Genomic DNA, 72,089 nt, shown 5'->3' with positions numbered 1-72,089 from the left:
AATCATAAAAATCCTTTTCCACACTGAAACACAATTTTTCTCAAAATTTACATTGAATCCCTCAAAATTAATTACTATTTTGGTACCCCAAGGGAAGCCCAAAGTTTTTTGGGCCCAAGAACTGGGATGTCACATGTACCTATCCCAAAAATGGGATGTAGTGCATCTATATCCTAGGACTAGGACATAGTGTGTCCCTATTCTAGAACCTATTTTGGTTCCCCTTCCTGGCCCTTGTGTTAGGGTTGATCCAAGGCATAATTTCTTCAACCAATTGATTGACAGGAAAATGTTTATTCCAAATCCTTTACAAGAATACTCAATTGCTTCATTTGGCACATCAAGAAATCAAGCAAGAAAAAACAAACAAACTCTATGTGGACAAGCTATCGTGCACATCCCAATCTAACATAGTGCAATTGGAAGGTGGAAGCAAAGAAGCTTGGAAACATCCTCTAAAGCAATAGAGTTCTTCACTCTACCATTCAATTTAACATTCCAACATTCAAGATTCAATCATGTAGTAACAAACAAAGATTATGAGCATGACTTAGAGTACTTTTAGCCTTGGGGGCTTGGTATTCTTTCTTGGTTATTCTCATATCTATGGATTGCCACTTCATTCTCACTTTCAAATTCAATTACAATATACATGTTAGGGTTTTGATCTTATCGTTATACACATTCAAAGCTCATACATGAGCATCAAATATATTTTCTTTGATTTAATGACTATCTATGGAGGTAGGAACCACCAAAATGTGGGATTGAAAAATTCCTACATAGCCACCCAAAACACCCATTTATAAATTTTGGTAAATCTTAGAAGAGATAACAAAATATAGATCCAAATACCCATTTTGTAGAATATCAAAGATTGCAAATTAGTTTTGTGATTAGGCATAGACAGACAGGTATACATTTCTTTGTCATCTTAGAAGTTGACTCTATCTTGGACTAGGACACATTTCTTCCCCATCCCAGGAAGTTGGTTTCATCCCAAAAAGTTGACTCTATTCCTGGAGCTAGATGATTTCTGGGTATTTTAAACCTCGTAGGTTCAAGTCTAGAACTAAGTCTGTTCATTATTAGGAGTGGTATAGAGGGAATGAATTTAGATCCAACCATCCTTCATCCTTTGAGGTAGTACTTTTTATGTTTTAATCAATCTTATAATTTGCATTTCATATTTTCTATCTATCATCTTCTTTCATATTCATAGATTATATTTAGAATTGATTTAATTTCATACTTGTTAGGATTTCAAGTAATTTGACATTCTTTCACAACCATTGGATCTTGGCTTTTCATGTTAGTGCTCCCATATTACTTGGATTGCACTAACCTGGTAAGAACCAATAATCTTGGGGTTAGTTCACAAAGGATCTTTCTCCTTAACTCCTCTCCTTTTTGAGGTGTACGACTATGTGATGTATTTATACCTATCTCCTTACTTCACATTTCACCCTATACAAATACATGCATGCATACATACATACATACATATAAAGTGTAGTGTCATCAATACGATTCCAATCTTTGAAAATAAGAATTTTGTTGAAGTCCCAAGCTGTGAAATTTGTAAAGGATGATCATTGAAAGAATAGATGAATTGCTAATGAAAATGACCTTGGAAATTTATTATTATAAATTCAATTGGATGTGGAAAGTCAATGTGCTCATTTTTTATAGTTGAATTTCAAATTAGAGTGTTGGTGGGAAACAAATGTTCCATATTTGCATCTATAATTTAAGCCCAATTTCTAACCAATCTTGCATCTCATCGTCAGCATAGACACACTTCTTAGTAATAAAAGCATAACATGCATGATATGGAAGAATTGACACTCAAACACAACATACAGTGTATCTTTAGTATATAAATACATATATGTATACATAGACATATACATACTCATACACACACATGTATGAATATGTACATACATACATATGTATGTATGTATGTACATATATACACACATACATTTATAAATAATAAAAATCCAATTCAAATTTCAAATAACACCTAATTATAAATGTTTTGGCATATGTGTTCACTTACATTTTTCACTTTTGTGTTAGAAAAGTGTGGACACTTAATTCCCTCACCACCTTGTTATGTCCATTGTTGATCATTCACATACCTTCTTTTGGATACATTGTTCGACATTATGGAGCCATAAATACCTAAGATTTGATCACATTTGGGGATTATGTAATTATGTATACAATAAATATGTATGTGCACTTGATTATGTTTACATGTATATAATTATGTACATAGATATGATGAAACCCTCCATAACATATATATATATATATATATATATATTTCACAATATGGTTATATAGCAACTCATGTCATAGTATCATTAAATTATTAACAATAATTACAAAGCATGATTTGGTATAACGAAACATGAAAAAGTGAAATAATTAAAAAATCATCAATGTCACATACAAATACATACCTATAAACATGTGTGTATACATACATGGATACACCATTTAACTGTAACCCTTAATGCCATGAAAATGAAACCCTTGACATCATACGGATAATTATTTCACAGTGAAGTGAAATAAAATCATATCAATGTAACAATTAATGCCATAGACATAATCATTTAACAACAAAATGAAACAATTAAGATGAGCAAGTTGAATTGGAGCAAGAGTAAGTGCCACATTTCTCTCTCTTGGAAGTTGGAATTTGGACAACTATTTACGTTGTCATGAATATAGGAAACATAACTAAATAGTATAATTTCACTTTTGTAAAGGCAGAAATTACAACTACTAGGTGAAAAATGAACACCTACTTGTTCTTAATCAACGAATCAAGTTTAATCATATAATTATATATATATATTATGTGATATTTATTTATATGGATAATTGTCTATACATACATAAATACATATAATTATACACGCACATAGATATACATGTGTATACATACGTATGTTTACATATACAATATAAATGACTATACCATTTAATTGTAACCCTTAATGTCATAGAGATAATCATTTAGAAAAAAAAAAAACCCTCAATGTCATACATATAATTATTTCACAATGAATCGAAATAAATGAAGTAGAATCATTTGAATGCAAGCCTTAATACTAGAGGCATAACCAATTGTCATAATCATTCATTTAAAAACATTTGAGTCAATCAAATCTTATTTGGTCTTTCATTGAATAACGATGGGATGTCCCTAGATTTTTGGTCATGTTTGGTATTTGATGTTAATGTAGTTGCATAGACAAGATCAAAATACATCCATAACTTAGTGATTGAGGGGTGAATCTCATGAGACTGCTCTCTCCAACTATTAAAGATAGTCTTGGCATTGTTTTATCCTTGCACAATGATGATCTAGTTGTTGGAGAAATAATTATATATTTAGCCGATAGGCTTTATTTGTGAGGTTGCTTGCAACTGAAAGTTGTCTCATGTCGGCAAACCATGACCTCCAAACGGTTTTTAGTTCATAGTTTTAAGATCTCTACACTTTGCAATAAGTTACTGGATTCTTGCTGCACAGTTAGTCGAGCACTCACTCTTCCAACAGTAAAAGCCTCTGGAATTATTATTCACCATGATGGATTATGATTCACTTATAGATGCCTATAACACAAAGTATTAGAGAGCAACCCAGTATTTTGTTTTATTCATTAAATGAATTCAGAGTGTAGAGAAAAGACAAGTGCATCATTATTTCTATGGCAACATGAATGAGCATAGCATCTTACGGTTCATTAACTCACTACTCAGATTCTGTTCTAGAAGGGTCAACATGAAATGTGGGTATGGTGAAGCACATACTCTTAGCATTGTAATGCTGCCCTGTTGCCTCTGCAAAACCTCGCCTGACACTTTTGGGATCCTTTTCTTCCTATGTCCCCAACATAATCCGTAGCCATGGAAGAGCAACAGAAGAAACAGATGGATCGGGGATAGAAGAATAGCGTGCAGGAATGGGAGGAAACTTCTACTATTATTGTTCTTACTACTACTACTAAGATGGAGTATAAACGTGAGAGAATGCCCTTGATATTACACTAAGGATGATTCTGATATGGCCATGTTTGTGTCTAGGATGATGCCCAATCATATTGCAGTGGTTATCACAGATCTGGATGAGTATTTTATCGAGGTTGTTGGATGCTAGAAAAGCCCATTTCCAGACCACCATTGGTGAACCCACAAGTAATGCTTTGTTCCCCCTGTGAAATGTTTCTTCTAGTGCAAGAAACTATTTTGTAGGCACAAAATATTCTAAGATTTTTTTTCTCTGTCCACCACTTTTCTGTCATTTAAAATTTATGTCCAACATTTTGACCTCTGATCCTATATGGGTACATTGGCTTTTCTTCTAGACAGTAGATGTGACCAAATGTTCTTATTAGTTCCTCTTGAAGACAGGATACTTATGCATCTGTTAAGTGCATAAAATTCAATCACTTTAGTCAATAGAATTGTAGAATTAATTATGTCTAAAGTCTATTATCTAAGTTTGTTATTTTTATATTTGAGGTTCTATTGGCTCTAAGCTAAAAAGGCAAGGTGAAAAATCAATTTTTGAAACAAGAATTAGAAAGAAGTTCAAATCCATGTGCTCTGAGCATTAAATGTGCATTAATAGACTTGTCCTCTTACAATTAGTTTTCCATCCGCAGCCACTGAGACTTGTCCTTTTATTTATCTGGATCATTTTCAATCTTTTCCTTTTATTTATTGGATCATTCTCAATCTTTTTATAAATTAATTTTCTATTGATGACCACATCTCCTTTTTGGAGTTTTCCTTCTCTCGTAGGTACCCAGTGCTCTCAAAAGGTTTTACTTAGAGTTTTAGTTTTATAGATAATTTGCTCTTTCAAGTTGTAATTTGTTTTCTCTCTCAGACCATCTTCTTGTTGTATAAGTCTTCTGATAGTTACGATCTATTGCCTATGAAACAAAGAAATTCTTAATTCTTTTGGAAATTATCTTTTAGATTCTAGAGCTTGAGTATACTAAATTAGAATGTGTTCAACGAAAATGTTTTAGGTAAGGTAAAATTTATTTTCACTGCCATTCCATTTATGCATACGTATGCTAGAATGTTGAAATTAGTTTGAATTATATTTCTACTCTACAATTTAATCCTTTTATATTATCTCCATATTTCAAAACTTCCTATTCCAATTTATTTTTAATCTTCCAAAATTTAAGTCGATATAAGGCTGTAAAAATGTAATATGCTAAAAAAAAAAAGCAGGTGCATTCAATACATCTAAGCACATCTTTGGCATCAATTCCTTACATAAATTTATATAAACTGTATTTTTAGAAGAAACACGTTGGAGAGAGCGGCACCATTGGATCTGAAGCAATTGACCATATTTGTGTTGGACAAGTGCAAATAAAGATTGCATGATTGATTTATATGCAAACCCCCAAATTCATAGGGCATGTTTTTATAAGCTATGGAACCTCTATTCTAAAATGAATCTTATACAACAGTTTTCCAAACAATTAGAATCAAATCATTTTGATGGAAAGTCATAAGATTAGTTGCAAAGGAATATAAACTGCACCTTAAAAATTCCTTTCATCCACCTACAAAAACCAAAATTTCAACCCTTAATTTTTTCTCTTCTTCTGGTTGTGAATTAGGTATGAATTATGGGTTTTTTAATTCAAATTCTGCAAGTAGTACAATCTTGAATTTATGTGGTTTTCTAGGGTCAGTATCTGCCACAAAAATGCTTCTAAGATCTAGTTTTTCAGAGAAAAGCTCTACAATATAACTATCTTAATTGTAATTGCATAAGATCTAATAAGTGATGCCTTAGAAGTAGCGATACAGTTGGAAGTAAAACTTGAAAAAGACCATACATATAAAAACTTGAATTAGAATAGGTTACAGAATCCTCAGAAAAAAATTACAACCACATTTCAAAGTGCCAAAAATACATTCATGGTATAGGAGGCAATCTTCAAACTATGGTAAATGAAAATATTATCCAATCTATAAAATGTAAATGTGAACATGACAAGATAACCTCCAACCACTCATACATGAAGTCACCACTCTCTAAAAACAATCGGCCTATTTGGAAAAAAAAATCTACCTACTGTAATGTCACATACAAATTGCCAGGGAAGTTGCTCTCAGAAAGCCACACACAATTGAGTAGATGGCTTCTTTAAGCTATGTAAATGACATCAATTAGAGGCTAAGTGTGTAGGTTGTTTATGGCTTCTTCAAGCCATGTGAATAACATAGATAGTTTTAGGATCATTATCAACACAGAGGGCTTAAGGGGTCTGTATCGAGGCATTGGAATATTGATTCTCCATTATGCTCTTTTGAATGCACTCTGAGCAGCAACAAAAGTAGATGAGTGCACGACGCTACATAGAAGAGACTGAGTGGGAGGTCCAGGATACATAAAACAAAACAAAATTGAATGGTAAGTTCCCTGTAAGTAAATTCATGGAAGTGTTGCACGTATGCTAACAAAATTGTATTTGGCAGATCAAAGACTAAGCATGCAGAAGCATGTGGAGGAATATTGGTTTATGTGGTATGCAGCTTCATGGACACCTTGTTGTATAAGTTTATAGAGTATTAGACTAAATTAGTTATTATTTTGAAATGAAAATAATTCATGCAATATGAAATATTATTTTACAGTTAAAAAAGCACTGGGGCCCACACTAACATTCATGGAAAATTAAATAGTATTCTAAACTGGATGAGTATTACATAGATATTTATGGTTTTTTTAAAGTATTTTGTAACTTAAATTCAAGTTACAAAAACTTAATAATTTATACTATAATTTAATAACTTATTTTCTATAAAATTTAATTATTTCTTATAAATGAAGTAATATTAAAATATTTTAAAAGAAATAAAAATGATAAAATTTCTTTAGAATTTTATTTTAAATCATATCATATGAAAAATGATAATTATTGATAATTATATTTTAAATACAATATTGTTTATTATATTGTTTTTAATACAATGTTGTGATAGGATGATACATAATAAAATATTTAATTATAATCTATTTTTTAATTTTAGTCAAATATTCTAGTATAATTTTAAATTTTATCTATTTAATCTAGAAAACCTTTTTCTTATAAAGAAGTCATTAAATATCTTAATATATTTAGATACTCATCTTAACAGTCATAAAAAATTATCTCACATAAACCTTCATAACATTAGTTACAAATAGAAAACTTTTGTTCAAATTTTAAAAAATAAATAAAATAACTATTATGTTTAAAACATTACTTATTTATTTCATATAGAAATTGCTTCTTAAATCTAATTATAGATTTATCTCTCTTCTCTCTCTTTCTCACACATATTTTTAAAAATATATTTCTATAGCTCTTCTATATATTCCTATTTTCACTCATTCCAAACTATCGGAGGAACTATGATGCGTTGTGTCTTTGTTTGAAAATTTAAAAATGCTCTTTTGTTTAGATATTTATAAGTTTCTCATCGATGTAGAGAGTCAAGATGTTTACAGTTGGATGAAGATCAAGAAGTCAAGGAGTAACATTCACTTGCAATTCTCTTTTTGTTGGAAAGATAATAATTATCAATTCTATGATGCAGTTTAAATATTGTATGTAAAATGTTAGCAAGGTACAAAATATTATCTTATATGGAACTCTTTGTTGTTGGACATATAGAATTACCAGTTTTATGATGCGATTACATATGAAATGATGACCGATCACAAATATAATCTCCTATGAATCTCATAAATATAATCTCCTATGAATCTCACAAATATAATCTTCTATGAATCTTTTTACTTGCAATTACCATCCTTAATGGTCTCCACCAAGAGGAGTTCTTAGGCTCTACTTAAGAAACACCTCTTAGATTATTAGTTCTTCTATGACACCATCAAGTTATTGAGCACTTCTTGGTGGAATGTGTCATGTATTTCTTCTTGGGATTTGTAACATGGTGTAATAATGTTCTTGTTAGATTCTCAACTTACATGGTAGTTGTTTTCTAAATAAGTGCATCTTTTGAGAAAAACAATCAATTGAACTCGACCTTTACAATAGTTAAGAATATCAAGAGAGGTTGTTAAACAATGTCACACATCTTAAAGGGGGACATTGAATATGATTGAACACTTCTGCCTTATTCTTGTTCATAGGACACAATGCAGTATCACATACTTAGCACCACTATTGTTTCCTTGGTAGCAAAGCAATTAGAGATGGTCCACTCTTCTATGTTACCGTGTTCCATTTCCCTTATTTGAAGTAGCTTAATCTAAATCAGAAAACATGCATCTTTCATGCAAATATCTATTTATGTTGAATGAATGAAGACATTGGCATAAAATTTTATTTGTGGATTTACCAAATATATTTTAGGGTTTGTTGGTACAGAGAACTTTGAGCATTCTAGAAAACTACTCAGTGCACTACATTGGAATTGGCATAAATCACCACATATGGCAATGAGAGATGGTCATCCTTTGAATAAGGATGATCATATTGCTCTTAGATTTATCAATAATCCTAGTGATAATCCTAGAGTGAGAAATTCAGCTAATACATGATTGTGAGTGGATCTAAGCTAAATGATTAATGCAAAGTATGTTCAAATTAAACTAAATTTCTCAAAGATAGCAACTAATACAAATTGTGTATAGTGTGGATGCAATGAAAGATGGTGATGTTGATAGGTAAAATGAATAAATATTTAGTTTAAAAAAGTATGCACTAAATAATTCTAATACTTTAATGTGCAATACTACAAAAGAGGGTGTATAATTATAGAAAAAGACTTGCTAAAAGATAATATGGGTAGACTTACCTGGTTGATGCATACGCTTTAAATAAAAGTGTAGTTGCATATTTATTAGGAATATAACACATTAATAGGAGGATGGCTCGAGAGATAAAACTTATGCCAATCAATAAAATGTTTGTGAAAGTTTCCAAAGCCTTTATGTCAAATTGATTTTCAATCACAAATGTGGCAAAAATTACATTTTTTACAACATCTTTGAGTCATTTTGTCAAATAGCTTATGTGCCTGAGTTGACACCCATCACCTTCTATGAAACCCATTTCTCTAAGCCATCATGTCAAACATTCACATGGCTTTCTTGCATTGCTACTTTTTGCATTCATATCTAAAATGTTAGTGAGGCACATGGTTGGTGAGTTTCTTGAGGCTTTATATGTTTAAATTTTTCTAAAGCCATTTCATCAAGTCTTTTTTGTGCATACATTGTAGGTATTGTAGTCCATGAAAATTGCCTTCTCTATGCTTCTACAGTTTGGATACATATCTACCAGGTCACTTGCAACTACATCTCACCAAAAAAACTACTTCCAATTATGGTGATGGATATTGATACCCTTCTCTAGAGATCCAATTTTGGATACAGGCTAGGACGACACTAATTAAGGTTGTGTACTTTATATTTTCACCTATCATTTGCATTTTAAAAAAAACTCCCAAGCCATTGTTAGGAAATTTGTTTCGTGCAAATTCCGCAATCCTAAAACTTCATGAGATCATATCACTTTGAGGCAATTTGTTAAACAATTCATCTGTCTTACTTGTTCCTCTCAATAAAATTATTGAAATTTATTAATAAAAGATGACGAAAGTTATTGAAATTTTAATTGCCACTTCATTTAGAAAATTATTTGATAAAAGATGATAAAAGTTATTGAAATTTCAATTACCACTTCATTATAATCATACAAGAAATTATTTGATAATAGTTATTGAAATTTCAATTATCAACTCATTAAACTTATTTCATAACATTGTTTGATAAAAGACAATAAAATTTATTGAGATTTCAATTCATATAAACTTGATTTAAATAGACCACTTGCAAGTTTTGGTTTATTAGGATGCATTATTGGAAATCATTTTAATAAATAGATCTTAAGAAAAGAATTAATCCAATTTCACCTTAAATAACTCAAACAAATTAAAATTTAAAATATCTTAATCAAACTTACTTAAATAACATCCTTAATCACTGGTACAATCTCACCACTCATAAACTTCAAGCAAAAACTTCTAAAAAGTGTATTTTAGCTCAAAAGTACTGGTTAAGACATTCAATATTTTACACTTTACATATTAGTGAATAGTGAGGAATTATTAAAATTTTGAATTCAATGAATCTTTTCATTGATACAACCAATGCAATCCATAAAAACACGTGATAAAGATAAAAGTTCTCTTGCATCCTAATGATGGATCATGTAGTATGATCCGAAACATTGATGCTAAAAATTGTTACACAATCGAATCAAAAAACAAAGAATAAGATCAACATAGATTGTGGAAATCTGTTTGAATTAATAAAAGTTCTCTTCACCTTTTTAACCTAATTTTTTAATGCAATTTTGAAGTGTTGGTACCCGATGTGGTCACAGATTTAAAACTTCAAGTTCAGAGTTTTTGAACCACTTTGAACTAAAGTTTGAAGTAGTTCAAAGTGGTTCGATGGTTCAAAGGTCCAAGTTGGTTCGTTGGTTCAACATGCAGATTTAGGTCCAGGCTCAAATTGCTAGATTCAATGGTTCAGTTGACCCGTCCTGCAGGTTCAATAGAAACAAAGTTCAGACTCTCAGTTAAAAATGTAGATTCATTAATTCAGAAAAGTTCAAAGCTCGGCCCCAGTCCATGATTCAAGATGCAAGGACAGAATATTCATAGGTCATAGTTTGGAGATGTCCCTTAGCCCAAAAGTGAAATACCATCATAGAAAACTTTCAAGGTTCTTTTCGATGGTTTAGGTGATTCATCTATCAAGATCATAGGTGGTTGATATTGAAGTTCAACTTCTAGTATTCAGTTCAAGAAAAGTTCAAAAGCCCAACGGTTTATTGGCCGAAGTTTCAAAAATTAAAGTCTTGTGTTGCAAACTCAAGATTGAATACAATGCAGTGATCCAAAATGCAGATTTAATGAAATTTCAAGGATGATGCTTTAAATTGGAGATGACTTATTCTTATGAGTCTAGTTATAGCTTTAAAAAAAAGAGAGAAGACATTGAGATGTGTAATCGGGACTATCCTCAACAAAGTTTCTGAGAATGATAGTCAAAGTTGAGTCTCTAAAGGATGACAAAACAATGCAATATTATTATATCTTTGTTAAAAGAATTCTTGAAGATGTCTAAAACTTGTGTGGGTTCCAATTGTTTAAATGAATTATCGATAGCATATGATGAAAGGAAAGAGTTACAAAGTGGCTTTGGTATTGGGTAAGCATTCTGTCCCTAAAATGGCAGTATAGAAGCACGTGGGTCCATGGTATTTCAATAAATATGATACAAAGTCTAAACCCGCAAAGCATAAATTGAAAGCTAGCCATAACAATTCAAGCATGTAGTGTGGCATTATAGCTTGAACCCAAAATATGAAGGCTCTGCAGATATAGAGACTAAACTTTATTTTAAATAGTTGGTGACATCGAATGCTTCTTAAAATTTCATGGTGATACGAGCGATGTTATAGAGATCAAGGGTGATGTTAAAAGTTATGGCTGCCACTGACTACAGCTTGCAAAACTTGCAAAGCTAAAATATGGTTTCTATGTATATCAATCTTCTACAAGTTTTCCTAAGGTTAGACGTCCAATAGTAAATGTACTGCCATCTTCTTTCTGGTCTCAGAGTAGCTGAAGTCATCGACAACATCAACACCTGCAATGATGGAACCCATGCACTAATATTGAAGTCATGAGATTCCCATGGAAAGCTGCGATAGAAGAATGATGAGGAGATAACAAGAACAAAGCCTATAATAGGCTCAATATTGGATGGAAAGAAGAAATAAATTAAAAAACTACAGGGGAACACCAAATATGAACAACACCTTACAGGTTACATGTGTTCATTCATGGCAAGCACATAGGGATACTGCCTTACCAAACACATGTTTCTTCAAACTGTAGCCCATTCCTGCAAATGGCCATGAAGAAAGTAATATACATTCCTCCTACCCGCTCTCCACCACACTTAGGCCACTTCACATGGTGATTATGCGAGCAAGAGGCATTTTGCCCCAAATAAACTTCCAGAGATTCTAATGTGATCCTGGCTTCCTACAACAATAACTTCTACAAAAAGAAAACAATACTACTACTACTATTTTATTCAGAAAACAACATATATGATATGCATCCCTAATTGATTTGCAGTGCGAATAAAATAAAACCAAAACCCAAGTAGCAAGAAAGCACTACAATTTTATTTATTTCATCTGTTCATCTCAGTCCTTCTTCACACAGAGAAGAAAAATCTCAAATCATACTCTCCCAAAAGATTTTAGAGAGGATTTATAAATGAAGCCAAACAATTAAGAACTAGTTTTGGCAACCACCAGACCCGTAAAGGTTTGTTTAAACCTTTACTAAAGTTATAACAAAATATTAATTAAACCCTAAAATTAAACACCACCCCAAATGCAATTCAAACCCTAAAATTTAATAATAACAAAAAACATTTAAACACCATCACAATTGCAAACCAAAAATTTATTCCTGTGCCCAGCACTTGCTCCTGCAGCATACTCCCGGGGGTGAATTTTGTCTCAAGTCCTCTTGAAGACCAACTGTTGTATATCCCCACCTTGCCTTAGAATTTTTGTTTCTAGCAACCAAGTAGCTTCAGAATCTGGAAGGCCCTTCCACTTAACCAAATACTCCATGTGTACTTTGTGTCTTGTCCTCATTTCTTCTCTACTGTTGATGATACTTTCCATCTGGAGTGTCTCTTTAGAAGGTAATTCTTGAGTCCAGTCATTTGATTCACGTGTTGTTGCTTCTATACCAACTTCTTTGTTTGAACCTTTATACAATGTGAGATCCAAGACATTAAATATAGGTGAAATAGCTATATCGGGAGGCAATGCCACTTTGTAAGCATTTTCTCCATACTTTTCTAAAATTTCACATGGGCCAATCTTCATCATCATAACTTTGTATAGCTGCCCCAAGGTAACCGATCTTTGTTCAAGTGAACCATAACCATGTTTCCAACTTGGAACTATACATTTCTTCTTTTCAAATTTTCTTTAGCCTTCACCTTTAGATTATTCTGTTGTAGAGTTTTCCTCACGTACTCATGCACTTCCACCATTGCTTCAGCAAAGTCTTCTGCATGTCCACTCCTTTTCTCCAAACCATCCATATTTCAGAGTTCCAAAACTCCCCTTAGATGTCTCCCATAAACAACTTCAAAAGGACTCATGCCTGTGCTACGATTCACTAAGTCATTATATGCAAACTTTGCTTGAGGTATGATAGCATCCCAACTACCACCATGTTCTCGTGTCAAGCACCTCAAAAGATTTCCCAAGGATCTATTAACCACTTCACTTTGCCCATCTGTTTGAGGATGATAGGCTGAACTAAAAGATAAATTTGTGCCCAACTTCTTCCATAGGGTTCTCCAAAAGTGACCCATAAACTTGCTATCCCTATCAGATACAATGCTTAATGGCAAACCATGAATACAAACTATTTCCTTAAAGAATAGTCCTGCAATATAACTAGCATCATTAGTGGTTCTACATGGAATAAAGTGAGCCATTTTACCGAATCTATCAACAACCACATATATGTTGTCATAACCTATCTTTGTCCTTGGTAATCCCATGACAAAATCCATACTCAAACACTCCCAAGGTCTGTTTGGTATGGGTAAAGGCTGATAAAGTCCAGCATTGGTTGATACTCCCTTTGCCCTTTGACATACCAAACAACCTTCCACAAACTTTCTAACATTTGTTTGCATCTTAGGCCAATAATAAAATCTTTTTACCAATTCTAATGTCTTGTTGAGTCCAAAATGACCACTAAGACCTCCACAATGTTTTTCTTTAATAACATTTTTTCGCATAGAGCATTTGGGAATACATAGTTGGCTACCCTTAAACAACAGTCCATCTTGCACAATAAATTTAGAAAAATTAGAATGAAAACTATCTTCCAATTTAGTGCAAACCTCATATGCTTCGCTGAAATCTTTATCTTCCGCATACGTTCCCTTCAATGCATCTACAACCATGCTTTGGATTTGTACTTCTTGCATTGTTAACATTCTTCTACTAAGTGCATCAGCCACCTTATTGGCTTGTCCTTTCTTATGCCTGATTGTGAAAGTATAAGCCTGCAAACTCTCAACCCATTTCATGTGCCTATGGTTGAGTTTTTCCTGCCCATTCAAGAAACTAAGAGCATGGTTGTTAGTATACACAATAAAATCTTTAGGCAACAAATAGTGCTTCCATTTTTTCAATGCCTGGGCCATGACATACAATTCTAAATCATAAGAAGAATATTTCTTCTTTGCCTCATTCAGCTTCTCATTGAAAAATGCAACAGGTCTACCTTCTTGACTAAGAACAACCCCTATTGCAAAACCACTAGCATCACATTCTACTGTAAAAACTTTATTAAAATCTGGTAAAACAAGAACAGGATATTTGGCTACCTTTTGTTTGAGTTCCTCAAAACTCTTATTTGCTGCATTATTCCATTCAAATTTTGTGTTACCTCCTCCTTTGATGGTGTCTAAAATTGGTGCAAAAATGTTGCTAAAGTTCCTTATGAACTTCTTGTAGAATGTGGCCAAACCATGAAAACTTTGAACCTCTCCAACAGCCCTTGGTGTTGTCCAATTAATGATGGCCTCCGCTTTAGATGGATCCATTTTCAATTCTCCCTTGGATATCACAAATCCAAGATACACCAACTCTTGTTTCAAAAAGTCACACTTCTCCAAGTTTATCTTCAACTTTTGCTCCTGTAGCCTTTGAAAAACCATCTTCAAATGCTGCAAATGCTCTTCCTTATTCTTGCTATATGCCAAAATGTTATCAAGGTAGACAACAATAAACTTTCCAATGAAGTCATGCAAAACTTCATTCATTAGTCGCATAAATGTACTAGGAGCATTAGATAAACCAAATGGCATAACCAACCATTCATACAACCCTTCATTAGTTTTAAAGGTTGTCTTTCATTCATCCCCTTCTCGTATCCTTATTTGGTGATACCCACTTTTGAGATCTACTTTAGAAAAATATGAAGCTCCCCCCAAACAATCCAACAAATCTTCTATTCTAGGAATAGGAAATCTATATCTTATAGTTATCCTATTAATAGCCCTAGAATCAATACACAACCGCCACTTACCATCCTTCTTTGGAGAAAGAACTGAGGGTACGACACATGGGCTAAGACTTTTCCTTATCAACCCCTTGTCAAGAAACTCCTGTACTTGCCTGGCGATCTCTTCATTTTGTTGTGGTGTCATCTTATATGCTGCCTTGTTGGGTAGCACTGCTCCAGGAATAAGATCAATCCTGTGACTTATGTCTCTTATTGGTGGCAGAGACTCAGGCATTACCTCAACAATGATTTCCTTGTACTAGTTCAACAACTCTTCAACTTCTTTCGGGCCTGCTGTCCTATGCTCTTTCTTCTTATCTTCCTTAGGCTTCATCACCAATGCAAAGCCTATTCCATCTTCTTCAAGAGTATTAATGAATTCTTTCTCACCCACCATCAACACACTTGGTCCAACTTGACCAACCCCTTTCTCTTCTCCTTCAGAATTCAATTTGTATGTTACTCCATCCTTTTGGAAGCTATAAGAATTCTTCTCACCATCATGGCATGCCTTCCTGTCAAATTGCCAAGGTCTTCCCAGCAAGAGGTGGCAAGCATCCATGGGCAAGATATCGCACAATATTTTATCTTTATATTCCCCTATACTGAACTCTACCCAAGCTTGCTCATTCACAACTTTTCTGTTCCCCTTTGTTCAACCAACTAACCTTGTATGGACAAGAATGTGGAAGTCTCTCTAACTTCAAATTTTTTACAGCTTCAAGTGAGATGATGTTATCTGTGGAACCTGAATCAATTATTACTTTGCACAACTTAGCTTTCACCTTGCATTGAACTCGAAAAAGAGCCCTCCTTTGAGTAGTATCTTCTTTTAGCGATTCCTTAAGAAGTGTCCTCCTTAACATGAGACTTTCTCCTTGAGCCTTTGTCATCAACTGAACTTCTGGTGAGTTCATACTCACATTATCTTCTTGCACATAAGTGACTCTCCTTTCACCATTTTGAGAAGTAGATGCCCTTTGTGGACACTTATATTTTGGGTGCCCTATCTGACCACAATTGTAGCACTTCATTCCTGAGAACCTGGATCCTCTACCTGATCCATCTGACCTTCCTCCATTAGATCCCCTTCCACCGTAGCCTTCTCTGCTACTTGAGTCACCCACTTGCTCCTTAGGGTTAGACTCACCTCGGGACCTCTGGCCTTGTCCTCTATTGATGAAGTTTCCCCTACCTCGGTCATTCCTTCCACTTCTCCCTCCTTGTTGTTGATCATTCTTCCTCTTCAACTTCTCTTCAACTTTAAGAGTAAGTTGAAAACACTTCCCCAATGTATCTGGGGCCAAGAGGCTGATCTCCTCTTGTATGTTCATTCTCAGACCATTTAAATATCTAGCCACTCTTTCTGGTTCCTCCTCTTGTTTCTTTGCCCTAAGAGTTAACCTATGGAACTCCCCTGTATGGGTATTCACGTCCATCTCTCACTGCCTCAAGCTTTGCAACTTCTTAAACAATTGCACCTCATAATCTGCAGGCAAAAATTGTGCCTTGATTTTTCCCTTCATCACTTCCCATGAAGAGATCATATTTTTGTTATTTTGTATCCTTTCTCCTTGAATATAATTCCACCATGAGAGAGCAGATCCTTTCAACTTTCCTTTTGCAATCCTTACCCTATCATTCTTTGGAACTTCATTCAACTTGAAGTAATTTGTGATTGCTTCAATCCATTCAATCACTTCCTCACTATTGAGACTACCTCCATATGTAGGTAGCTTATCAGTAATAGCTCCTTCTATTGAATTTAAGGCATCAATGAATGCCTTTTGATCTACACCCAATTCTGCTGGTGGATCCTGGTGTTGTTGTTCTTCTTCATCTCCACTAGTACCTTCTTCCACCTCATTCTCCTTATCCTTGTTACTAGACTCCTTGAACTCCTTGAACTTCTCTTCAAGAAGTTCCTCCATCATCTTTTTGATGGCATCTGGAGTCATACTTTTTGAAGGCATGGTGTGAGCCTCAGCTTCAGCCTACGATTCTTCTGCAGACATACACTTCCTAGCAAGATCTTGTCTCGCTCTGATACCAATATGATGAGGAGATAACAAGAACAAAGCCTATAATAGGCTCAATATTGGATGGAAAGAAGAAATAAATTTAAAAACTATAGGGAAACACCAAATATGAACAACACCTTACAGGTTACATGTGGTCATTCATGGCAAGCACATAAGGATGCTGCCTTACCAAACACATGTTTCTTCAAACTGTAGCCCATTCCTGCAAATGGCCATGAAGAAAGTAATATACATTCCTCCTACCCGCTCTCCACCACACTCAGGCCACTTCACATGGTGATTATGCGAGCAAGAGGCATTTTTGCACAAATAAACTTCCAGAGATTCTAGTGTGATTTTGGCTTCCTGCAACAATAACTTCTACAAAAAGAAAACAATGCTACTACTACTATTTTATTCAGAAAACAACAGATATGATATGCATCCCTAATCGATTTGCAGTGTGAATAAAATAAAACCAAAACCCAAGTAGCAAGAAAGCACTACAATTTTATTTATTTCATTTGTTCATCTCAGTCCTTCTTCACACAGAGAAGAAAAATCTCAAATCATACTCTCCCAAAAGATTTCAGAGAGGATTTATAAACGAAGCCAAACAATTAAGAACTAGTTTTGGCAACCACCAGACCCATAAAGGTTTGTTTAAACCTTTACTAAAGTTATAACAAAATATTAATTAAACCCTAAAATTAAACACCACCCCGAATGCAATTCAAACCCTAAAATTTAATAATAACAAAAAACATTTAAACACCATCACAATTGCAAACCAAAAATTTATTCATGTGCCCAGCACTTGCTCCTGCAACAAAGAAGCTCGAATGAAAGGCACGTGCTGTGAATGCCAAATATCAACAAAGGAAATCGACTCTTGGTAAGAAAATGAAGTTTCAAGAAATCGACTCCTCATCATTTCAAATTAATGTGGAATGTCACACATATGGGAGACATAATATATTGTAACTAGATAAAAAAAAAGCAGTAGCTGTTCATTTGTATTGAAGAGGAGTTTGAGTATCTTGCCGCTACTTCATTAAATGATCCGGTGTGGGTCATGAATGTTGTCTTATCCTATGGTATTAATTCATTACATTTGGTCTATGACCATGACTTAATTGGCACATACAATGACTGGTGTGAGGTATTTTCAACATATCTTAGAACCTATGATCCACTGCACCTTAATGGGCTTTTCACTGCAGGAGGTGCAGTGTGAGACGGTCTCCTGCATTCTCTGTTTTAGAAATTGCACTTCATCCTTTGTCTCTACTCTATGATTTGTTAAAATTGTACAATTCCATTGATGTGCAACATACAATGTCCAACAACTCATATGATTTAATAATCCCCATTCAAAGGTTTCCCAATGATGCATAGTGACAGGTGTCGTGGATAGAAACTTAGAAAAAAGCAAATAATATTATAATGTTTTATAAACATTATATCATCATTAGTGGGGAATGATATTTATATATCATATGATGAGAGGAAAATTCGATGAAAATCTCACAGTAAAAAGGGAGCAATTTCAAGAATTAGTTTCGAATAATTAAAGATGACTTGACCTTGCGGAGATAAAAGTTGAGAAATCATCGGAATAGTTGGAAAAACATAAACTTTAAATAAGGTTTATCAAGGAAAACTAAGGGAAGGAAAATAAATTCTTTGGGAATATGAAAAGAGGATTTTCAAAGAATCAGTTATCCAAAAATAGAATAGGAATTGACCACAGGAAAGGATAAAAGGAGCAGAAAAAGACAAGACGGGGGTTCCAGTTTTCTGGGTTTTGCTGGGACTTTGAGCAATAGTAAGATTGGAGAACTGTGAATACAGTAAAGGCGGAGCATAAGTAGACTTTCTTTCTTTCCAGAACTGTGTGTCTGAGTTAGAGATAGGATTTTGATTAGATGATGTAATATGTTGAAAGGAGTTTCTGTTTTTCTTCAAATAGTGATTTGGTTGTAATGTGTAAAAGGGTCTTTGTAGTCTTTTACATTTAGAGAAGGGAGACTGGAGGTAATTATATCAGAATTGTGATTATGGTGTATTTTCCTTCCACTAATCATGATCTTGGCATCATTTTTAGTTTTCTCTGAAATACGTGCTAATGTCACTATTTTCTTGTTGCACCATCTTTTCAAAACATCTTTTAAAGCTCTGAGTTTTTAATCCTCTCAAGAGGATGGAGGATATATTTTCGTTTACAGTATGTAATGCAGTGTACAACAAATTAACTTTGTGTAATCTACTTTATTCTGTTTCCTTTCTTTTCAATTATTAAGTCTACGTGTCTACTCTATGTTTACGGGTAGATGCTTGATATCCTTTCATGCTTTCTGGTTAAAAGCATCCACATTTGATTCATTGGATATCTTATACGGGGAGCTGTACCCGATAAAAATTCAGAGGAAGGTTATCAATCCATGATAACCTATCCAACTGTTGGTGTTAGTTTGTCCTTTCACTTGGGCATTCAGGGTTGGATTTACGCACATTTCTTTAAAGGACAATCTGTTCACTAACATGAAGTAAATTTGGAAAATGTTCAATTGTAACATATATTGATGCAGTTGTTCTTTAACCATCACACTAGTATCACAAAAGTGTAGAAGAGTATTTTTAAAATGAATGTATAACTGCCAGTGTAAACTCATGGTTGTGATATGCATAGATATGACAAAAGATTAGTACGTGCTTTAGTAGTTATATACACATAGTTTATAGATTAAAATATAGTTACATATATTTATAATGTTGTATAATTTATTGTATATGTTATAAAATATATTGTTAGAAACATCTAATTTTGACACTAGCATTGGTATTCTTAAACTTGTTTGATGATCTTGTGAATATAAATGACAAATTTTCTATCTTTTTTTCTTTTTTGGGGTTCCAAACAATGGATTAAAATATTCAGATTTTGAAAGACAATTTTTCATGTCCCCAATTTTTGGTGACAGTTCGATTTAATTAATTTAATTAATACTGGTTGTCCAAGGACGACTAATTAATTATTTTAATTAAATAAATAAATATTAAAAGATGACCTTGTATTTAATAAAGTGACTTGGAAAATATTTAATAAAGTCACTAGAGGGATAAGATCAAAAAGGTTCTAGAAGTCTCTGGAGAGGATGGAGGGAAAAGAATAAATAGGCACCCCGGGGCTCCATTCAAATCAAGCAGTTGTGTTATCTCTCTTGTTTTCAGATTGTGATTCAATCACAGGTGCATTGTGAAACCTAGGGTTTCGGCAATTGTCACAGTTGGCCATTGAGAACGATAACTCTCAATTGGTACGCAATTTTGAGGATGTGAAATATCATCTGAATTATTGCAGATTGGAGGTGACATTCAGTCATTTCATCAGGGCAGATTTTGTGGCCTGAGGCCAAATTTGGAGGATCATTACGAGAAATTGATATTCGAAGTTTTGCAAGGTTTGAAGTTCATCATTTTTCTTAGGATCTGTTGGCAAGAGTTAGGGAATTTCTTCAGCATTCTATGTTAAAGATCGTAGTGCGAATAGTTCAAGAATGGAAGAACGAGCCCCAATGGTGAAGACTCATGAACATCATGGAAATGCATTATTCATGAAATCAGGCCGGATAGATCTGAGAACATTCATTGCACAACAATATTTAAATCAGACAGCACTACCGCACATTGTCATGATTCCACTCGGCAGGAGCAAATGCTAGACGCCTTTCATCATGCATTCCAGTCGTTGTTCGAGGATCAGTTGACATCACAGAAACTGGAAGGTGCGAGTTGAATATATTAATTCCTTGCGGAAGGACCCAAACGAGTTAGGGCCGAGAAGGAAGTGTAGCAACGTCCAGCATAGGTGTTAAAGACTGCAGCATTTTTGGAAACCTGACCGCCACAAGGATTCCCAAACACCATTGACATAGTCAGTAAACAAATCACGATTCCCATTAGGTCAGTAAACAAATCGCGATTCCCATTAGTGATTAACCCGTGTTGTGTAACGCAACAGGTTCCGCGGTTTAGGTGTGCAGAGGGAATTACAATGACCAAAGCCAGCAAAGAACTCCTGACTCATCAGTTCCGGCATTCCCTTCTCAGACGCATATAAGAAATTTGGTGTCGACTTGGCTCACGGGACTTGATATTCGCTTTCATTTTTGGTCCATCTACTGAAGTTCTGATTGTTCATAGGCAGCAGCAATACCCAGGTGAGGAGGAGAAACTCAGAAGAAAGCTCTACACAGTGGACCACAGGGATTGCAGAGGTTCGGCTTCCCATTGAGTATAAACTAAGGAACATAGAAGAAACAGAAGCTGCAAAGAAACAGTTACAAGACAAATGGCCATTTGTTGGTCGTGGAAGGCCTCAGTCAAGTATTCCTTCCAGTTACAGTGCTGATTACTTTCAACGTGGTCGCGAATATGCTGAGAAACTCTGAATAGATCATCCAGAACTTTACAAGGACAGGGATTCTCAAAACAGTGCTCGCATATCGGGTAAGGCTGCTCAAGAAGGAAACGTGGGAGTCAGGAGGCAGGCTGCAACTGATGAGATCATGCTAGAGCGTTTGCGGAAAAGAGAGCGTAGCCGTCTCATGCGACGTTGAGTTATTGTCCTCAACTAATGGATCATTTCCCATAACAAAGTAACTGCTGCGCAGATAGCAGTATCTTGTTTTTGATGATTCACCAGATGCATAAAGGAAAAACTTGATTGGTGTACGGACAATGATTCAGTGGACGTGCTTTTGTAGGATCACAGCATGATCTGCAAAGGAACCACCCTTCTATTAACAAGCATGGTTATTGCTATTTGTATTAAGGGTTATTTCAGTGGTATCAGAGCCTGTTTGTCAACTATTTGACGAATTGCCACAGTACATTGTTGGAATTTAGTGACCTTTATAGCCAGGGTCATCTCAGTGGTATCAGAGCCTGTTTGCCAACTATTTAACGAATTGCCACAGTTCAGTATTGGTTTTTAGTGACCTTTATAGCTAGGGTCATTTCAGTGGTATCAGAGCAGTTTTCTTGCCATCCTGTGGGGTGAGAACCGACTTACATGAGTGATCAGCACTCTACTTCAACCAAGATGGACAGGTACAGCACAAAGTCTCCAAGGACACAAACTCGGACAAGTAATAGACATAGTATGCAGAGTCGGAAATGTGGAAAGGAGGACTATTCAGGTATTCAGGATGAGCTCAGAAAGATCAAACATAACATGTCTGAACTGTTGGTTAAACACCACCGTATGCTTGACAGGCTGTCCGTCCCAGCTAAGGTGAGTAAATCAACTGGATTTCGTTTTGGCGAATCTTCTCACGAAGCGTTGACAAATACAATGAGAGATGCTACTAGGAACCTTAATGAGGAGTTCGAGAAACAAGTGTGCAGCCAGTCAGAGGCTTCAGTTCGGTCACAGGAAGAAGCAGAGAAGGACATTACAATGATGGATAGTAACTGTCAACTTGACACTCAAGTTGAGACAGTTGAATACAAGTTTCCCGAAGGTGATGTCTCATGTACTCAAGGTAGTTTGGTTCCGACAAGCAATGATTACAGTGAAGTAAGTTCAGATGATGATGAAGATGTCATTGTGCATGGTGATGAGATACCTGGTGAAAATGAGCAGACATCGAGCATTCATGATTTTGCTGAGAGAGAGTACCAGGCTCAGTTAGATGCTTCATCACATGAGGATGAGAATGGCAGTACTTCACAAGATTTGTCCAGCCAGCTGAAGGTAAGTAAAGATAGTATTGTGGCTTCTTTATCTCATCATGACAGGATGCGGGAGATGTTAGAAGCGCACATCCAGATGATTTAGTTACGAGGAAGATATAAGGGAGTTCAGGCAAATTCTTCTTGCTGTGACTTACACGCAATTGGTGAAGGAATGGGAAAGACGAAGCTGAGCTATTTACATCTTCTATCAGATCGTGACCATCTTCTTAGCCTTACCAAAGATTATTCAGATGCCTTGAAGAGGAAGGAGGAGGAAGTTGTCAAGCTTTCTTGCGAGCTTGAGGACACTCGAGCAACTTTGGCATTACAGGACTGGGAGAGGCATGGAAATGAGCATGGCATGGAGCTGGGCTTAGTTTCATCTTACATGCCTGACATTCAGCTCCCTGCAGCAGAAGGATCATATATGGTAGCTGATAATGTTACGAGTTCATCTTGCATTCACATCTAGGATACAAGGACAATGGCAGACAGGTATGTGAAGTTAGTTGGTATTGGTCACATTACTCAGGTAAGGAGTTTGCTTGAGTTACCAGTTGTTTCTTGCATATGGATTCGGGAATGTTTCAGCAGCATTTGGGATTCAGTCAACCGAAGATCTTTAGCACTTTATGATAGCCATGATGGTTTGAGTACTATCATGGATTTGATTAGCAGAGTATACGATGTTGTCTTTCCTTGTGCCAGCAGAACATCCGATGTTGGTATTAGTTTTTATACACCGGTATTGGGTCTGGTTTATATATGTAGACGACCATTCTTGCTGAAGGGTGTTGAGGATTTTTCATATTTGGAAGCATGTACAGATGAGTCCCAGGATCGTTTTGACCTTGATGACATCCAGGAGGATGAAATGGACAGTTTTGAAGACACAGCTTCTTTGACAGTTTCTTTGGGTACAGAAGAGCTTGACAGCAGTACTACAATTTTTGACAATTTGGATATTGATATGGACCTTGGAGATGATTCGCGAGATATGGATGTTAATATTGAGGATACTCCTTTAAGAACTCCAGAAGAAGCTTGTAGGAGACAGTTCAGCCAGAGCCATCGTGTGATTAGCCAATTGAAAGTTAGTGAGTGAGACATTGCTATCGCTTGTGAGCATTTTGATTCTGCTCGTCAGTTGTTGGCTATTACTGGTTGGGGTTCTTCTATGACAGATGAGTCCAGCGGTGGTTATTTTTCTTTGGCAGAGATTCATGCCTTGCGTGAAGCTGTTCGGATTTTGAAGCAGGATTACTTACGATTGGTAGCCGACCATGATCACTTGGTTGAGTGGGGAAGTACAGCATATGAGGCACTTTTGGATCGTGAAGAGGAGGTGAGTGAACTTTCCCAGGAGCTCATAGCGACTACTGAGGCGTTAGAGGACACACAACGAGGTCTACAAAAGTCGCAGTTTCAGTTGAAGGAGGTGACTGTGGAGTTGGAGCATTTACGGTCAAAACCAGCCCCAGACCCAATTCATTTGACTACTGAGGTAGATGACGGTAAGTACACTCCTACAGCTTTTGAGGAGCTTATTGTTGAGACTGACACACATGTTCAGGGTTTGGAAGAAGTTGGTCTTAATGAGTTCAGGATACCGGTAGAGTCAAGTTTCCAAATTGATTCTTCTCAGTTAGTTGATAGTGTGGTACAGTGGGGTATGCCACCTTCACAGGAGGATCAGTTGTGGTGTGCAGGGAAGTATATTGATGCTTCCTCGTACAATTTTTACTGCACTAAACCGTTCATGGAGTATTTGTTGGATAGTGCATGTGTTCATTTGGACCCGTATAAAGTGACAGAAGGTGTTCTCATCCATGATACTAGTGTTATTTGCAGATTGGTTGAGAAGATTATAGGGGTCCTTTCTACTATGCTACCTCACAGGGATCTCGAGGAAGGGTTTGTTGAGCAGAATGCATGGGATCCTATCCAGCCTACAGTCACTCGGAGTCAGAAAATGGAGCCATCTGTTGATTCTCAGTTCAGTGATGATGAGCCAACAGCAGAGTTTGGAGGTTCTTACCGGCATTATACGGTAGGGTACGCTCATCATTTCTCTTTTGACACAGAGGTAGAAGATTTTATTTCACGCAGATGTAGATTGGCTCCAGTTTCTTATCATCCATTAGGGGATAGATTGGCACCTTCTTTCGAAAAAAGAAGTGGTAGTAGCAAGTTATTTAGCCTGCAGCATCGACACACCCGGAGCAGTTTTTCAGAGATTGGAGTTGATGGCAATGATTCAGGTACCTATGGTTGTTGTCATATCTACAATGCAGTTGGGTGCAGGTGTCTTTTTGACAGGGGCTTGAGTTATGATAGAGTTGATGTTTCAGTTGGCTTGAGTTCCGCAGAATGGTTTCTCCTACTGACATCTACAGTTGGTTTTCAGATGATTTCATCAGAGTTGTCAGTTGTTTGGATGTTGAGTACAGTTTCTCAGATACTAGTATTGATGATTTCTCCACGGGAGTATGATGAGGATTGGGATGATACACAGATTTACATTTGGGATCCAAGAAGACTGATTGGTTCATGGTTCAGCCATTGCTTGGGGACAAGCAATTTCAGGAAGGGCGGACTGTCATGTCCCCAATTTTTGGTGACAGTTCGATTTAATTAATTTAATTAATACTGGTTGTCCAAGGACGACTAATTAATTATTTTAATTAAATAAATAAATATTAAAAGATGACCTTGTATTTAATAAAGTGACTTGGAAAATATTTAATAAAGTCACTAGAGGGATAAGATCAAAAAGGTTCTAGAAGTCTCTGGAGAGGATGGAGGGAAAAGAATAAATAGGCACCCCGGGGCTCCATTCAAATCAAGCAGTTGTGTTATCTCTCTTGTTTTCAGATTGTGATTCAATCACAGGTGCATTATGAAACCTAGGGTTTCGGCAATTGTCACAGTTGGCCATTGAGAACGATAACTCTCAATTGGTACGCAATTTTGAGGGTGTGAAATATCATCTGAATTATTGCAGATTGGAGGTGACATTCAGTCATTTCATCAGGGCAGATTTTGTGGCCTGAGGCCAAATTTGGAGGATCATTACGAGAAATTGATATTCGAAGTTTTGCAAGGTTTGAAGTTCATCATTTTTCTTAGGATCTGTTGGCAAGAGTTAGGGAATTTCTTCAGCATTCTATGTTAAAGATCGTAGTGCGAATAGTTCAAGAATGGAAGAACGAGCCCCAATGGTGAAGCACTCATGAACATCATGGAAATGCATTATTCATGAAATCAGGCCGGATAGATCTGAGAACATTCATTGCACAACAATATTTAAATCAGACAGCACTACCGCACATCGTCATGATTCCACTCGGCAAGAGCAAATGCTAGACGCCTTTCATCATGCATTCCAGTCGTTGTTCGAGGATCAGTTGACATCACAGAAACTGGAAGGTGCGAGTTGAATATATTAATTCCTTGCGGAAGGACCCAGACGAGTTAGGGCCGAGAAGGAAGTGTAGCAACGTCCAGCATAGGTGTTAAAGACTGCAGCATTTTTGGAAACTTGACCGCCACAAGGATTCCCAAACACCATTGACATAGTCAGTAAACAAATCACGATTCCCATTAGGTCAGTAAACAAATCGCGATTCCCATTGGTGATTAACCCGTGTTGTGTAACGCAACAGGTTCCGCGGTTTAGGTGTGCAGAGGGAATTACAATGACCAAAGCCAGCAAAGAACTCCTGACTCATTAGTTCCGACATTCCCTTCTTAGACGCATATAAGAAATTTGGTGTCAACTTGGCTCACGGGACTTGATATTCGCTTTCATTTTTGGTCCATCTACTGAAGTTCTGATTGTTCATAGGCAGCAGCAATACCCAGGTGAGGAGGAGAAACTCAGAAGAAAGCTCTACATAGTGGACCACAGGGATTGCAGAGGTTCGGCTTCCCATTGAGTATAAACTAAGGAACATAGAAGAAACAGAAGCTGCAAAGAAACAGTTACAAGACAAACGGCCATTTGTTGGTCGTGGAAGGCCTCAGTCAAGTATTCCTTCCAGTTATAGTGCTGATTACTTTCAACGTGGTCGTGAATATGCCGAGAAACTCCGAAGAGATCATCCAGAACTTTACAAGGACAGGGATTCTCAAAACAGTGCTCGCATATTGGGTAAGGCTGCTCAAGAAGGAAACGTGGGAGTCAGGAGGCAGGCTGCAACTGATGAGATCATGCTAGAGCGTTTGCGGAAAAGAGAGCGTAGCCGTCTCATGCGACATTGAGTTATTGTCCTCAACTAATGGATCATTTCCCATAACAAAGTAACTGCTGCGCAGATAGCAGTATCTTGTTTTTGATGATTCACCAGATGCATAAAGGAAAAACTTGATTGGTGTACGGACAATGATTCAGTGGACGTGCTTTTGTAGGATCACAGCATGATCTGCAAAGGAACCACCCTTCTATTAACAAGCATGGTTATTGCTATTTATATTAAGGGTTATTTCAGTGGTATCAGAGCCTGTTTGTCAACTATTTGACAAATTGCCACAGTACATTGTTGGAATTTAGTGACCTTTATAGCCAGGGTCATCTCAGTGGTATCAGAGCCTGTTTGCCAACTATTTGACGAATTGCCACAGTTCAGTATTGGTTTTTAGTGACCTTTATAGCTAGGGTCATTTCACAATTCATCTAGAATAAGGCCATAGATCTACACTATTCGAAGGGAAATCATTTCTACTATGCTCACCATAGAAAAAAGATAAGAGAGTGTTGTAGTATCGAATGCCCTCAATACTTATATAAAATACTAAATCAACTACTACTCACTCACTTTCAAGATTCAACAAATACTCAAAAGCAACCTTATAAATCAATGAATTTAACATCTTCTTAATAGAGGACTCAAAATCCGATTTTTATTACCAAAGTGGATAAGAACTTTTCTTCTAATTCTATAGAGATGAAGCCTAGAAATTGATCTCACACAAAGCCTAGATATGTATAGTTACTTGTACACCTACTTTTTAAAGTACTACACATTAAATTATTCCATTCATGATTTATTTTTTCTTATTGATTCTATCAATTTCTCTTCTACGGGTCCATAATTGTTGACTACGATGAGGAAAGAATGAATATTTATAGTTACATATACAATATTTTTTATGTTTTTCCATGAATTTCAATATCACATTTTCTTAGGATGAACTCCAAAAAATACAACATAATACCATTGTAACTATAATTCATACAAAGATGGATGAATGGGGTCAAGAAAGTATATGACGTGAAACACAAAGAAGAAGATGACTACTGATCGTCTTGTGGAACTTATGAACTTCAAGAGCGTGGTGCTTCAAATTGTTGATCTCAAGGAGGAGATGGCACTCTAAAGGAACTGGCCTAACTCTAGGTGCTCTTTTATTGTAGGTTTCTTGTTTTTATGTTTGTGTTTATTTTCTAATCGAGTTCGTTTGATTTTTTAGATTTTGCTTAGTTGTTTTTTTCTATGGTGATACAAGTTTGTCTGGGACACAAATATTTTGGAGCTTTATTGTAATATTCATTATAATGACTTTGAAAGGTTTTAGATCCCTTTAAAACCTATTTTTGCTCTTTAATCGAAAAAATTCATCCAAGATGTATGTCACATATACATGACTTCCTTCTATAATGCTACATATTTGTAGAGGTTCAATGTTAACGCTTCATTATTACCTAAATCTTCATTTTCTCTTCATATCAAAACCCTATCAGCGTATCTTTAGGTGCAAGTACTAGTAACAGTGATTTTGCATTATGAATGCTTGAGAGGGTATAATTGAGAAGTTACGTAGGCTAATGCAATACGAAATTGGTTTTTATTAAATTAAAACAGCACAGGCCTAATCCTCAAGATCGTGCGTGGCTTTCTGTATAATTTGCGGATCTATCCATTCATCTGAGCGGAACCTCTTAACAGGGTTTTGAGCAGCTGGAACATTGTTCTTCGGCATCCGTTACATTATTCAGGTATTTTGAAACCCTAGGTTTCTACGTCCTTCAAATTTGTTTTCTTCGACTCGTCTGTACATCTGCACCATCGTTAAATTCATGTATTCGGAGCCGATTCCGCATAAAACTTCAAACCGTTGATAGAATAACTCATCGAAATATGTAATAAATCGCAGTAAGAGAAACTTCCGCCGTCGTATCCAATTCCTTATCTCATTATCCCGAAAAGGAACCCTCGAATTTCGAAGAGCATCATAGTATAACTCCTGTCCGCCGATAGGTGTTTTGAAACCCTAGTGTTTGTTGACTTTCATAAATTTGTCCTCTTCGAACCGTCTGTTCATCAACACCTTCTCAAAATTCATGTTTTCGGAGCAGATCACGCACTTTTAACTGTTGATGTAGAACTCATCCAAATAATGCAATTTATCGCAGGCACAGAAATTTCCACTGTTTTGTACAAATCTTACTCTTATCATACGTAAAAGGAATCCTCGAACTTTGAAGAGCATAGTACAGCTCCTGTTCGCCGATCTGCAAAATGGAGGAACAATTCATATTAAGAGTTCCGCCTTCCATAGCCGAGAGAATAAACAGAGTACTGGACGAAAATCCGTCTTCGGCGCACGACAACTTCCTCGATATCAGCTTCTCAGACGACGGAAGAAATGGCAGCTTTGTGATCGGAAACGAAAGGTTTCCTGCCTCGCTACTGGATCTACCGGCAATTGTGGAGTCATACAAATCGTACGACGACAGCACGCTGATAAAGACCGCGGACATAGGGCAGATCATCCATGTGCGAGAGGAAGGGCAAGCTTCAGCTGCAGTGGTAGGTCAAGAGTTCAGAGATGGCCTCGCTCCTCCCATGCGGGATGCTCGCCGCCGACGCTTCCGCCGTCGACCTGATATAAACCCTGGTGTTGTTTCCAGAGTTGAAGAGGATCTCATACGCATCATGGCCGGCGGCACTGCTAAGAATGTTGAGGTCGAAGTGGTGGAGGAGGAAGAAGAGGAGGAGGAGGAGGAAGAGGAGAATATTATGACGGCCGCTCTTCCCCCTCTTTCAGCTCAGAAAGAGAAAGAGATTGTTAATGGCGAAGCTGTGGATGCAGAGATGAAGGATGCCTCTGAGAGCTTCGAAAGCGATGATGAATCTCGCTTCTAGGGTTTCATTTCCAGGTAACAGACTGGTTTTGGTTTGATATGCTGTTACCCAGGAAATACCTCTGTTTAGGGCATTTGGGTTATTATTGTTTAGGGTTTCTGGGTTATCATTTGGGGCTTCTTGCAGATCTTGTTTAATATGTGAAAGGAGAGTATGATTTAATTGTAGAATTCATGATGTATGTAGAATGTGTTGAGTTCACTTTTTTTACAAGAAAATAGAAAAATAGTGAACAATCTTTTACTTAAATTGGGTGCTTTATTTTGTTTTTGAACTTCTTTTATGATGGAACTTTTATTCTTCTGTGAGCTTTAATTAATTATTGTTTATTCAGTTTTTAGATGCCTTTGAAATGGTAAATATTAATCCTTCTTTCTTTAAAATGGTATGATAGTTCTTTTTTATTCAACATATTTGTAATGGCCAAATGACATTGATTTTACTTTTCTTGTTTATTTGAATTAGGGGAAGAGACGTAGTCACTGATAAGGTCTTCAATTACTGTGATAGAATTTGGGGGTCCAAGCTATTGTGGACATACCAAACTAACATAGTGCAATTGTAAGGTGGGAGCAAAGGAGCTTGGAAACATCGTTTGAAGCAAGAGAGTTCTTCACTCTACCATTCAATTTATCATTCCAAAATTTAAGATTTAATCATGGAGTAGAAAGCACAGATTCTAATTATGACTTTGAGTGCTTTAGTCATGGGGGATTGGTATGCTTTCTTTGGTTATTCTCAAATCTATGAATTGCCACTTCATCCTCAAATTCAAATTCAATTGTAATATACATGCTAGGGTTTCAATATGAGGCACTATTAGCATAAGTACCTGTGCTAGTCAATACTAATGAGATCCTTATCAATCACCAGAGATCCAAGCGTGCATCATCTTTGATATTCACAAATGCACTTGAATGACCATTCATGTCTCGTTTTCTTTTTTACTAAATCTAAAACAATATTTATTTACAAAAAATTCAAAAATGAAAAAACCCATTTGATATCAAAACTCCTAATTAGTTCAATGACTAAAAGAGCTGCAATCCTTCTGAGTGCACTGCATTATTATATATTCAGAATACACAACATCTGTTCAGAATTAAAATTACATTCTCCAGTGATAGATATTTTTTTGAATATCATATGCAAAGGAAAGCCCTTCTACATTTGTTTCCAATTACTCACATGTCCTCTTTGATCTCTATTTGGCACGAGAACAGAAATTGGTGTTCCAGTAGTTTGACCTGCAAAAAACTATAAAGATGATCAAATACTCAACACCATTAATATTATACAATAGTATCAGTCATGTATTTGTTGTTAGGAAACAAAGTGAGCCCCATATAGATCAAGAGTTCAAAAAACAGTCTGTTGACAAAGTGCTTAAATTTGAAAACTAACCTTCACATAGGCCAGACAAAATCTTGCATGTGTCAGTTTCTTTTCTAGGAGTGGTGGTACGGCTTTGTCCCAGCCTCCTAAAGTTCAAAAGAATTTTGCAAAGGCATTCAGAATACTTATAATCATCTATCTTCTCTGACAAGATGAGCTAACACAATATAAATATCTTGGCAGCTTTCAATGAAATATATACATGCAAGGGGGAAAATGTTGACTTTAAGATCAACTGATGATCACAGGAAGAAAACAGAACCCATAAATACATTCATGACAATGTCTCGAAATGGTCAGTGCCTAATGCCTATCATTTTATTCTACTATCCTATACCTTTCGCATTATTCTAGGGCCATTTCTTGATTACTTATCCTCTTATAAGCCACTTTTAACAGATAAACAGTTCTCAACAAATCAATAGCAATGCAACTAAGCACATACAGTTTGACATGATATTATCACTCATAGCTCATTTGAAAAATCAAGATACAAGCATCAGTATATCAACTTGTAACAGAAAGCAACATATATCAATCATCATCCAATGCAAAATAAAAAGTATCACACAGACACACATCTGGTCTTGTTACAGCCATCCTCTGTTCATATGGTGGACTAGTCTCATGGTAAGAACGGTTTACTTAAGCTATTCTCTATAAGTATCATCCTTGAGTTCGACATTGACTATGGATAAACAACACTGACCATAACAAATTTAAGAGTTTCACTGCAATTTGTGTATCCACGATCATCCTTACCACGAATCATAGATCTACAATACAAACGTTTTAAATCATCACTGAGGTGGTAAGGAACTACAAAAAGAGGAGACATGTTGTACTTTGAATCCAACACAATGCCCTTTCTTGCCAATATAATTTAAGTACCACATTCATTAATTTTCTGCTCAGTTGTTCCCATCTGTTGGTGCACAAGTAATATAACACTCACAGCTGAAATAAACCTCAGGAGACATGCAACAAAAACCAGTAACGAAACTATACTGATGCAAAAATTAATATGACATGATATTTCAATATTTATTAATTAACAGGATACAACTACAAAGAAGTTCTTCTCCTTATATAGAGATTGGAGAAGAAACCACTCGGACAGAAAAACATTACAAATTGCTTAAAGATAGAAAGCGAATACTAAAAAAATGGAAAGAAAAATTTGCCACTGAGGTGACATTATTATGATCATAAGCCTTATCTGCTAATAATTTGGTATTATTCAGATACATACAAACAACAATAAATACAAAGGAAATAGCAATCAAGACTCAAAACAGATGTCATGCTCTCTTTGTTAAAATTGTTGATTTAAACTAGATTTTTAAAATAAGGAAAAGTGCTGATTGGATAAGGCTCACTGGCCAAGCATAGGAAAAATTCCCAGTCAATCTCTCTAAAATGCTTATTTGTGGGAATTTTATTCTTTATATGCACATTATATCTTCCTTAGTTTAATGATTATGCGGATAGAAAAAGCTCCGATAAACTAGGCAATGTATAGAAGAGAGATCACTACAAACATGATCTCATCATTGCATCTCGCAGGTGAAGTTCTTTCAAACTTTTAGACTAAATGATGAAATTTTTGACATAAGAGATGACTATTGATAACATTACTTTGCAGCTGTTCAGGTATACATTCATTTGCCTCATTCAATTGGTGTGCATCTGAATATTGAGCATACCGTCCTCAGACAACATTACAAAACTTGAAGTGGTAACCTAAAGAAGAGTGATATACATGCCTTGTGATTAGAGCTATTAGAATTCCACAATCTATAGGAATGTTCATGACAATTTCCAGATTTGATTGTGTAAAAAGTTTTTATCAGTAACGTTTTGAATCACACTACATGATCCATCATTGAGATGCAAGAGAGCATAAGTGATCCAAAACATTGATGACAAAAAAATTTACACAATCAAATCCAGAAATTGTCATGAACGTGCCTTGTTGTTCACACACAACATAATGGATACTGGGTTGAGCTCTAAGATTTTAGTGAAAGGCATTCAGTCCAACTTCTAAGAAACTAGACTAAGTCTTCATCTTCCAGTATTGATCATTGTTAAACATATGCTCAAACATCATCGCGTTTGAAAGAACAAGATATTCAATGATAGTTGAGAAATATCTTGATCTCTGGCTCAGGTCTTTTGTAGAAATGCATATATTCTATTATTAAAATTGATTGAATCATTCAAAAAAAAAAAGATTTGTCTTGCTCCTTTCTATGGTACATAAATGGAGCTTGAAGAACAATTGGGATCATATAAAGCACCAAATCTTGGAAGTTGTAGCCTAATGAAGAGTGATAGAAACTTCCCTCATGAGAGTTGGTGTATGTGCCTTGATATTGCTCACATTGAAAACATCATGGACCAAGCCGAGCTCTAAGATCTAATAGAAATGCACCCAAGCCAACTTCTTGGAAACTAGACTAAGGCCCGTATTGGTGGTCATTATCTTCTGACGTTGTTTGTCTTTAATTGCTAAACGTATGCTTGTCCCAACGAAGCCAAAAACCATCACTAACATACAAAGAATGGTGCATCCAATGATGGTTACAAAATATGTGAATTTCACATCGGTCTTTTGTAGAAATGTTGATATTTTGTAAGGAAGATCGAGTAAATTCTTCGGCAAAAATAAAGATTTAACTTGCTTCTGCCTATGGTACATAAATGGAGCTAAAAGAAGACTCTTAAAGGTGGATTCACACAGAGGTTGCATATGCACTTCAAGTTAAAGCATTTAAAATTGTTCGAAAATTTCAGCATTTAGGCATTTCAGCCTTTTAAATATTTTTTGAATATATTTATGATCACTGTATCTTTGTTGTCAGCAATTATCGAAAGCAGAAATCTTTGTAATCATTGAATGAGTTATTTGAATCAAATACTCTGGTCTAGTCAGTTTATGTGTGTATTATCTGACAATATGATCGAATCCGTGGAAAAGTCACATATAGCAGTAAAAAAGAGGATGAGGGCACAACTTCAGAAATGCTAATGATAGTAATATGTATCATGACAGTGATATGTAAATCAGTTTTGGATCTCAAAACAGATACTATTGTTCAGAGATTTAATTCAGAGCTTTAAAAACATAATCTCAAACTAGAAGAATCTAGCTAGTCGGCAATACAATCAGATTTAGTTGATGATATTTGTGGAGTTGGCATGGCAGTATAACAGTTTTGAGTAGCCGAATGGATTGACTCAACATCACTTTCCATAATTTATAAGAGATTCCTCACCCTATTGATCATAGTGTGATGGGAAGCCCGCCCAAGTCATCTAGCTTTCAGCTTTCCCATAAGCATCTGGTAATTGTAATTTCACTCCTTGCATCACCTTAAATTACCAAGCCAGTTCTGCAATTTTAATGCCCTATGTAGCACTTTGTATCTCGAAATTGGGAACAACAGGGACAACTTCTTGGTAAACAGAGTGGGTACCCTATAAGTTTGCTAACGTGTAACACCTTTTATTTGAAGTTTATTGTCCCTATGGACCTGTAGACCTGTAGCATATATTATTGATCTTCTAACAGAAAGACAAACCAAAAAGAAATATTTTGTGATAGAGTGAATTACATGGCATCTCTTCATGCAAGATTGATCATTTTGTGTTGTAAGACTAGTGGTCAGAAGCATGGTTTGGGATTTATTATTAGAATTTATGAGTCTTCTACTTTATGGAGAGGCCTTCTGGCATGCTCTATTTGACTATAAATCAGAGTGTGTACTGTATAAGTTTTATGAGGTGTGGCACCTTTTCTAAGAACAATGATCAGAAGAATGCTTTGGGATTTATTATAGGAATTTATGGATCTTTTACTTTATGGAGAGACCTTCTGGCATGCTCTATTTGACTATAAATCAAAGTGTGTACCCTATAAGTTTTCTGACATGTGGCATGTTTTCTTTGAAGTCTATAGTCTATCTAGACCTGACCACCTGTAGCATATACAATTGATCTTCTGTACAGAAAGACAAACCAAAAATAATATTGTGCGAGAGAGGCTTAATTACATGGCGTCACTTCATGCAACATTGATCGTTTTGTGTCGTAAGAATAATGGTCTGAATCATGGTTTTGGATTTAGCATTGGAATTTATGGATCTTCCACTTTATGGAGAGGCCTTTCGGCATGCTCTGCATGACTAAATCAGTTGAGCACATTTAATGGTTATCATGAGTACAGTGAGATATTCATATAATATGGTGAGTTTTATGTTGGGTCCTGACTCTCAAGAGATGTATATGTTTCTTAGGGAAGGTGCCATATAGAGAGACAAATTTGCAGACTACAGATAGCTACACAGTCCTCAATTTTTAAACATATGTATGGATAAAGCTAATCCAAGATATTTATTGTAAGACTTATGCAGTAACTAGTTTGCTATTTGTTTTGTCAAACTGTAATTATGCTGATAGGCAAAACTACAATGGGAGCAAAGGGGTTTTATGAGTGGATAACAAGAACTCCTAAAATATTATAGGGAGCTATTAGCTTGCTGAACCTTCATTACAGCTAGTTGTGTGTTGGACACACAGATTATAGTTTGAGGCACTTTCTAATTTATGTTGCAATTCAAATATAGGCATTCTGAAGTCAGACGGCTTGTTATTTTTGAGATAGATTTATTTGAGATACTATATGAGTATGTATATGAGTACACTACCATTTTTTGTGTTTATAAATGCTCACATTCACTGTCTTTTTCTGGTGGAGTGCAGATGAATTTATGTTTTCTTTCTGTTCAACTAGAGATGAGGTTGACATCATACTAAATGCTAGAGACTTGAAAGGGTTATGAAAGGGAATGAACAAAAGAAAACATACTATACTGCTGTATAATGAAGCTTTATTGAAATGACTGGTGAGTTATAAGAAGGTAGCAATCTCTATTGTGGGATGCCAAGCTACAACATGATAACTGTGCCTGGATAATAATTCCTTTATAGCTATTTGGTATTTTTAGCCGATAGGCTTTCCTTCTGAGGTTGCCAGCAACCGGAAGTTGTCTCACACCGGGAAACAAGCTATCTGAAAACCATTTACCTATCATAGTACGGGGTGATTGTTATATCAAATCTGTGGAATAGATTCTATCTTGATTGATTGTATGCAATCAGCAGTTTTCAAATCACATCATTCATTGTAGGTTCCCCTCTTTCACATGTTATCGATCTGTCACTTTCATGAACATCAATTCTATATTTGTTGTCATTAAATGCGCACAATGGGATTCTTTGGGTTGTGCTACAAAGCTAGCATTGCAAGAGAGGGATGCAGGGAATTCTTTCTGGCGATGATGAAGGCAAGCATTTCAGCAAGATCAGTGAGCAAGACGAAATGGAGGCCTGGACCATGCATGCCGACATCACATTTATATGCAGTGTGCCCAACCCAAGCACAAGGGCAATACCAAAGAGAATCATCTTTAATAAATGCTTTTTACCCGTAATAACAGTATTACTCTCTGGAAAGAAGAAATGCTCCGAGACGAACTCTATGGGATCAGGCCAAATGTGCAGGTCAAAAGAAATAGAAGCCTTTCATTGGCTTCTACCACTTTACAGCACCTTAGACCTACATTTAGTTATGAATGGCTCTGCTTAAATAATTTTTATCTGGGCTATAAACTCTAATTAAGGCAGGACTGAATTTCTCGTACGCATAAAGTTTGGTACCTCTATATTCCAGTTTGTTCGTGCTATAAAAATAATGAGAATCAATATCTGCAGTACAACTTTGCCAATCATACACCACCATATTCACTGTAAATAATGTTAAACATTTAAATAATATATTATCAGTTGTTCTTCCTGTATAAGATATTGATCAATTTTATATCCTGTACAAGAAGGAAAGTGTTCACACTTTTTGCTTCTGATGTTACAAAACCCAACGATATTTCAGCTGGCAGACCCACAATGTAATAAGAGATAATATTGACATATGCCACAAATTTTTGCCACCCACATCCAATTGCTACACCTGTTGCATCAACCAATTTGTTCATTTTCAAGCTGAACAAAAATTTAAAATTTAGTGGTTGAAAGAATTAACTTTTTTTTTTCAGACTCTTTTCCGAACCGTAGGACTCAGATAGAATATAATGGCCATATTGGTCATTAAATGTCCATATTAGAATATATAGTGGCCATATCAGTCATGGAGAATATAATTGCTTTGGACATGAAAATAGTGGAGGGGAACCTGAAAGAATAGGCTGGGCACCATTCAGAAACACAGATATTGCAAGCAATTGTGTTATGGAAGACATTGCTTGTGAATAGTTTGCCAAGGTATTTGTGAAGAGCTAATATCACAATGCCCAGGAGAAAACTGATTGTGATGGAGGTAGACACAACAAAAAATATCGATGGTGTATGAGTGGTAGACTAGTGTTGTCTGTCTGGGTGCGGCAAGGTCTTTCATCCACTTCTACCGCTTGATGAAGAACAGAGGTGCGAGAAGGGGAAGAAAGTTATGGATTTAGAACACTATTACCAAAATTCCCTAAATCACTTTGTCAATCTCGTCTGATGAAGTCTTTCTCCAGCCGGGTACTGACACATATGTAGAGCAAGATGCTGAAAATGGAAAAGTGGGTGTTGTAGAGCACCCAAATGGAGGACTGCAATGACTGACCCCACTTATGGTAAACTAGGATGCAAATGCGGTAGTTAATTGTGCAATTTCCTCTTCTTCATTCTCTTTCCAGGGGTGCTAGACACAACTTTCATTTATGCACATAATGGTAACAAAGAGTGATTATAAATATTATTTCCAGCATTGATTCTTTCTTTACCAATTTCACTTCTATTTTTTCAATTTTATGTGATTATATATGTTTTATGGACTAAAGGAGCCTACTAAAAATAAATTTTACTGTGCTCAGAGAGAAATGATATAGGGAAAATCCTAGGCTAATTTCCTAATCCATAACTCAAAATTTGTTGACCTCCATAGGTGAGTGAAGAGCTTAAAGCTAAACTATCAATTTTTTCCCATTTACGGAGCTCTTTGTAGAATTCATAGTGTGAGGTGGTCTAAAGTGCTATTTTAAAATGTTCTCCCAATACCTGCCACTAAGACCCCCAATAGCTGCTATAGTACTTTATGCACAAATGGATCAATCAGCAATCAAGAAAACAAAAAAATGAAAAAAAGGTGAACGACTATTGGTGTTTATGGTGATTTGTTTTGGCATGTTTGTGGGTAGGTACTGGGGTTTTTTAGGGCGGTAAATCAGGGGAAAGGTAATGGTTAATGAAGCAGAATTGCGTACATGGACGACAATTAACTTGTTTTCCCTTATGTAGTAGAAAGGATCTTGTACAAGGCTCTCGAATGGAAATATTTCAAATTGGTAGAACAACTCAAAATGCAGCTATCACTGGAAATGGAGTAATGAAGGTAAGATGAATCTTGCTAAGAAATTATAAGGCACTACTAAATTAGATAAACTCGACCAACTCAATCAATGGTATGCAAATTTTTACTTGGCTCTTACAATTTTTTTGATTAATCATGTCAATGCTTATTCTAAAAAGAAATCTTTAAATTTTTAAAAAACAATATACTTCTTATGACACAACAACTTCTCAATTAATTGATTTAGTTGGATATTTTAATTAAAAAGAATATTTGAAAAAGAGCGTTGGTGTAGCATTTTATGTTCAATCTTATAGTCTTGAAATCAAATCTTATCCATAAGGTCATATTGAAAAAGAAAAATTAGAAATTTCTAATTCATGTATGTATTGATGTAATAATCATATCTTATAAAATCATCTTTATAATTTGTTAATGTATTGTAATATACTGGATCTGCCTTACAAAAAATAAATTATTTTGTTTGATATCAAATGTTTTAAAATATGTATCTTTTATTTTTTAATGTATATTAGTGTATTTTTATATTGTATTGCATCATTAATAATTAAGATGAAATAATAACCTTTTTTACTATGGGTAAAAAAAAGTTTTGAAATACATGTACAGCTTGGAAAAAATTAGCTCTAAAAGATAGCTCACATACCAATAGAAGCCTATTTAAAGACTGAAAATCATCAAGCTATAAACTAAAAATTCATTCAAAATCATTGAAACAAGGCCACTAATCCAAAAAGTTCTCATAGGCTCTCCATACTTGAAGCATGGGTAGTGAAAAGGATCCCATAGTATCTAGGAGGATTTTGAATAGGCTCCCATAACCTCAATGAGCTTGCTCCCACAACTAGACAAAGAAAGCCCTCAACAAGGCAGCCATAAAGATAGGAGAAACCCTTAACCATGTAACTCAAGACCAAAGAAGATGTCCACAATATGCATGGAGATGTAGAGTAAAAGATTTAAACTAAACCCAAAATTGTCACATATAATCAATGCACAATTGATATGTAGCAAGATAGAGAAATCCCAGACCTATAGCTCTAAAGGAAACAAAAGAATCTATAGCCCAAAAATTGTCATAAATAAAATTGGTTCATTGGAAATAAATAAAACCAACAAGAAGACCCATCAAGAAAAATCATCCAACAATATAAACAAAGAGTAGATGTCAAAAAAAATAAACCTTCTCTAAAGTGATCGTCTATGAGTCCAACTAGAAAGAGCTCACACCACAAAGATATGAATGGAATGAGGAATATGGAGAGACAAATTCTAATAACATGAGAACAAACCCTAACTAGCAAGCTCTTCTATGTCAACCACCTAATAAACCACAACAACCTCCTCCATGTTTCAATGTGAATGACTTTTACTATCACAAGAAAAGCCTTGAGCATTTCAATATTTGCCAAAGTACAAAACCACCTCCACAACTAGAATGGAAGGCTCAGGCATAAAGAAAAAACTAGAATTGATGCTATCATATCCTTTACCTAGACAAGGCCTATCCATTTTGGTAAAATGGAACGTGCTTAACACGGGTTCAATGGAAAGCAATGAGATAACACAATCCCACAAAATGTCAGCTAAGGTCTCTCTCTCTGTCTCTCCCCCTCATGCCCTTGCAGTGCTAGATTGACTTCGCATGGACTCATTTGGGTTGATGGACATGTTGCAAAATGTGTTACAAACCTTCAAAACAATAAAATCAATATCATTTAAATTTAACTAGATTTAAAATTAACAACAATTACTAAAGTAACTGCCCCTCGCTCGGCTCTTGGGTCTCCTTGTTCGGGAGGAAGGACTTTTCTAGACGTGGCTGCCTTCAAAGTCGGCTTACATGGTGCTCTCCCTCATGTTGGCTTACATGGCGCTCTCCCTCATGCGGCTTCATCTGGGCCCCCTCTTGTGTCGCCTGTAAGAGCTTTAAATCCTATCAAGGTTTCTCTTCATCTTGAATCTATTGAAGAAATTTTTCATACGACAGAAGAGCTCTCCTCTCTTGCTGCCATTTTTCAATTTCGAGGTTATCGACCCTCTCTTGTTGATCTACATGTTTGGATCTCCAAGAATTGGATGCCACTCATAGAAAATAATGTTCACATCTTCTCGTGTGCAAAAGGTTTTTTATTAGCTAAGTTTCAAAGTTCTGATGACAGGAAGATTATTTTGTGTCACAATTATTTTTCTTGGCAGGGCAAATTTCCACTTATGGCCAAACCATGACACACGGAATTTGGTCCACTCTCAGAATCCTTTAATAAGTTCTCTATCTGGGTCCGGCTTCCTAATCTTTCGATTCATCTTTGGCAGGATTCGATTTTTGAAACTATTGGTAATGCTATTGGTGATTTCTTATATGTGGATGCTGACACTTTGGATATTCTCCATTCGACCTGTGCGCGCTTTCTTGTAAACTTGGATGTTTCTAAGGGCCTTCCTGAGACGATTTGCTTGGATTCCTCAAGGGGCTCTTGGACACAAATGTTGGATTTCGAGGGTATCCCTTTTCGTTGCAGGAACTGCCACTTGACGAGGCACATTGCTGCCCGTTGGGCTGTTGGGAAATCCAAGTCTAGATGACCACCTTCTTGGTTGTCTGAGCACTACACGGTGAAACAATCTCGGCCTGCCCCTGTGGATTCTGAGGCTAAGGCTAGTGTCCATTCTGAGCCAGTGGTTGAGGTGGATGCTTTGGTGAATTCCTTGGATGCTCCTGCGAATGCTGTGGCTGTGGATTGCGTTCTTTCTGCACTCGTGGTTGAGGAGGATGCTTTGGTCTCTTCCCCTGCTTCGGATGATCCTCCTAGGGAGTCTGTTTCTCTCAGGGAGTTTGATGCGGCTTCTGTGTCCCTTGGATTCCTTGGGTCTTTATCTTTTGAGGATTAGGTTGCTGAGGCAGTGAAGTTTGAGGATGGTTGGATTGCGGTTAAAAAGAAGAAGACTAAGTCTTCTGCTCCCCCTTAAGATATGATCCTTCGGTCGCGTAAGGACAACTTCAAATCAAAAGGAAAATCTTATGTTCCCTTATGCTGACTAGTTTTTTAGTGATGGTGAACTGGCCGAGTTTTTGGTTTGTTGGAAACTGGTTTGGGAGGTTTGTCAGGTTGCTTTGTTCTAGTCTGTTGACTTTCCAGATTCTAGTGTTCTTATGGTTGATTTTTCTGGTCACATCTGTTGGTCTTAGGTCCCTGTAAAACCTGGTTTAGTTGTTTTGCTGGTTTTAGGTCCTCTTTAAACCTGGGTGTGCTTAATGGTTTATCTTTCTGTTTGTTGTAAAGAGTTTCGGGACCCCTTCAAAACCTGCTTTTACCTTAATCTAAAACAATTACTAAGGTAAAACATTTCTTTCAATTAGTTTAGCTTGAGCAGATCCATTTTGAGAATGCTTTAAATATGAATTGCTATATGGCAGTTTACAATGAACCAACAGATTTCTCTCCACATGAGTTTCATGCATCAATGGTCTCTTTGATATTTTAAGGCTTCATCCCTTACCAAAGGATGACTTGATTGATGACCCTACTTTTTGATTTTCTTTTTATTGCTTTGAAATATATCCCAAGACTTTGCACTTCAAGAATTCCTTTATCATCTACTCTCGGACAAAGTTTGATGCCTTATCAAGTGATCTTGCACAAATGACTTTCTCACTTGATTGTATGATTTTGAATCTAAATTTGCAATGACCACAAATCTGAACATATTCTATATCACTTGGAAATTATTTAGTACCATTTCAACATATTTCCAAGGGAGAGCGTGTATTTTTTTTGAAGTCAAATTGGCTCATGAACATGTCAATAGCTAAATAGATGCCATTTAATATCTACAAGTCTAAGACAAGTTTAAGAAACAACTGTTTGAAGAGTAGATACAAATTAAGTTTGAAAACAAAATTATATAAACAAAACTTAATGGCTAACTTCCTCAAAGTTAGCAAACATGCAAATTTATTCAATACATTATTATTAAATATAGATTCAATTAGTATGCTCTTCACTCAAACACCTGTCGGCAAACCCCTTGCACCTTCTTTGGGTGCAAGTGCTAGTTTTAAATTTACCAGAAAAAATTGGTCTTTAACCTGAAAACCATGTGGCAATTTACAAAAGCTGGATAAAGAGGTTTCAATTTTTTAATGCAACTGTCTACACTTTTTTTTCTTTTTAACAATTTTTGGACTATTTGAAGCTTCTTCTATTTTTTTGATAAATTATTTGAATCATTTCTTAGCAGTCAAATTTTTCTTGCATAAAATATATGCCAAAACAAAGAATTTCAGAGGGTAGTTGGTGCTGCAATAACATCTTAGGGTATTCTATCTTGCATCACCCAAAAAGGATAGTGAGCTTCACAAGCATGGCAAAATAGAAGGTATCATTTTTTATCAAGGTTATGGTGAGCACAAAAAAAGGTGAAGAGTCATGGTATGTAAAATTATGAGCTATCATATGGAAATGAAAAAGCATCATGTTGAAGTAAATGATATAAATCAGTCTTCCAAAAGGAGGCCTCTTGGAAAGAGAAATGGCGATCTTTTTTTTCTTTTGGTAGATAAAGACACTTGGAGAAGGTACAAATGTTCAATTTGGGTTTTGTAAAGAGAGATCAAATGAACGAGTACAAGGATTTGTCATAGTGGAGGACGAGCTTAAATTTGTAAAAACTGTTGTTGTTGTTCATGTCTTCTTGCTATCTTAAAAATTTGAATCAAACCATTGAATTTTGTGTTTCCATAGTGCATCAGCGATCTTTTGATTTAATCTAAAGCATTCTGACACATTAAGAGGCCTCGAACATTAATTAAAAGCAAAGAAGTTGTGCTAGCCACCCAGCATGTTGGTCTTTTTTTTCACTAAAACTATTTTTCCAATGTTTTCCTGAATTGCCTCTTAGTTTAAGAAATGTACTTGGGTTATTCCAAACTAATTTTTGATTTCAAGGATAGTAGTCTTTTAGAACTTAAAAAATATAATTGAAATTTATATTTTTTAAATTTACAATTCAGTTTCACCTCTATGAATGATACTTTGTGAAATAGATGTATGGTTCTTAGCTGCCAGCAACAAGGAATTTTTAAAGAGAAATTAAGCTTATAAGATGAACTTTTTGTCCCATGAGATACCTTTCTAAAGAAGAGTTAATGTTTCTAATTCTGCATATCTGAGCAAAGATGAAGATGGGATTGTCAAATAACAAAAGATAGTTCATCGCAGGTACATACAGTCAATCGCAAAAGATATAAAATATTGTATGCTAAAGTGGTGAGGTAGGAGAGAGAACTTTCAGCATGAGCTTGATCGTCCAGATGCATTCATGTGAATCAAAATAACCTTCCATCTTATCCATTATGAAATATTCCTTGTATACTTATATACTACTGGGGCTATTGATTGAATTCAATCGATGGAACACAGTTCAATTCTTTAAAGTACATTCACACTTGAACATGGGGAACGTTAGGAAAAAATCTATTTTATTTGATTGTAAGTCAGTTTTGGAACTGAAAATAGATATTGTTGTTCAGAGATTTAATTCGGAGTTTTAAAAACATAATCTCAAACTAGAAGAATCTAAGCTAGTCGCCAAGAAAATCAGATTTAGTTGATGATATATTTGGAGCCGGCATGACAATATAACAGTTTGACGCGCAATTTTGAGTAGCTGATCGGATTGACTCAACTTCACTTTCCATAATGTATAAGAGGTCCCTCGCCCTGTTGATCATAGTGTGATGGGAAGCCCACCCAAGTCATCTAGCTTTCAGCTTTCCCATAAGCCTCTGGTAATAGTAATTTCACTCCTTGCAACAGCTTAAATGACCAAGCCAGGTCTGCAATTTAAGGCCCTGTGTAGCACTCTATATCTCAAAATTCGCTTCCTCGTTGAGCAGTGGTATGCCCTAAGCTATGCACTAATATGATGATATCCTAGTGATGGACAACAATTATAAATCGAACCTATTACCTATGTGGATCTAAGTTGTACAAGTAGATATGATAGTGGAAACCTGATTCAATGACTTCAATGTAATTGTCCAACACTATTCTAATATTTTGTCCAGCAAATAGAATTGCACAAATTTGTGTCTACAAGTAAGTATTGGACTAATAGGCAGTGACATATATCAATCCTTCAATTCACCTCAGTTGACCATTAAGGACACCAAATTATCAAATTAGCACACCTGCAACACTTGTGTGGATCAAATTATCTAAGTTGCCAATGTAAGGCAAGAGACCTAGAAGGATCACTATGTAAGGGATAGGTAATTTGTAGCCTTTAAATGGGTTTAATGAAGTTAAAAAATATAATATAATCAATATAACCTTAAAATGATGTAATGAATAATGGGCACACTAGTGTGTCTAGTTAGCAGTAAGGCCCATTAGGGTTAAATGGGGGTAATATGTAGCATTAAGAAATTTTAGGAATAAGTATGCTTCAAGGTATTAGTAAGATCATTTTCAAGATGTAAAGGGTGGAAAGAATGAATAATTTTTGAGTTGACAACATAGTTGGCAACTTGACGACACATTATGATTAACTTAATTGAGTTTGTTTGTATAACAATTAATTTGGGAGTAGTTGAAGTCAGTTGAAGGGATGGTTAGCTAGGTGGTCAGGTTTTGGAACAACTTGTGGGCTTTATAAATGTGTAAAATTTATGTTCAAAGCATCATGGTGGAGAGTGGGTTAATGTATTGATATTGAGAATCAATAAGAAGATAAATTTGTTATGCATTTTGTTCTTTCTTGGTCACTGTAATAGTCAGCTTCCATGGTGCCTTCTAGTAGTTCAAACAACAATATTTTTAAGAATAATTGTTTATAGAGGATATTAGAATGTGTTAAACTCATCTTGGTCATCAAACTATTCCATTTGGCAGTCTGTACACTTAAATACCCTCTATTAGGGTATCTTGTGACTTATAAAATGTAATCTCCATCTGAGTTTACGTGCAATAAGCCTCCATATTGGGAAGGGATATGGAAGAATGTATAGACTACCTATCATATGAACTGTAGAATGACCATGCAAGATGGGGGCACGAGAATCAAAGATGAGAAGATTGTGATTAGCCAGGGTTGTGGTTGGGATAGTAGAGTAAAAAGTTGGATCTGCTATTCTGATGACACAACCCTTTCTTTAACTTCTGGGTTTGGCATGCATCCCTACTTGGATCCATTGCTATTGACAAGGCCACAAACACCACAACTTCCTCCATGCAAGCCACATGTCTCATGGCTAGTTGAACAATAGGTTTACTGCATTTTCTTTCTCCTTGAATAGTAGATCTTGTCACAAAGCCTCCATAAGAAGGAAATGACCATGTGCTAAAATTGAAATCTCAATTGCCGGGAGGGGTTGAAATAGGAGAGTTAGCAATAGGAGTACTTGATGACTTGTCATGACCAGTGTCTATAAGAAATTTGCCACCCTTTGTTTAACTGATTACTGATTCTACTAGCAACAATCCATTAACCATCCCAACCAAACCACCCCCTTCTACCATAAGCTCAAATTTACACCCTGACCCACCACTAGACCCATGCTCTTTCCATGCTTCCAAGCAACCCCAAGGTATCCAACTGTCCTCACCCTTATGATCAAATTTGAGGATGAGCCGAGCACTAGGGTTTGAGTGAACAAAAGGAAAAGGAGTGACCATATATGCAGCTACAACAAGAGAGCAAGAAAGATCATGAGTCATTACAAGTCACCTTTTGCACTCTCTCCGATCTTTCTCTCTATCACTTCCAAATGAACAAGCCCAACCTTTCTTCTCGCAAGTTTTGCATTGCAATAAGCATGACCTAGAGATTCTACCACATGTGAACTTGAAGCTAAAAATTGGTTGTCTAATACGACCTTGAATTTGGAGAATCTGAGGGTTGGATGCAACTTCCCCATCAAATTGAAACACATAGAAAAGATCAGGCTCTGCTCTGACATTTAGATGTGGTTGAGCACCAGCTTCCCTACTAAAACCCAACTAGTATGGAAAATAATGGCCTTCTCATTAGCCCCCTCTAGATCTGTAATGGCACTAAATTTCCCCAAGAGCTTCCCCAAAGCCACACCGCAAGTGGATTCTTGTCTTCCTGTATAAATAACTTCTAACAAGGGTTTTGAGGATCCTAAACACAATGGAGAGGACAACAAAGACAACTTTTTCACCTCATTTTCTTCAAGATGGAAGCTCACTAACACATTATGAACATTGGAGTCAGAATACCTTGGGGAAATAATGGGAACTAATGCAGTTTGTAGAGGAAAATTATTTAGCTTAAATTCATAGAAACATGGAGATGCAGTTGGATGTACACCTATTTTGGTGGGCTTGGATGTCACTTGGATCCTCAATGCTAGACCTCCTACCAAAATCTTCACATACGAGAAAGGATCCATTATGATTATACAATCTTTTTAACTTTTCAATGCATTCCCCACAACACCCAATTTGTGTCTGTTATGATAGTAAATTCAAAATTCCATCTTTATGAACAAAACCCAAAGTTTCTTAGGTATCAAGTGCATTCACTATAATTGCAAAGCTTCTAATTCTCTCCAATACCCATGTAAACCTTGAAAGAATAGAAACACGCCTAATGACTGGAAATGCTTTCGATTGTTGTTATTTTTCTAATGATCTTGTTGGTGTGAGCTTTTCAAGACAAACCTTACAAAATCAAAAACCCAATTCCTTGCAACGCTCAGATAGGAGCATTGATACAAACAAGAAGAAGCCTTACAATTGTAGAAACTACTCTAACTGCATTCCCTACAATACATACAACTAGACCTCAACAAAATTGAGGAAAGCCTATTTTGAACTCACACTTGCATAGAAAGAGTACAAAGAATGCAGTTTTGCTGAGATTTTCTTCCACACCATTCCTTGCAACACTTAAATAAACCTTGACAATCTAGTCTTCATGGGAATTCCCCACAGTCACTTCTATCAATGCATGAAATCTATGCATTCCAGATCGGATACTTAGTGTCATTAATTGTTGACCATATTAGTTCTGCTATCGAGCTGATTATACATTTGTCTAATTATCTTATCTTGTTTGCTATGCAAATATTTCAGTCATATATCTTTTCATGGTCAATGTCTTCATAACACTCTTTCAAATCTCTAGTCTTAGTCCATTTGATTGGTCTTCGTGCACGAGTAGTGTCATCCTTTTATCTAAAGAATATAATAATATGCTTGACTAATTTTTGCAACCTTGAATTGTTTGTATATTTTTCCTAATGTAATGCTCCCTACGTCCTATCCTTGACTGACTTGGATGCAAGTTGCCCTCTATTACTTCCGTTGTCTTATATTGAATAGATACTGAGTGTAATAAACATTACATCTTCTAATGAAATGAGATGAATAGTTGCATTATTGGGCACGTTAAATTATGGAATAACTAAATGGATTTATGTTAAGTAATTTGGAAAAATTTCTTAGTATGAATGTTTCGGTGACTCACTTTCACATGCCTTTTATCTACATGATGACACTCTTCCTTATAATGAATAGGTCATACTCTATTGTTTTTGAGTCTCTTATTGAGAAGTTTTTACAAATCAACTCATGTTGGCGACATACTTATACACTATAATCGCTATTTATCTTCCACCTATAATACCATGAAGTCGTTGATGTTTTCAATGATTGATATTATCATATGACCACCTTTGTTAATGTTCATTAGATGATTTCCATCACCTCTATGCGCCTTTTATAAAATGTTGTGTATTTCACACATAAAGTTGTGAATGTTGAATGTGATTATTGAGATATGGTGAAGGGTTAATAGGGGATATTCATCTTCAACAAAGAATTGATACTCTTGGAGCTCAATGATATGATTGGTACATTTAGTGGTAAAATGAAACTAACGACTATTGCCAATGAATGTATCCTATAATTACTAATGTTGATTGGTTTGTAATTGCTACTTCTATCCACCCAGAATGATTCTTTTTGATATATGATGGGTGTTATGTGTATTCTTTTCTATCTCTCCTTAATATTTACTTCTTTTTGTATCTTCCCTAATTACTTTATTGTTTTCCCCCATTATCTTTCTCTCGTCACTATTTCCGATTTCAAGTCTTAATATTCATAAAGCTAATTTAATTTCCAACCCTTTTAGAGCTAAGTTAATATCCTGGATTGTATGAGAAGAGAGTAAAATTTTGAAGGAAAGTGTAGATAGAGGGTTCATTGTCACGATATGACATTAACAAGTAAGTTAGGTTTTTTTTAGTTCAACAGGAGGATGATAGTAAGTTTGAAGATAGGGAGAGGGGTGAACAAAGCCTTGACATATTCCTAGTTGTTTCTAGTTTTAGATAGGCCCTCTCCAGGTCCATTGGATCAAACTAAATAAAAACCTAAATAATACAAAAAGAAAAGAAATAATAGAGATAAAACATACTTGATAAAAGGTTGCAATAATCTAGTTTCTCAATCAATCGCTCCACTTTAGGTTCATTCAATGCACATCAGGATTCAACCAAAAGGTTCTATAAGAAGATTCTCCTACTGATGGGCAGGTTCAATCAGAAGGAAGGTGAAAATCCCTCTTGGTTTCTCATATTCTTGTAACCTATTATTGTTGGGCTAGGCCCTCTTGGCCACAAAGGGATAACTAAGCCAATTTTTTCTAGGAATTGAACGGGCTAGTTTCTGTGGGTTCAATATAATTTTGTGCAGCTCCCACAGTATAGTTCTCTTGGGTAACCACTCTAATGGATTAGTCCTCTTGTTACAAAAAAGGGAATAGGGAATGATTTTTATCTTGACGCTATGAGTTTCATTGGCGCCAAAAAAATTTCTTTGCCCACATTGATCAATTTTATGTGCCCACGGTGAGAGGTAAATTAATTTTGATTAAATGCATATCTTTACAAAATTGCAAAGGATGTATATTTCGCTACTATACTTTATATATATATATATATATATATATATATATATATATATATATATATATATATATATATATTATTTTTAACACTGTAAGAAACATTTAGAATAAATTATATAAATTATTTTCCATTGTTTTTAATTAATGTCGTACATTATAATTTGCTTCTAGTTTTTTGTTTTATAAAAAAATTCTTTGTTGTATCATGTAAATTCTATTTAAATAATTAGTTCTCAATTTTTTCATTTTCATTTTTTAATTTCTAATATTTATTCTTATTATAACATATAATATATATGGTGTTTATAAATATTTGATTTTAAAATCATTTGAAACCCATGAGTCAAGTCATGGAGATAGATTTCTCACACAATAATCCTCTTAGTGAACAAGCATTTCTAGTGAAATGGAACATTTAACTTATATATCATTCTATGATTATTTTGTTAAATGTTACTATAAAGGGGTAATAATATTTTATTCAATCATTTTTATTTGGGTGATTGATTATTAGTGACTAGTTTTTCGCTCACATATTTAGTCATTTATTTGATAGTTTATTTAGTCATTTTTAATTGGTTGATCTCTTGATTTTACTTGACAAACAAGTTGTCACTTATTTTGTCACCTATACTAGTAAATTACAAAGAAATAGTATAATGTGATCAGTTTTAGTCAGATGACTAAAAGTTTTAGTGGTGTGACTAAAAGTTTTAGTTACAGTCACATATTTGCCAAAATGTACTAGTGTTCTCATTTCTTCATCTTGTGAATGCTAAAATTGTTTGTTTCACTTTCTTATGTCCTTTATCCCCCCAATCCGCCCAAGGCGAGCAAACAAAATTTTAGTGATTGGACAATTATTTTGCAATTTATTTAACTAGCAACCGTACCTTATAAGGTGCAAGAGGTACACTGAAGAGATATTTAGAAAAATAAAGGTAGTTTTTTTCAATACAATATCATAATTCAAAAAATAAAATCCTAATTTTAACAATAAAACTAACTATAATCTCAATCATTATCTCAACATATTCCATAATCATAATTGTAACCCTAATTATAATACTAACTATGATTAACTCTTTAATTGTAACTCTTAAATCTTATTGATAATCCTAACTCTAATTCTAGTTCTAACGCTAATCCAAAACAAGATCATATCCCAAACCTAAATCTTAGCTTAACCATAAGCATGATATTATAATATAAAATGATATGAGATTTTTTTTCTTAAATTTTATTTTTTGATGAAGGGTTCAGACCTGCCCAGCGAAGGCCACCATGAAATTTGTTTTTATTTCTAAATATTATAAGATTAAATATTATAATTATATTTTAAATTAACTTTACCATTTTTAATAAATTTATAAGATTATCATAAATAAGTGAAAAAAATAAATTTTAATTATAAAAATAACCATTTCATATAAATAATAATATTTTTTCGAAGTAAATATGAAAATATTTTAAAATTAGCAACATGAAATTGTTTCAAAATATATATTTGAAAATAAAAATAATCAATTTATATATATCAAATTAAAAGCAACAAGTATCAATGTATAATTTAGAAAATAAAAAATATATGTATCTTGATAATACACATGTATTAACAATAATTAAAAAATAAAACTAATATCATTCTAGGAAACCATTCCAATGTCCTAAGAATATCAGTTAACAGATACAATGTGGAGGGAGAGGTCACATCCGATCCTTACGATCCTTACTTTATTAAATACCATTTGGAATAAGACATTACAGAGATGCATATAAAATGGTATTTGAACCAATAAAACTATGAGAATATTCAAAATTTTAAAAAAGAAAATCAAGAAAATCTAACGGTGTTGCTTCTTTCAATCATCTTGCATTGCCTTTGAAGGATTTTAGACCGTTTGGAATAAGACATTATGGGGATGCATATAAAATGGTACACGAACCAATAAAACTATGAGAATATTTGAAATTTTCAAGAAGAAAATCAAGAAAATCTAACAGTGTTGCTTCTTTCAATCTTCTTGCATTGCCTTTGAAGGATTTTAGAGCATTGATTTGTAATTGAAGTTTTGCAACTCTAGAAAAGGAACGCCTTCAATGTAAAAATCAAGAAAATCTAATGGTGTTGCTTCTTTCAATCATCTTGCATTGCCTTTGAAGGATTTTAGAACGTTGATTTGTAATTGAAGTTTTGCAACTCTAGAAAAAGAACACCTTCAGTGTAATTAAATTCAAAATATATTATAGATGATATATATTTTTAGTTTAATTAAATATAGAATATAAATAGGAATATGGGTGTTGTATAGTCATTTCAAACTGTTTTGAACATCTATTTGCATATGCCTCATCTATAGGTTTTTGAACATCCTTGCATAGCCCTCATCTAGAGATATAAAATGGTGACAACGGTTGTAGAGGATGTATTGTTTATCTAGAGGAATATATGTAATCATTGTTAGGGGTGTAATGATTTTTGTCATGTTTATTTTTCCATTATTACAATTAAAAGAGTTCTAAAAATTAAAAACATGTGTACTAATAGCAGATTACACTTGTACTAATAGCTAATCAGTTTTAGTTTTTTAGGTTGGTTAATGGCTCAGCTATGCACTATTATTGGGACATTCCATAAAGACTACTGTGACATTTGGCCACAAGTAATGACATTATTTTGTGAACAAATATTGGTGCAAGAATGTAGTAAGTATTAGGTGATAGTTTTGAAATGCATTTTTTGACCACTTTGCACTTGATGATCTCTAAAAAGCTCTTGACATTGACAAAAATATCAACGAAAATTTGACTTATGATGTAGGAGTTCTACATTCGCAAAGGTAGCTTGGATAGTGACTAGTTCATCTCCCCTAGTATTTGTTATAGTTTACTTTGGTGTACACATATCTCTTAAATGGTATATTAGAGTTTGACATTTCTTTTAAGTCTTGAAAGTGGCTTAACTATTTGAAGTTAAGATTTCAACATATGCATATTTATGATGCATGTTGTAGGAGTCATTATGTGCACAAGGGTCAAAAGTGTGTCAATCGATATATTAAGCCTTATTTCGTGACTAGTTTCTCATTAGACAAATAATATTAAATAAAAATATCCAATTACATATTCAAATAAAATCTAATGGCAAGTGTTTAGGTGTATGGGCTTGCTTATATTAGGAAAGGGTGACAACTTAATCCTCCATCACATGTTTATGTCCATTGTCAACCATGTACATGACTTCTCTTTGACACATTGCCAAACATTATAGAACCTTAAAAAACTAGGTTGTCATTGTATTTGGGCATTTTATTATTAGTCTTCTCGCAAAGATGGGTGTCCAACCATTCAACCTTTGTAAATGCCCAAGTTTAGGTAACACACATGCAACATTCTTGCTTGCTCTATTGGATGTTCAATGATGAAATCTACTCCTTCATACTTACAATTCACTTTGTGTTTTTATCATTTTTGTCCATGACCTTGATGGTTTAAGCTTTGTGTTGAAGTTGATGAAAGATCAACCCCACAGCTCCCAAGAATCACTTGCACGCAAAAATTTGTCAATATAAAGAAAGAAGCAAAAGCTATGAAGGTTGGAATTCCTAGATACATATATGAGACATTCTTGATGAGCACAAAAAGAAATTATTATTATCAAAAGTGAATGATTTTTTTTTTACAAAGAGATCAATCTTTATAAAAGGAGATCAAAACCCTAACTGGTAAAACCTAGGTCATATGATAATAATTAATAAAAGAATTAATTATTTTATGCCCAAAGCATAACTTAAGTAAACTAGAGATAATAAGTGACTTAATAATTAAATCAAAATGATTTAATTAATAGGACAAAATCTTATTACTCTAATACTCCCCCTTAAGATAAACTTAGGGAGCAACTAAAAACTTAGAAACTATAGCTAAAAGTAAATTTGGGTCTTGACAAATAAAGTTTGATGAGGTACCTAAGCACAACTAAATATCTGAAAAGAAGAGAAATAGAGAAAACCACATAGGAAAAACCCTACTCCAAAAAGAGATGGAAGGAATGTTGAAAGCACTAGTGAAGGACCGAAGAAGCCTCCAAACTAGGGAATGTGTCAAAAGATAGGAACAAAAGATGATCATGAAGAACACCACTGCAACATGAAGCTGCAAACACTGTCAAATTTTTGATTTGAAGAACCTCCATTGTATAGAACATGACCAAGTAGAGAAGACTAAGTCTGAAGAGATGATTAATCGAAGATGGAAGGTATCTTCATGGCCTCCAAAAATAGGAAAGAAATAATTTTTATATGGTAAATGATCCATCTCACTGAAATGCATAGGTATCTAGCGATTGCAATCACCTAGTACATAGGATCAAATACTGAATAAATAGCTCACTCCATCTAACCAAGAAAACAATAGAACCAACATAACCCCCCTATAATGTTCAGAGGTAGGACATGAACACTAAAACTGAATGTAATATCTCCTGCAAAAAAAAGAACTAGGAACATTGAGAGTGCAAAAGAAGTACAAACACCTATAATAACATATATCATTGACACATCATGAGGCTAATGTCATGGAAGGAACACTCACTTGACAAAGGAAGATGACAAATATGACCAACATAAAACCCCCCCAGGCACTTTATAATGTAGTGCAAGTACAATAAAACACAAAGATGTGCAAGATCCTAAAATATGGTAGAGTGACACTTTATCTCAGTGTGTTTGCATAAATGCTACAAAAGTTGTCTAAATAGACCAAAAGAGACATAAGGTTATTACAACATTTATTACAACCCATGAAAAATACTAGTTCGTGGTTAAATGTCTCAATAGTCATTATTAAATCCTAACAATGGTGCACAATTTGGTCAATCACCAACCAAAAACGCTAAAAACTGATTGACTATAATACATGTGTGATCAACTATTAAGGATGTCTATGACAAAACTCTATCACATTTATCGAAAATCCAAATTCTATCACAGTTATTGGATGCCTTATCAGTTACTATGTCTCTTCCCCTAATTCAAATAAACAAGAAAAATAAATGTCATTTGGCCATTACAAATATGTCGAATAAAAAAGAACTATCATACCATTTTAAGGAAAGAAGGATGAATATTTACCATTTCAGAGGCATCTAAAAATTGAACAATCAATAATTAATTAAAGCTCACAGAAGAATAAAAGTTCCATCATAAAAGAAGTTCGAAAACAAAATAAAGCACCCAACTTAAGTAAAAGATTGTTCACTATTTTGCTATTTTCTTGTTAAAAAATTGAACTGAACACAATCTACATACTTACATCATGAATTCTACAATTAAATCGTACTCTCCTTACACATATTAAAAAAGATCTGCAAGAAGCCCCAAACGATAACCCATAAACCCTAAACAACAATAACCCAAATTCCTTGAACAGAGGTCTTTCCTGGGTAACAACATATCAAACCAAAACTAGTATGTTCCCTAGAAATGAAACCCTAGAAGTGGGAATCATCATCGCTTTCGAAGCTCTCAGAGGCATCCTTCATCTTTGCATCCACAGCTTCGCCATTAACAATCTCTTTCTCTTTCTGAGCTGAAAGAGGGGGAAGAATGACCATTATAATGTTCTCCTCCTCCTCCTCTTCTTCCTCCTCCACCACTTCAACCTCAACATTCTTAGCAGTTCCACCGACCTTGATGTGTATGAGATCCTCTTCAACTCTAGAAACAACACCAGGGTTTGTGTCAGGTTAACGACAGAAGTGATGATGACGAGCACCCCGCATGGGAGGAGCAAGGCCATCTCTGATCTCTTGATCTACCACTACAGCTGAAGCTTGCCCTTCCTCTCGCACATGGATGATCTGCCCTATGTCTGCAGTCTTTATTAGCGTATTGTTGTCGTATGATTGGATGACTCCACAATTTTTGGTAGATCCAATAGCAAGGCAAGAAACCTTTCGTTTCCGATCACAAAGCTGCCATTTCTTCCGTCGTCTGAGAAGCTGATATCGAGGATGTTGTCGTGCACTGAAGATAGATTTTTGTCCAGTACTCTGTATATTCTCTCAGCTATGGAAGGCAGAACTCTTAATATGAATTGTTCCTCCATTTTGCATATCAGTGAACAAGAGTTATACTATGCTCTTCAAAGTTTGAGGGTTCCTTTTATGGATCATGAGAGAAATATTTGTACAAAATAGTAGAAATTTCTGTGCCTGTGATAAATTGTATAACTGGATAAGTTTTACATCAAAAGTTGAAAGTGTGTGCAAGATCTGCTCCGAAAACATGAATTTTGAGAATGCGTTGATGAATAGATGGTTCGAAGAGAACAAATTTAAGAAAGTGTACAAAAGCTAGGGTTTCAAAACACCTATCGGTGGACAGGAGTTATACTATGTATGTTCTTTGAAATTCAAGGCTTCCTTTTAGGGATAATGAGATAAGGAATTGCATACGATGACAAATATTTCTCTTATTGCGATCTGTTACGTATTTCAATGAATTCTTCAATGAACAATTTAAAACTCTATGCAGAATCCGCCTTAAAAACATGAATTTAATGATGGTGCAAATGAACAGACGATTTGAAGAAAACAAATTTGAAGGGTGTAGAAACCTAGGGTTTCAAAATACCTAAATAGAGGAACAAATGTTGAAGAAGAAAAATGTTCCAACTACTAAAAACCCTGTCAAGAGGCTTTGCTTAGATGAATTGAAATATCTGCAAATTTTTTAGAGCCAAGATCTTGGGGATTACGAGTTTTTTTAAAAATTTAATGCAATTGATGTCGGCATGTGTTTGATTATAAATTGGGGAGCATTACAATTTGTTTGATGAACTTCTCATTTCTTCATCTTGTGAATGCTGAAATGATTTGTTTCACTTTCTTATGTCCTTTACCCCCCTATTCGGCCGAGGCGGGCAGACCAAATTTTAGTGATTGGATAGTTATTTGCAATTTATTTGTACCTTTCAAGGGTCCAATAATTAAGTCGATAGTCTCCTATATTTTGTATGATGTTCTTGAACAATTACTATTCTTAAATATTCTTAAAGAGATCAAATTTCCACAATCCATAGTAAAAAAATAAACTGATATATTTCTGGATTCGATTGTGTAAAGATTTTTAACCATCAACGTTTCGAATCACACCAAGTGATCCATCATCAGGATGAAGAGAGCAAGAGATGTGAAACAAAAATGTTGGATCACTTGGTGTGATTCGAAATGTTGATGGTTTTATTTTTTTAATTACTACTATGTTTTTTTGTTATATTTAAGATTTGTAATTTGAGTAAACTATTTGATAGAATATTTGAAGTGGAATATGATTTATCCAAGCTTCCTCTTTTTCTTTCATATAACTATATATGGATTGCGTCTCTCCATTGGTTTCCCTCTAGATATAACTATAAACATCAAATCTTATCTGTGGATTGTATTTAATGTCAATTTAAATAAATAAAAATTCCTAAATGAGATTATATTTAAATTAGTCCTATAAACATTAAATATGATTTATTTAATTTTTCTTAAATTTTCAAGATTTTGTTGAATCTTGGTTAATTTTCTATTCTATTAATACCTTCATTTTTAAAATATTCTTTCATATATATAAATTTTATTTAGTTGAAAAAATAATTCATTCTTTTTCTTATCTTAAATAACTAAATGGTGAAATTATTATCTTTTCATATTGATATTAAAGCATTCTAATTTCTATAGAAACTACTGTATTAGATCTTATGTTCTAACTTTAATTTTTAATTATTATTTCTTTATTACTAATCTATAAAGACATAAGATAATGACATCGAAAAAAAACTAAATAAATAAAAAATATATATTCATCTAATCTACCCACTCTTTTCCATATTAAACAACCATCTCAAAATTTTGATTTTATTTTAATAAATGAGAAAATATGCTTTATGGAAAGGATAATTAGCTTGTTTTCCTTCATTATCTTGAGTGAAAATGGGTTTAAGTTGGTTTGTGTAATGCTTAACACTATAAAGATTTTGAGATCATGTTTTTAGAGAATTAACTTTCTATAGCAATGTATTATATTTTCTCTCATTACGTATAATGTCAAAAGATATAATATTAATTAAATTATATATTAGGTTTATACCATTATACCAATTAATTAAAAAAAGTGTGAAATTGAATTTTCCACAATTCATTGAAATTCAACAAGAAACAAAATTCTTAATAGACTTTCGTTATCAAAACTCAAAATCTCTACTTTATTAGCATTATTGCAAACTAATTACAAAGAATATCTAATCAAATCATGCATGATATGATGTATGGTCTAACAGCTATGTAAGCCAATTGTTCACAAACTTCTCAACTTTCCAAAAAAAACATAAAATCAACCTATCAAGTTTATAATTTTCTTTTTCAAAGAATTTTAGAGATATTTTATATTTGTATATTTGAAGTGAAACATTAATTTAATTTAATTTAAACTATAAATATATTATTAAATTTTTTATTTTCTTAATTAAATTGATTTATTTATAGAAAAATATTTAATATGTTTTTTAAGAAATTTAAATTAATACTCTTTTCTGTATAGTATATTTTATTTTTATTGTTTAATAATTTATAATTTTAATAGATATATTTAAGATGATAATTAATTTTCTTCATCAATATTATTAAAAGAATTGGAGATGAATTATATGTTTGAAGATTAAAAATATTCGAGATGAATTGTTGTTTAATATTCTACAATCCAAGCATTCCACTAAGACACATTTAGTTCAGTTGCTTGTGTTTGCTTCCACACTAAGTGTAATTAAATTCAAAATATATTATAGATGATATATATTTTTAGTTTAATTAAATATAGAATATAAATAGGAATATGGGTGTTGTATAGTCATTTCAAACTGTTTTGAACATCTATTCGATATGCCTCATCTACAGGTTTTAGAACATCCTTGCATAACCCTCATCTAGAGATATAAAATGGTGACAACAGTTGGAAAGGATGTATTGTTTATCTAGTGGAAAATATTTAATCATTGTTAGGGGTGTAATGATTTTTTTCATGCTTATTTTTCTCTTATTAAAATTAAAAGAGTTCTAAAAATTAAAAAACATGTGTACTAATAGCAGATTACACTTGTAGTAATAGTTAATCAGTTTTAGTTTTTTAGGTTGGTTAATGACTTAGCTATGCACTATTATTGGGACATTTCATAAAGACTCCTGTAACATTTGGCCACAAGTAATGACATTATTTTGTGAACAAATATTGGTGCATGAACGTAGTAAGTATTAGGTGACAGTTTTAAAATGCATTTTTTTGACCACTTCGCACTTGATGATCTCTAAAAAGAGAAAAAGTCGAAACCATACCTTTAAGCTCTTGACATCAACAAAAAATATTGACAAAAATTTGACTTATGATGCTAGAGTTCTACATGCGCAAAGGTAGTTTGGATAGTTACTAGGTTATCTCCCCTAGTATTTGTTATAGGTTACTTTGGTGTACATATATCTCTTAAATGGTCTATTAGAGTTTGAAATTTCTTTTAAGCCTTGTAAGTGGCTTAACTATTTGAAACTAAGATTTCAACATATGGATATTTATGATGCATGTTGCAAGAGTCATTATGTGCACTAGGATCAAAAGTGTGTCAATCGATATATTAAGCCTTATTGGGTGACTAGTTTCTCATTAGACAACTAATATCAAATAAAAATACCCAATTACACATTAAATAAAATCTAATGAAAGATGTTTAGGTGTATGGGTTTGCTTAGATTAGGAAAGGGTGACCACTTAATCCTCCCCCACATGTTTATGTCCATTGTCAACCATGTACATGACTTCTCTTTGACACATTGCTAAACATTATGGAACCTTAAAAAACTAGGTTGTCATTATATTTAGGCATTTCATTATTATTTTCTTCTCACAAAGATGGGTGTCCAACCATTCAACCTCTGTAAATGCCTAAGTTTAGCTAACACATGCAACATTCTTACTTGCTCTATTGGATGTTCAATGATGAAATCTACTACTTCATACTTGCAATTCACTTTGTGTTTTTATCATTTTTTTCCATGACCTTGATGGTTTAAGCTTTGTGTTGAAGTTGATAAAAGATCAACCTCGCAGCTCCCAAGAATCACTTGCATGCAAAAACTTGTCATATAAAGAGAGAAGCAAAAGTTGAAGAGGTTAGAATTTATAGATCCATAGATGGGACATTCTTGATGAACACAAAAAGAAATTATTATTATCAAAAGTGAATGAAAATTAAAATGACAAAAGAGATCAATCCTTATAAAAGGAGATGAAAACCCTAATTGGTAAAACCTAGGTTGCATGATAATAATTAATAAAAGAATTAATTATTATATGCCCAAAGCTTATCTTAAGTAAACTAGAGATAATAAGTGACTTAATAATTAAATGAAAATGATTTAATTAATAAGGCAATATCTTATTACTCTAACATCCCCTTAAGATAAACTTAGGGAGTAGCTAAAAAATTTGAAACTACTGTTGAAAGTAAATTTGGGTCCTGACAAACAAAGCTTGATGAGGTACCTAAGCACAACCAAATATTTGAAAAGAGGAGAAATAGAGAAAACTACATGGATAAAACCCTACTCCAAAAAGAGATGGAAAGAATGTTGAAAGAACTAGTGAAGGACTGAAGAAGCCTCCAAACTAGGGAATATCCTAGAAGATAGGAACAAAAGATGATCGCAAAGAACACCGTTGAAGCATGAAGTTGCAAACACTATCAAATTACTAATTTGAAGAACCTTCATTGTATAAAACATGACTAGGTAGAGAAGACTAAGTCTGAAGAGCTAATCAATCGAAGATGGAAGGTATCTTCATGGCTTCCAAAAATAGGAATGAAAGAATTTTTATATGGTAAATGATTCATCTCACCGAAATGCATAGGTATTCAACAACTGCAATCTCCTAGTACATAGGATCAAATACTGAATAAATAGCTCACTCCATCTAATCAAGAAAATAATAGAACCAACATAACCCTCCTATAGTGTTGAGAGGTAGGACATGAACATTGAAACTAATGTAATATCTCTTGCAGGAAAAAAAAAACTAGAAACATTAAGAGTGCAAAAGAAGTACAAACACCTATAGTGACATGTATCATCAACACATCATGAGGCTGATGTCATGGAAGGAACACTCACTTGACAAAGGAAGATGATGAATATGGCCAACAAGAAATCCCCCAAGGCAATTTATAATGTAGTGCAAGTACAATAAAATGCAAAGATGTGCAAAACCCTAAAATACAATAGAGTGACACTTTATCTCACTGTGTTTGCATAAATGCTACAAAAGATGTCTAAATGGACCATAAGAGACATAAGGCTGATACAACATTTATTACAACCCATGAAAAATACTAGTACTTTTGGTTAAATTTTTCAATTGTCGTTATTAAATCCCAACAGTGATGCACAATTTGGTCAATCACCAACCAAAAAAGCTAAAAAATGATTGACTATGAATACACGTGTGATCGACTATTAAGAGTATCTATGACAAAACCCTATCACGTTTATTGGACCCCCATATTCTATCACAATTATTGGACACCTTATTAGTTACTACGTATCTTCCACTAATTCAAATAAACAAGAAAAGTAAAATCAATATCATTTGGCCATTACAAATATGTCAAATGAAAAAGAACTATCATACCATTTAAAGAAAGAAAGATTAATATTTACCATTTCAAAGGCATCTAAAAATTGAATAAATAATAATTAATTAAAGGTCATAGAATAATAAAAGTTCCATCATAAAAGAAGTTTGAAAACAAAATAAAGTACACAATTTAAGTAAAAGATTGTTCACTGTTTTTCTATTTTCTTGTAAAAAATTGAACTCAACACAATCTACATGCTTACATCATGAATTCTACAATTAAACCATACTCTCCTTTTGTAATGACACTTTCCAATAGGCCACTAAACAAAACCCTAAATTTAATACACTGCTAAAGTATATTGCTGAAATAAGGAAATAATAGTGCCAATGTATTCATTCAAGGAAAACCAAATGTTTTTACAAATAATATGGCAACTTTCAGCACCAAAACATTATGTCATGGCACATTATAGAAAAACCCTAACTGGCTCTATACAACTGAGAACTTGTTACAACTACAAACTGAAATGAAGAACCTAGATTGATCAGATATTGGAGACTGACTGCTGAAGATGATATGGTGAAAGTGCAACTCCACTTGAAACTCCAAGCCAACAATTAAGCACAAGTGAAAGGATTGAAATATCCTTCCCACAGCTGCAATAATTCAGGTGATCTTTCACACCCTCAAAATTGCGTACCAATTGAGAGTTTTCGTTCTCAATGGCCAATTGTGACTACTTGCAAAAACCCTAGGCTCCACAATGCACATCAGCAAAAATCAATAATAAATCTCGATGATAGGCAATGAGCCCTCAATGCCTATTTATTATTATTTTTTCAATAGGTCGACCTCCCTTTTAATTTTTTCTCCACTTCTTCCAACAACCTCTAGAAGATTGTTTTATTTAATGACTTTATAAAATATATCACTTTATTAAGTTAATTAAATATATAGTTACCTTGTAATATACTTTTTTTTATCGATAACTTTATAAATAATTAACTCCTCCAAAAATGGGACATTACACCTTTCACATATTAAACAAGATCTACAAGAAACTCCAAATGATAACCCAAAAACCCTGAACAACAACAACCCAAATGCCCTAAATAGAGGTATTTCCTGGGTAACAACATATCTAACCAAAACTGGTCTATTACTTAGAAATGAAGCCCTAGAAGTAGGAATCATCATCACTTTTGAAGCTCTCAAAGGAATCCTTCATCTTTGCATCCACAACTTTTCTATTAACAATCTCTTTCTCTTTCTGAGTTGAAAGAGGGGAAAGAGCAGCCATCATAATGTTTTCCTCTTCCTCCTCCTCCTCTTCTTCTTCTTGCACCACTTCGACCTCAACATTCTTAGTAGTACTGATAGCCATTATGCATATGAGATCCTCTTCAACTCTAGAAACAATACTAGGGTTTATGTTAGGTCAACGATGGAAGTGATGACAATAAGCATCCTACATGGGAGGAGCGAGGCTGTCTCTGAACTCTTGACCTACCATTGCAATTGAAGCTTGCCCTTCCTCTTACACATGGATGATTTGCCATATGTCTGTGGTCTTTATCAACATACTATTGTCATACAATTTGTATGACTCCACAATTTCTAATAGATCCAATAGTAAGGTAGGAAACATTTCATTTCTGATCACAAAGTTGTCATTTCTTCCATCATCTGAGAAGCTGATATCGAGGAAGTTGTCATGTGAAAAAGATGGATTTTCGTCTAGTACTCTATTTATTCTCTCAGCTATGGAAGGCGAGAATCTTAATATGAATTGTTCCTCCATTTTGCAGATTGACAAATAGGAGTTATAATATGCTCTTCAAAATTTGAGGGTTCCTTTTACGGATGATGAGAGAAAGATTTGTATAAAACAGTGGAAATATTTGTGCCTACGATAAATTGCATAACTAGATGAGTTCTACATCAACAGTTGAAAGTGCATGTAAGATCTACTCCAAAAACATGAATTTTGAGAATGCATTAATGAACAGATGGTTTGAAGAGAACAAATTTAAGAAAGTGAAAAAAAACTAGGGTTTAAAAACACCTATTCACGAACAGGAGTTATACTTTGTTCTTTGAAATTCAAGGCTTTCTTTTAGGGATAATGAGATAAGGAATTGCATATGATGGTGGATATTTCTCTTACTATGATTTATTACATATTTTGATGAATTCTTCAATCAATGGTTTGAAACTTTATGCAGAATCCACTCTGAAAACATGAATTTAATGATGGTGCAGATGAACAGACGATTCGAAGAAAAAAAATTTGAAGGGCATATAAACCTAGGGTTTCAAAATACCTGAATAAAGGAATGAATGCCAAAGAAGAAAAATGTTCCAGCTACTAAAAACCCTATCAAGTGGCTCTACTTAGATGAACTGAAAGATCTACAAATTATACAAAGCTAGGATCTTGGGGATTATGAAGTTTTTAAAAAGTTTAATGCAATTGATGTCGACGTGTGTGTTTGATTATAAATTGAGAAGCATTGCAATTTGTTTGATGAACTTAATTTGACATGACTCAGGACTCTTTGTCTATTTCTTTTGCATCCATGGGGTTTTAGGATCCCATTCAAAACCTATTTAGGTGGTAGTAGTGCATCGTGTTCTCTATGAGGCCACCCTTTTCACCTTATTTTTGGCGGGTGACCTATCTCATCCTAGGAATGTTGTATTTTTTGTTCAGGCTTGATTGAAAATTATTTGATCTGTAAAGGGTTTTAGGCACCCTTCAAAACCTATTTTCCTTAATAAAAAATATAGGGTGTAATGCTTTTATTTGATGATTAATTAGCAAATTTATGTTGACAACATTATGCATACATCCTTATTAGCTAACTTAATTGATTTTATGGTTATGTCATGTGTGCCCTAGTTTATTATATTTTATCTTATGATGATAATTATACACTTTTAGTAATTTCATTATGGTTAATTGATTTGAATAGATATTATGATGCAATGAATATGTTCTATATGAGGTGATTCTCAAAATGACAATTAAGTTCATGTTGAGTGATTATGGTTCTAATCTAAATTATGGCTTTTTTTTTTCTCTAGAAAATATTGAATCAAATTGAATTGGTTGATGGTGAATTGAATTACATGAATGTTGTGATTTTTGCACATTGTATATGTATATATGTGATTCCTTGGGCTATTGATATTTGAATTGTGACATGTAGGAAAGTCCATGGAATTAAATTTGGAGAACTAGGACCAAACGCTTGTGAAACAGTCAGCCAAGGTTGGGTCTAATGAAGAGACAAAGCCTCATCCATAAGAGTATTTTATTCATAAGTGTATTGCTTGCATGTATGTATAATTGTTATTTGTTATTTTTAAATGTGTAATTTCTAGGTGGACATATCATGTGTGTGTTGTGATGTGTATTTGTGGTGTCAGTTGACACATGTGATGTGTATATGTAGCAATACCATGTCCACTCAGAAATATGTGAAGTATATCTTGACCATAGTACCCTTCTAGAATCCCTATGTGAACCACTTGGTTAGAGAGCCCTAGGTTGGGCCACATCACTTGGAACCCATATGTAAATTCTAGGTAGGGTTTTGAGGGGTCAAATGAGCACCTAGGATTGAGGTCAGACCATGTTTAGCAAGCCCACTTGGCATACCAATGGGTAAAGTTCATTTTTAACCCTAGGAAAACCCATAGTTGACGTGGGAGGCCTTCCAAAAGTTGGTTTTCTAGGATGGACAAAAATCAACTTTTGGAAGTATGATCTTCGATAGGAAGCCTTCATTTTGATGCAAGATACCCTTTCCGCTTTTCAAAGTCACATTTTTAGTTGTCAAACATAGTAACATGTAAAGGGTTTGGAAGAGAGACCAATAAGAGTTTATACTTTCCCGAAGAGAGTGGTGGGAAATGTGTAGGGCCTTTTTAGTGGGTTCCTCCATTGTTGGTTGGGTGCTCACTTGCTCTCCAACTTTGGAGTCATTCTAGGAGCTAGAGAATTATGGAAGATTCAGAAGGAGGGCTCTTTAACAACATGACTTGCCATATCTTGGATCAAGGTTGGGTTTCCTCTCACTTTGTTTAATTTATGTTCTTGTTAAAAATTGCAAGTGAAAGGTGTGTTGTGTGTGTGTTTTGTTGTCCTAAAAAGGTGCAGTATTGCAAGAAATTGTGGTATGTTTTCCTTGTTATTGTGCTTTTTTTTTTGTTATGTGTGTTTCAAAGCTCATCTCTTCCTTGTGAGGTTGAGATGGCCTTGGGGGCAAAGGGAGATGACTCCATTAGATTGTAGAGTCTCTCCTCAAGGAAGATAGTGATGCAACAAGGATGTTATGGGTTTCTTGTGTGGTGCAAGTACTTAGGGTTTGGTTAATAAACCTTTGAAATTTTAGCTTGTGATAACCTTAGCCAAGTTATAATTGAAATAATGACCATAGGAGGGTCCACAAGGTGTGTTTTAGGAAGTGTGGTAGTCAATGTTTTAGCCAGACCAACTTGGGCAAATAAGTTTCATTAGGTGGCAAAATGGCACAATAGCTATAATTACCCAAAATGCTTAGAAAGGGTTAAGATGGGGTTGGAATTGTTTCAGGCATGATTTTAGGACATTCTATACCAACTGGAGTCAAGTTTGTATCAGAAAATGTAAGATTGACAAAGTTGTCATGACAACATTTACAATTTTGCAAAGTTGAATGACAACTTTTACCAAAATGTTGCATCTCTAGAAAAATTAGTTACATGCCCAAACCAATTGTTGGGACAAGTCAAGAGGACATTATTTAAGCCCTCACAAATGAATGTAAGGAGGTTGGTTAAAGTTTTGGAGTTAATGCAATAATTGATAGTGCTCATTTCTGACAAATCCATCACATTCACTTTACAAGTGGAGAAAATTGTGCTTAATTGATTGAAACTTCAATATTTTTTTATAGGTAAAAGGCCATGAGACACAAGATTGTGTATAGATTAAAAAATATTCTCAAATTAGCACCAAAGATAAAAAATGGATAGGTTTGGATAGGTATCCTTGGTGTATCCCTTACATAAAATATCTTAGAGAAGGTCATAGGGTAGGGTCAAGCCCAATCAACACCCTCACAAGGTGGTCTCAGTCATCGAAAAATCAATGATAATTTCCTTGACAAAAGGGTGGAAATTTTTTTGGTGCCATAGGAGGAAATGTGTGTGACCAGACTCAGGGTCAGCGGTCCTAGCTGAGCCATCCATCTCAGGGTAACTAGTAGAACTCTAGCAGAGGGAGTGCACCATATCCTAGTGCTTCCTAGGGTGCATGTAGATCTGGACCCAATTTTGGAGCAACATGTTTTCAAGTGGTTAACTCAGTCATAAATTAGTGGAGTGTCCTATAAAGAAATCTTTAGGGCCTGGCAGAGGTGCAACCATGTTGAAATCTACTGTGGGTGATGCAGGAAATTCCCACAGAGGTTTTGTGGTGGTTAAATACTGTCAAGTTGAGCACCAAGGTACCATAGTCGAGGCTATAGGTATGTTGCATGGTAATTTTTTTTTTGTTTTAATAGATTTTGGTGCATTAGATTATTCTAATTCACCATCCCTTGTTCAACGATGTGGGCTAGTGGCTACGCAATAGGTTGATAAGTGGAAGGTTAAGTTAGCTATAGGTTTGAAGGTGACTGTGGATTCCATAGTGGTTGTGTGTTGGACTTGAGCACCTTCACCACCATAGTTGATCTTCACATCCTATCCTTAGTGTCTTATGACATTGTGTTGGGTATAGATTAATTAGATGTCTATCAAGAGAATATAGATTGCCAACGTAAGTTGGTACAATGTGTGGATGACATAGGTGGGCACATGGAACTTGTAGGGGTCTAGATGCCAGTCTCACTTCAGATGATCTTAGCTAACCAACTAAAGTAGAGTGTGCAACATGGATGTTAGATGTTTGATGTCTATTTTAGTGACCTTGAGGAGGCTAAGAGTTGTGAGGTGATGCTACATGATCACCCACTCCTTAGTAAGTATGCAGACATGTTCCTTGATGAGATACCAAGAATGTCACTAGAACACAACATTTATTTTTGCATTGATCTCATTCTAAGAGTGGAGCCTATTTCATGAGCTCCTTATTGTATGACTACTCAAGAGTTGAGTGAGCTTAGATTGTAGTTGGAGGAATTGTTGGCCAAGGGAGGTCATATGTATTCTATTGTATCCCCATGGGGTGCATAGTTATTTTTGTGAAGAATAAAGATGGATCATTGCGGTTGTGCATTGACTACCAACAATTGAATAAGGTGATGGTGAAGAACCGATATCCTTTGCTGATAATAGATGACTTGTTTGATCAGATGAAGGGAGTAAGAGTGTTCTTGAAGATTGATCCAAAGTTGGGATACCATTAACTTTGGATTCATGAGGTTGACATTCATAAATATCTTTCTGCACATGCTATGGGCATTACAATTTTATTGTTATACCCTTTGGATTAACCAATGTTCCATCAGTGTTTACGAGTTTAATGAATGTAGTATTTTTTACGTACCTCAATCAGTGTGCTCATTTTCTTAGATGATATATTGATCTATTCCAAGACTGTTGAAGAGCACAAAGTCCATTTATGCTAGGTGTTGCAGTGCTTACGAGACCATCAGTTATATGGCAACTTGGGTAAATGTGGATTTTTCTAATCTAAGGTGAAGTATTTGGGGTATATCATCACATGTGATGGTATTGCAGTGGACAAAGAGAATATTTGAGTTATCATGGATTGGTCAACGCCCACTAATGTTTTTGAGGTTGGTATTTTCATGGGATCAACAGGTTACTACCATCAATTCATGAAGGACTTCTCATGAGTGGCTCATCCTATCACTTCTCTTCAAAGGAAAGGGAAGAGGTATGTTTGGTCAGACTAGTGTGAGTTAGTGTTTGAGGCTTTGAAGGAGTGATTGACTAGTCCATCAGTTCTTGTTGTACTAAATCCTGTAGGTGATTTTATGGTTTGCACAAATGCTTTGTTGGAGGGTGTGGATGCAATATTGATGTAGGATGGTCGTGTGATTACATATGAGTCTAGAAAACTCAAGGACCATGAGATTAACTACCTTACTCATGATTTGGAACTTGTAGGAGTGGTGCATGCACTTGTGTGCTAGAGACATTTCCTTTTGGGACATAGGTTTGAGCTGCATAGCGATCATCATAGCTTGCAGTATATCTTTACTCAACCAAACTTGAATTCATGAGATTATCGTTGGATGTATTTCTTGTGTGAATATGATTTTGATGTTCACTACATCAAAGGGAAAGAAAATGTTGTGTCAGATACCTTGAGTAGGAGGTGACATGAGATATTATTTTTGTCATTGGGAGTGGATTTGTGAGGCCATATCTTGGAGGCTTTGCCTAGTAAGACATGGTATCAAGAGGTGAGGATGAATATTGAGTCTAGACATACCCTTGACATAAGGTTTTCAAGTTATTACTTAGAGTTTGATGGACTACTATGACAGTTGGGATGCATTTATGTGTTAGTGTCTGGTGATCTTCATAGCTTGATTTTTTTGGAAGCACATCGTGCATCATATCTGCAGATCCCAGCATCAAGAAGGTGCATGTCAACCTTAGACGGTTGTACTTTGGGCAGGAATGAGACATAATGTTGCTGATTTTTTTGCTTGATGTCTTGAGTGCTAGAGAGTGAAAGCAGAGCATCAACATCTAGTGGGCCCTTTGCAATTGCATAGCATTCTAGAATGGAAGTGGGATACTATATCCATTGGTTTTATCACAAGGTTACCTATGTCATCATGATGACATGATTCTATCATGGTGACAACGGAAAAATTGTCCAAGATAGCACATTTTTCAACCATGAGAACATCCTATACAACTTTTGTAGCACATGTTTTCTTGGAAGACATTGTTCTTTTGCATTAAATCCCTTGAAAAATTATATCAGATAGAGATCTAATGTTTACTTTGTCACTATGGACATCTCTTCAACATGTTTTGGGCCTGCAACTCAATTTTAGTTTAGCTTAGCACCTAGAGACCGATGGTTAGACAGAGAGAGTGAACAAGGTTCTAGAAGATATGCTTTGCATGTATGTGATGGACAAGCAGGTTAAGTGGGAGGACTATTTGTACCTTGTTGGGTTTGCCTATAACAATGGGTACCATAGTTCTCTCGGCATCTCACATTTTTAGGCCTTGTATGGTAGACCATGCTATACCATTTTGAGTTGGGATTGTTTAGAGGATTGAGTGACATTAGGACTAGAGATGCTTCAGGATATGGAGTAGCAAGTTGTTCATATTAGGGAGCATTTGGTTATTGCGTAGCATGTGGATGCCCATCGGTTGGATCGTCACTTTTTAATTGGCGACTAGGTGTTTTTGAGAGTGTATCTGAGCAAGAGCCCCATCTATTATGGGAAAGGCTCTAAGTTGGCACCACATTTTCTTAGACCATTTGAGATCCTTGAGAGGATTGTTCATGTTGCTTATCAACTAGCATTGCCACCTAGCCTATCGCACATCCATGATGTTTTCCATGTTTTTGTTTTGAGGCAATATATCCTCGATGTGACCCATGTACTTGATTTGGATGCTTTGCAAGTGGAGGATAGGGAGCTTTCTTTGGAGCTCATTCATATTTTTCAGCATCAGAGGCTAACCCTCAGAGGTCAAGACATAGAGTAGATAAGGGTCCAGTAGGACCCGAACGATGAGACTTCTTTGACTTGGAAAGATGCTACATGATTGAGAGATTTGTACCATTATCTTTTTGCAAGCTTCCAGGAGTAAGCCTATCCTTAGTGGGGGAAGGATGTAGTGCCTCATGTATTTGCATTTTATAACTTGTTATATTTTGGTTTCGAGAGATACTTTGATACTCATGTTTGAGGAAATTCAAGATGACCTGATGGTCAAATACTATATTTTGATTTACTAGTATCATAGATGTTAGATGCTATGTTGTTTAGTTTGGTCATATCTGCATGATGATGCTTATTGATGTGATATGATGTTTTATGATGATATATGGTCATTTTGTATTCGAACATATATTATATTTATGATTATATGTTGGACTTATTGGATTATGGATACCTTGATTTGATGCTACAGTTATTTACTTCATTCTTGCTTTGGGATGTTTTATGATGCAGAGAGTGATATAAATAGATTATTTTAATGTGATTTAATGTATTTATCGCTTTGGCTATACTATTATATGCAATTACACTTGATCGTGTTGTTCAGTGTACAAGATTTATATCCCCTTTAGTGGCACATGGAGTTAGCAATTCAATTTTTTTTACCTAGCCAATGTCATCCCTATATGGTTGACATATCTTATTTAATTGATTAATCAAACCCTCTAGTGATTTATTAAATCTAGACTCATTTGCATTATGTGATTATACATGTGACCGTCTTTGTGCATTTAGAGGTTCATATTTGTCATGAAATTTATTAAGGAATATTGTGATTTTATAATTTTTGGGAATTTATATTTGATTTAATTACTTAATTCCTGATAGCCTTATCGTAGTTGAATTCCATTTAATTGAAATTACCCAATTTTGTCTGGGTTGAGAAAGGGTTGTTTTAGTGGGTCACTTAATTTCCTAATATTATATTCCACTTTTAAAAGTGAATATATATCCCAAAAGGGAATTATTTGCTTACTTCTCACTTGCAAAATAGGAATTTGGAGAGTGAAATCCAAAATTCTCTCTGAAGGATTTACTATTCTTTTCTTTATAGGAGCTATCGGTGTGGCATTGTTGCAAGGTTGAGCTCATTGGATCCAACTCAAGGAGACCATTTTTTGCTGAGATTTTTGGTGGTGACCACAAGTCAATTATTTTATTTCACGTGTTCCTATTTTAGCCCTTTTGGCTACAAGGTAGGGCTCTCTCATTTTATTGTTTTTTCTCCATTTTGGAGTTTCTTTCTGATAGTAAGTTGTTTGGAGGTTGGGAACTAGTGTTCCCCTCCATTTCTACATGCTAGCTCTACCCAATTGGGTGGGTACGAGTGTTTGTATCTTTTTGGACTTGAGGGTTTGGGGTTTTGTGTTGTTATGTTGGTCTTTGTCACATATGCACTACGAGACCATATTTTATTTGTTATTTGTGGCTTTTGTGTCCAATGGAATAATGGGTTTTAATTTTGAAATTTTTGGGAATTTTTGATTTTTGCCTCGATTTGTGTGTTGTCCAATTTTCTCAAGTTTTCTTGGCATGGAAGTTGATTGTGAATCTAGATTATTTGTAGGGATATCTATTTGACCCTTTTATTTTTATTACATTGGGATTCATGTTGAATCCATGCTCCTAGATATAGGTTGGTTGAGTGAGTTGTTATACTGTGTTTAATCATTTCTCATCCAACCCTTGTTGTTTGTGATCATCATGTAGTTGGTGTGCTCACACATGAGCATGTGAATGTGCACTTATCAAGGTCTTACGAGTCTTGAGCTCCCAGTTTCTTTTCGGTTGAGTTATATTCATTGGGGTT

The 72,089-nt window shown here is 34.8% G+C and overlaps 1 long non-coding RNA gene and 5 pseudogenes across 4 annotated transcripts; 4 read left to right on the top strand and 2 right to left on the bottom strand.

Annotated features, from left to right (window-relative positions):
- The first annotated feature begins 20,788 nt into the window (after positions 1 to 20,788).
- On the top strand, positions 20,789 to 21,889 carry LOC149567399 (protein COP1 SUPPRESSOR 2-like; annotated as a pseudogene).
- Positions 21,890 to 22,409: 520 nt separating this feature from the next.
- Positions 22,410 to 27,441, top strand: LOC149567398 (protein COP1 SUPPRESSOR 2 pseudogene; annotated as a pseudogene).
- A 1,409-nt stretch (positions 27,442 to 28,850) lies between these two features.
- Positions 28,851 to 37,380, top strand: LOC149567397 (transcription initiation factor TFIID subunit 7 pseudogene; annotated as a pseudogene). 3 transcript variants are annotated; one of them, XR_016362408.1, is made up of 3 exons: positions 28,851 to 28,968; positions 29,386 to 30,132; positions 36,281 to 37,380. The product of XR_016362408.1 is annotated as a transcription initiation factor TFIID subunit 7 pseudogene, transcript variant X3 (transcript). The 3 variants fall into 3 exon arrangements; XR_016362406.1 differs by lacking the exon at positions 36,281 to 37,380 and adding an exon at positions 30,584 to 30,987; XR_016362407.1 differs by lacking the exon at positions 36,281 to 37,380 and adding an exon at positions 30,584 to 30,987 and having other exon boundaries at positions 28,851 to 30,132.
- A 1,493-nt stretch (positions 37,381 to 38,873) lies between these two features.
- On the top strand, positions 38,874 to 44,489 carry LOC149567396 (uncharacterized). Its single transcript, XR_016362409.1, has 2 exons — positions 38,874 to 38,969; positions 44,171 to 44,489. It is a non-coding gene; the product is annotated as an uncharacterized LOC149567396 (long non-coding RNA).
- Positions 44,490 to 55,131: 10,642 nt separating this feature from the next.
- Positions 55,132 to 56,637, bottom strand: LOC149567395 (transcription initiation factor TFIID subunit 7 pseudogene; annotated as a pseudogene).
- A 6,102-nt stretch (positions 56,638 to 62,739) lies between these two features.
- Positions 62,740 to 63,363, bottom strand: LOC149567394 (transcription initiation factor TFIID subunit 7 pseudogene; annotated as a pseudogene).
- Between the last annotated feature and the right edge of the window lie 8,726 nt (positions 63,364 to 72,089).

This window comes from Cupressus sempervirens, chromosome 3, assembly GCF_028749045.1.
Source record: "Cupressus sempervirens isolate cs-2001-9-10 chromosome 3, ASM2874904v1, whole genome shotgun sequence".
Classification (NCBI taxonomy): Eukaryota; Viridiplantae; Streptophyta; class Pinopsida; order Cupressales; family Cupressaceae; genus Cupressus; species Cupressus sempervirens.
Note: the sequence above shows the minus strand (reverse complement) of the source record. Positions and strands in the feature narration are given on the sequence as shown.